The 72,089-nt window shown below is 34.3% G+C and overlaps 3 protein-coding genes across 5 annotated transcripts; 2 read left to right on the top strand and 1 right to left on the bottom strand.

Moving 5' to 3' along the window:
• The first annotated feature begins 2,250 nt into the window (after positions 1–2,250).
• On the top strand, positions 2,251–7,127 carry LOC111985680 (protein PHOX1). Of its 2 annotated transcripts, none has more exons than XM_024017342.2 (4): positions 2,251–2,443; positions 2,722–4,856; positions 4,965–5,214; positions 6,774–7,127. In XM_024017342.2, the coding sequence occupies exons 2-3, from the start codon at positions 2,870–2,872 to the stop codon at positions 5,111–5,113; spliced, it is 2,136 nt and encodes a 711-aa protein (XP_023873110.2). In that variant the 5' UTR covers positions 2,251–2,443; positions 2,722–2,869; the 3' UTR covers positions 5,114–5,214; positions 6,774–7,127. The 2 variants fall into 2 exon arrangements, with proteins under 2 accessions (XP_023873110.2, XP_023873118.2); XM_024017350.2 differs by having other exon boundaries at positions 2,852–4,856.
• Positions 7,128–31,871: 24,744 nt separating this feature from the next.
• On the top strand, positions 31,872–36,490 carry LOC111985619 (uncharacterized). The gene is made up of 9 exons (XM_065762538.1): positions 31,872–32,132; positions 32,882–32,883; positions 33,870–33,955; positions 34,051–34,119; positions 34,336–34,448; positions 34,651–34,762; positions 34,854–34,997; positions 35,747–35,921; positions 36,209–36,490. Exons 1-9 carry the CDS (start codon positions 32,081–32,083, stop codon positions 36,332–36,334), a joined length of 879 nt encoding a protein of 292 aa, XP_065618610.1. The 5' UTR covers positions 31,872–32,080; the 3' UTR covers positions 36,335–36,490.
• Positions 36,491–37,096: 606 nt separating this feature from the next.
• On the bottom strand, positions 37,097–52,575 carry LOC111985608 (protein TPR3). Of its 2 annotated transcripts, none has more exons than XM_065762536.1 (16): positions 52,150–52,575; positions 42,658–42,771; positions 42,382–42,558; positions 42,175–42,288; positions 41,931–42,089; positions 41,607–41,730; positions 41,187–41,334; positions 40,965–41,074; positions 40,812–40,881; positions 40,632–40,705; positions 40,443–40,538; positions 40,258–40,353; positions 40,017–40,156; positions 39,685–39,919; positions 39,232–39,371; positions 37,097–37,540 (listed from the first exon to the last, which is right to left on the bottom strand). In XM_065762536.1, exons 1-16 carry the CDS (start codon positions 52,221–52,223, stop codon positions 37,468–37,470), a joined length of 1,944 nt encoding a protein of 647 aa, XP_065618608.1. In that variant the 5' UTR covers positions 52,224–52,575; the 3' UTR covers positions 37,097–37,467. The 2 variants fall into 2 exon arrangements, with proteins under 2 accessions (XP_065618608.1, XP_023873033.2); XM_024017265.2 differs by lacking the exon at positions 52,150–52,575 and adding an exon at positions 44,340–44,605.
• Between the last annotated feature and the right edge of the window lie 19,514 nt (positions 52,576–72,089).

Below are 72,089 nucleotides of genomic sequence, written 5' to 3' on the forward strand. Positions count from 1 at the left end.
ACAAAATGGTTGGATTATATTTCTAACGGGTCATGGGTTATTAGTGAGTCAGCATTGACTCTTTTTTAATATTAAAATTGATGTCACATCACCCAAATTTTGTCATGTCATTGTTTCATTAGCCACATATGTCATGAGACTAACAACTATTAATAAGACTAATTATGCTCATTTTTTAAACTTAAGGAATCAGTTGTGCTTACTTGAATTTAGAGGAATTAATAATCACTATTTTAATAACTAGACCAAACCGGCTGGTTCAACCAGGAACCGGGCACCAATTTGGTCTAATAAAAAAATGGTCAAATTGGGTTGAACTTAGAACTGGGGGCAAAAACACTTTTTTGAATGTTTTGATTTTTTGAAACCAAGCTAATAATGCTCAATAAGCAAATTTTAGAGACCAATAATATAGTTTTATTTAAAATTTAATAATTCAAAATGATATTGAATTAATTATCGGTTTCATTTAATTGGTTGATTAATTACGAATTGAACATGTGAATTTTTCTATTTATAATTATAAGCTCAAGTGATAAATATTACTAAGTTGTAATAGAATTTTTTGTGGTACTCCAAATCCACTCACCATTTTCCCATTATTTATACCTAACCTATAAAACAAAATAAAAGGGGTGTTTGGTAGAATAATTTAAAAATTATTGTTTATAATTTTTTGAAATACGTGTGGGTGAAAAAATGTGTTGAAATATGTAAAATACTGTTTAAAAATAAAAAAATGTTGTTTGAAATGACAAACTAAACGAAGCCAAAATATCTTACTTTAAAACCGCCATTGTTATTTGGGCCGACGACTTTTTAGAGTTCAAAATTTAATCAAGGTACACGTTTTCTCTGAGGAATTTATTCATTGGTTAAGAAAAAAAGTGAAAAAGAAAAAGAAAGAGAAAGAGCGCGAGAAATGAACAGTAAAACAATGATGCTGTCTTTTGGAATATCCGTAGGTTCAAGGAGATCTCAGGCCCACTCTCACTCCAAACCTTATACGTTAAGAATAAAAACATTAATAAATAAATAAAATGCGACACATCACAGGTAGATATATAAATATAATAATATAATACAGTATAGATTATCAAAAAATATAAATATAAATATAATACTATAATAATTGTTTTTGCGGAATATAGGGTTGTCTTGTCCCCGCCTCTCTGGCGCTTTGGGCAGTACTCCCCCCAATCTCTCTTTTTGGCGCTTCCAACAGACGCACACACTTCAATCCAATCATTACAATATATGCCAATAACCAAAAACGTTACTTTTGACTAAATTGTAAATTGTTTGCCTAAATTTTTAGGACTTGTTTTAGGGCTTGTTTGGTACATAAATTTATATATATATTTTTAATTTTTAAATAATATTATATGTATTTTTATATTTTTTTTCACTTATATATATATTTTTAAAAAAATTAAAAATTTGTTGTTTAAACACATGTATTAAACAAGCCCTTAAAATTTTATAGGGTAAAATATCATTTTCGTCCTTAAACTATTACAAAAGTTCGTTTTTCGTCCCTAAATTTTCAAAAATTCGTTTTTCGTCCATGAACTATCACAAAAGTTCGTTTTTCGTCCCTAAACTTTCAAAAGTTCTATTTTCGTCCCTAAACTTTTCCAAACGTATTGATTTTCGTCCCTCCGTCTGACGGAGTGCTGACGTGGCTTTGACAGTGTGCTGATGTGAGAGGGACGAAAATCAATACATTTGGAAAAGTTTAGGGACGAAAATAGAATTTTTGAAAGTTTAGGGATGAAAAATAAACTTTTGTGATAGTTCAGGGACGAAAAACGAACTTTTGAAAGTTTAGGGACGAAAAACGAACTTTTTTGATAGTTTAGAGATGAAAATGATATTTTACCCAATTTTATATTTTAGATTCTTAAAATTTATATTTTACTCTTTAAATCAGTAGTTTTTCTGTTTACATTTTTAGTTAAGTGCTACCTAAATTTGTCATAAATGCTTAATTCATATAATAAAATGATGTTATATTGCATAATGAAAATAAAATAATAATATTATTTTATTAAACGAACTAATCACGCGTTACAAACTTCCACGACACTTATAAACTAAAAACAAGTACACAAGTTTAAAAACTGGGAGGTAGTTTGCATTTTATTCTTCCATTTTTGTTTGGCAAAGGAGCGTTAGAATTCACGCGCTTCAACGGGTGGAGGAAAGTTAAAATTCCCATTGGGAAACGTTGACCCTTTTGCCAGGAAAGAAAAAGGTCGGGGAAAATTGTCTGTCATTTCCCATACGGTACCCTTTGGACGAGACTACGCCCACAGCCCACTATCCAAAAAGTTGAGAACAGACATCATTTTTAAATCCCCCGATTGGTTGGGAAATAGTTTTTCCTCTTCTCTTCTTTTCTTTTCGGATAGACGCTCAAGCTCAAGCTACATACAACCAGGTATTACTCTTTCTTTCTTTCTTCTTCTTCTTCTTCTTTTGCTTGTTATTTATTTTTACTACCAGCTCTGAAATTCGGTTTGTCATCTTTTTTTTTTTTTTTTTTTTGGGTTTTAATATTTGCATGAATTTACGTTGTGGGTTTTTGTTCGAATTCAATCAGACTTTTTCAAGCGTTTTTTTTTTTTTTTGGGATTGTTTTTCTTTATATATGTCAATTTTTTTGTTTGTATGAACTGGTCAACAAGTGGGTTTTGATTGAAAGGGATTTTTATACAGGGTCTTTCTTCCTTGTGTAATATATGGTTGTATTAGTTGGTGAAGAAGGGATTTGAATTGGTATAAAAATCAGAGCTTGTAGACAGCTTTGGTTTGAGGGGCTGCTTTCTTTTTTCGTTTGTGTGTTCAGATTTTTTTGGATTAGTCAATGGGAAAGCCAACAGGGAAGAAGAAGCATCAGGTAGAGCACAAACCTGGCAATGCAAATGGTAAGCCAAGCAAGGTTGCTGACCGAAGTCCTAAAGCCCTGGATGAAGACACTGCAATCTTCATCAATATGTCCCAAGAGCTCAAAGAAGAAGGTAACAAGCTTTTCCAAAAGCGGGACCATGAGGGTGCCATGTTGAAATTTGAAAAGGCCATCAAACTATTACCTGGAAATCACATTGATGCTGCACATTTGCGTTGCAATATAGCTTCTTGTTATATGGAATTGGGTCTTGGTGAGTATCCCCGAGCAATCAATGAATGTAATTTAGCATTAGAAGTGTCACCGAGATTCAGTAAAGCGCTATTAAAGAGAGCGAAGTGTTATGAGGCTTTGAATCGATTGGATTTGGCATTTAGAGATGTTAATACTGTTTTGAGTATGGAACCTAATAATACTACAGCTTTGGAGAATATGGAGAGGTTGAAAAGGACTATAGATGAAAAGGGTATCAGCGTTGATGAGAAAGTAATTGGTCTGGCTCATGTGGAGCCAATGGGTGCTTCAAAGGTGCATAAAGTGGTGAAAGAGAAACTAAGGAAGAAGAAGGGTAGGAAAGGTGAATTGAAGGCGGAGGATAAGGTGGTTGTGGAAGAGAAGGTGAGTGCTGTAAAGGATAAGGAAATGATCACAAATACAGTTCTGAAAGAAAAAGTGGTTACGAAGCCTGTTAAGGAAGAAGAAGTGGTTACAAAGACAGTGAAGTTGGTGTTTGGGGAGGATATTAGGTGGGCGCAGTTACCAGGTAATTGTAGCATGAGGTTGGTGAGGGATATAGTTGGGGATAGGTTTCCTGGACTTAAGGGTGTTCTTGTGAAGTACAAGGATCAAGAGGGTGATTTGGTCACAATCACTACTACGGATGAGCTGAGGTTGGTCGAATCATCTGGTGATTCACAAGGGTCTCTTAGATTGTATATTGCTGAAGTTAGTCCTGATCAGGAGCCTGTCTATGAGGGGATGAGCAATGCGGAGGAGGTGCAGAATGATGATACAAAATCAAGTAATTTTGTTGAAAATGGGGATGTGGGGAAAGCTAAAGAAGTTGAAAGAGGGTTGACCACTGTTGAGGACTGGATTATGCAGTTTGCACGACTGTTCAAGAACCATGTTGGATTTGATTCTGACTCGTACTTGGATCTTCATGAGCTAGGGATGAAGCTATACTCGGAGGCTGTGGAGGATACTGTGACAAATGATGATGCTCAAGAACTGTTTGATATTGCAGCAGATAAGTTCCAAGAGATGGCAGCTTTGGCATTGTTTAATTGGGGGAATGTTCACATGTCCAGGGCAAGAAAGAGGGTGTTATTTTCAGAAGATAGTATGAGGGAATCTGTACTTGAGCAGATTAAGGCTGGATATGAATGGGCACATAAAGAGTATGTGAAGGCAGAAAGGAGGTATGAAGAAGCTCTGAAAATCAAACCAGACTTCTATGAAGGTTATCTTGCACTTGGACAACAGCAGTTTGAGCAGGCAAAGCTCTGTTGGTACTATGCAGTTGGGAAAAAGACTGAATTAGAGACAGGACCTTCCTCAGAGGTCCTACAGCTTTATAACAAGGCTGAGGACAGCATGGAGAAGGGCATGCTGATGTGGGAGGAAATGGAGGAGCAGCGTCTAAATGGGCTCTCCAAATCGGAGAAATATAAAGAAATAGCGCAGAAAACAGGGTTAAATGAGCTATTTAAAGATATTTCTGCTGAGGAAGCTGCAGAGCAGGCTGCAAACATGAGGTCGCAGATATACCTCTTATGTGGAACCTTGCTTTATGAGCGTTCAATTGTGGAATATAAGCTAGAACTACCAACTTGGGAAGAATGTTTAGAGGTTGCAGTTGAGAAGTTTGAACTTGCAGGAGCTTCTCCAACAGATATAGCTGTTATGATAAAGAACCATTGTTCTAATGCTACTGCCTTGGAAGGTAATACAAATAAATGTGCAAAAATGATGCTTCTTAGATTGTCTTGTATTTTCTTACAGATTTAAGCACTGTTACTAGAAAATATTTGAATACTCTGCAACCATGCAGGTCTTGGGTTCAAAATTGATGAGATAAGGCAAGCCTGGAATGAGATGTATGATGCTAAGAGGTGGCAGTTTGGCACTCCATCTTTTCGGCTTGAACCATTGTTCCGTAGGCGGGTTCCAAAGCTTCATTCTATCTTGGAACATGCTTGATTTTATCTGTTGATGATTGCTTATTTTGGGAGGTGTTGAACAAACGCTTCAGCTTCCTCTAGTTCATTCTCCAAAAGCTTTGTTTTTTTGAATTAAGAGAGGTAAGCCTACGTCTATCACTTGCTTATTGAATTTGAGAATTAGCCAATTCTCTAGTTATTGGGCGTTCAACTATGCATGCTATACACTACCTTGCTGTTATTCATACAGAAATGAAATCGGATTTAAACACTTGAGAATGTATAAAGAGACTCGGTAAAATTTTGAATGCTCATCTTTGACTACATACGTGGTTTTTAGCAACCATGGGTTGGATGGAATGGATTTTGACCTTTTAGGTACTTTGAGAGCATTTTCTCCATTTAATTTCAATCATGGCAATACAGATATCCTCAAATAAATTTCACTTTTGTAAAGCAATATTTATTACATTGTTGAATGGGGTTTTATGAAGCATTCTCTTTAAGAATATACATGTATACATATGGAAAAAAGTTTACCAATAAACTGATTTGGAGTAATATTCCTCATACCCGCTATGTGGCTATTCATAAGATCATCCACGTGTACTTTTAGGCACATTACCTATTTAATGAGGCAGGTGGCTTGTTTAAATAATACAACGGGATGGTTTTATGAACTGCCGCGTAATGAGTTGGAGAACTTTATATACTAGTCAGCAATCCATGCTAAGTGTATATTTTCTCTTTTATTTTTTGTCTAAATATGAAATTTGATAATTATGGTGATTGTTAATAGGCATTAATTATGACTTTGTTTGTATATAGATCTATATCTGTTTTTATTTTATTTTATTTTATTTTCTTTTATGGGATCTATCTATTCTATCATCTAAAGGAAATGTGACATGGTAAGAATCTAATAGAAGATTAAAATAAAATCAGTTAGAATATATATATATATATGTGTGTGTGTGTGTGTGTGTGTGTGTATGTGTGTGTGAATGTAATTGGCAGAATTACTTTTGGGTAAATGAACATAATAAGAACAGCTGTTGATAGGCAGTAAAAATTGGAGACAATGCTTTCCTGTAGAAATTTAGTTTGAGTATCCAATGATTAGTATGTTAATCATTGGATTTTAATTTTTTTTTGTATTTAGAATATGAGCTTCTTGCTAGTACTGACATGATTTACGTGGCAGACTCTAAAAGGGAAGGCTAAAGAGGACTATTTGAATCCTCTCTGATTAAAATTGAGTACATATGGAAGTTCCTATAGCATGTGCAGAATCCCTAGATATAAGTTAGAAACTTGTGTAGATATCCTTTATGATTTATGATTCATTTGAGCGAAGGCAACATAGTAGAGATTCTTGGATGGATCTCACTCTGTTGTTGGAAGATTAATAGTAAAATGAGTACTTTTATTGACTAACCACTGCCTGTTATCGATTCTTAATTCATTAGTTTTAGTTTACTCAATATTTAAGTAAAATGTTGAATCATTTGAGTTTTGCTTTCCTCAGTACCCTTATATCTTAGTCAATGATCATTTTTGTTCTTTTTTTAATAATTTTTAATGTGTTGTAAAATTCATTTTATTTTATAATTGCTGTCAATCTATATGTTGATGCCAATAGCAAAAGTAGCATTATTGTACTAAGCGAAGCATATTTTCTGTCCTTTCTGTCATTGCAGGTTTTTGTTTGGATTATTGTGTTTAGCCTGTTTTTTGCTATGGGAGCAAAGGACGACTGTGTCTAAGTGTTGGTTTTGAATGAGAGCAAGTCAGTTATTAGGCCATGAAGCCGATTTTGTCATTCACTTTTGGGGAATTCTTTTTTTCAGAGTAATTTCCGTTGTTCAGAGTTTGAGATAGCCGGTATATGATTGAATTTGTTTGATTTAAAGAATAAAAGGGTAACACGGTTACTCAAAGGTTTGCCATTTTTTATAAAATTTATATTGTATTTGTCAGTTTTGTCACTTCTCAGTTGTAAACAAATTCTGGGTTTTATATTGTAGAAAAGTGTATTCTTTCGATTAGTTGTATTACCATCTCTCTTCGTTTCTTCTTTTGCTGAACTTGTCATATCTTATTCAGATGAATGAGACAATTGGACACCCAAGGATATAACTTGGGACTCTTGTGTGTCTTGACGAGTCTTTTATGTTTCTTCAATGCATTTTGCGGGCAATTTAGAATCTTATTGGATTTGTTGAAAGAAAGAGAATCAGGTCTAGTTTGGGATGAAACTGGCGGTATTTGGGCTGTGTCCACAGCCTCGTAAAGTTGCAATTTCTTTTTTTGCAAGCATTTCTCTTTCGATGTGTTTTAATTTAGTATTATTACCCCTCTTCATTTCCTTATCTTTTTTATTAGTAATTGTATCCCTTGCTTAGCCACTTTTTCTTCACTACACTCCTGCCTTATCTTTCCTTTATTCTTGCCCTACCAGGATGCTATGGGAAGGAGGATTCTAGATGTTTGAAATATTTTATGGTAAAGCTTAGCTCTAGTCCTCCACTGCACCGGATGCAAGCCATGCCCATATTTTATGGGTTCTGTTGATTTCATTAGTATTTTGAGTATTTTGATTTTTTTTTTACATGAAAAATAGCAATATTTATACTTCATCAACATTTACAATGGGAAGCAACAAGTCAGGACATTTCTCAAGCCACACCAGAACACACCTCTGGATTTAAGCTTGCTGGACAAGAACAAAAGTAGCTCTATTACAATTCCTATTCCTATAGGAAAAGGTAACCCCTCTAAACCCCCCAACTTCATTTCTGATATCAGCAAGGATAAGGATAAGGGTATAAGACCCAGAGGAGCATATTGTCAAGGAAGGTAAGGGTGTGGGAGTATCCCTGGATTGGATGATTTCAAACCAAGAGCTAGTGATGGGGTACAAGGCTACATATGGAATATAGCTCAATATATCACCGAGGAGCCTGACAACTTGCCATGGGCACACGAGAGCAAGATTACTGTTTAAGTCTGCCTATTAGATAGATAATCATATTTGTTTTGATTGTCAAGCTAAAACTACTTGGAATTCCATCTGTGATACAAGACTACATTAGAGGCATAAGACATTCTTGTGGGGGTAGCTGTGGGAGGCTTGTCAACAAGAAAGAAGCTGTTTGAGGTATTGCATTTGAGTGACAAGATGTGTCCTTTGTGTCATGTCGAGGAGGAAGATGAAGTTCACTTATTCCAAAAATGTGTTTTATCCCAAATGGATTGGCTTGGAAACAATTGGGGTTTTAGGATCAACTCAATTCAAGCAAGCTAAAAAAAGGAGTTAATGAGCATCCTCATAAAACGACCTCCACAGCTATTGGAGCATAGAGTCACAAAGGAGCAAATTCACCTTATTGGCAGAAAAACAATCATTGCTTCTTGACTATCATAGCAAGAGACCAACATGCCAATGAATTAAGGCGTTAGACCTCATCATAGATCACCTTCAGCGAGAACCATGATAAATAATTGGCATAATAGACAAAAGAATAGCTTAGTAAGTACCGACAGACTTATAAACATGACATGTAAAGAAAATAATGAAAGAAATGACTTAAAAACAACTTTGATAAAAAGTAAAGAAGATAGTTACATAGTGCAAAAGAAGTTAGGAATGATAGAAGTAGAGAAAGATAGTAATTCTATAAAAATAATGCAAGAGAAAGATGACATTGAAAGATAAAAGAGTAATAATAAGAAATATGGCCTAATAATGGAAAGAACAACACGTATAGAAAATAACAGAAAGAATCTTAGTGCTATAGAAAAAATACAAACGAAGAAGCTAGACATAATTGATGAAGACAGAGAAAAATGAATGATAAGGAAAGGCATAGTAAAAGAGATGTTAGAGAAAATTGAAAGACAAAATGATAACACCCTAAAGCTAGCCAACATAGAAACTCTATGTAAGAAGTTACATATAGGAAAAGACATGGAAAGAGATAGAAAAGGAAAGACATAATAATGATAGTTTAGAAAAAGTAGTCAACAAAGAAGAGAAAGATAATATTCCAAAAAAAGAAATAGTTTAAAGGAAGAAATTGATGAAAGACTAAAATTAATTGACCTTGAAAGATAATCCCTTGGTTTTTCTTGAAAAAGAACATTGTAGAAAGAAGGATTTTAGGAACCAGGGACCAAAACAATTTTTTTTTTTTTTTTGAAGTGATGGAGGGAGATTCAAATTATTATCGTCTCCATTTAAAAACACCGGTTAACTCTATTTAGCTGCAAGCCTCCGTTTAAAAACACTAATTAACACTATATGGCTATAAGGCTCTTGACAAATTAGAAGCCAAAGCCCATTGCCAAGCTTGTGAGTTAACGTATCTGCAGTTCTCCTTACCAATAATAGTTAATATATGCCATCCTGAGTCAGCTTCCTTGCTGGTTATGGCCTCTACCACCATTGTTGTTTCCCTGATGTTCTTGTCTTGCTAGTTTCAAAGACCACTTCATCGCATGGGCTTCTTCCATTTCCACTGAGCTAAAATTATTTCTTTTTGCCCACGCCTTGATTCATTTAGCATGTTGGTCTCTTGCTATGATAGTCAAGAAGCAATGATTGTTTTTCACAGCTGCATACACATTGATTTTGATGGTATCAACTTTTGGAGAGAGCCATCTCTCGACTACCTAGGCTCTTTTAGGCTTTTCCGTGCTCAATTGGAAATTTAAGTAGGCTTTAATTATGTACCAAGTTTAGGACCAAGTCATGAAGATATCACCTTCCATGCAAACTCCATTTCTCATATTCCACACAGTTTCTATTGTCAAAGCTGCCAATAAGGTGAATTTGCTCCTTAATTTGTGACTCTACGCTCTAATAGCTGTGGAGGTGGATCTTTGAAGATGCTCATTAACTCCTTTTTTTAGCTTGCTTGAATTGAGTTGATCCCAAAACCCCAATTGTTTCCAAGCCAATCCATTTGGGAGAAAACACATTTTTGGAATAAGTGAACTTCATCTTCCTCCTCGACATGACACAAAGGACACATCTTGCCACTCAAATGCAATACCTCAAACAGCTTCTTTCTTGTTGACAAGCCTCCCACAGCTGCCCCCACAAGAATGTCTTTTGCCTTTAATGTAGTCTTGTATCACGGCTGGAATTCCAGTAGTTTTAGCTTGACAATCAAAACAAATATGATTATCTATCTAATAGGCAGACTTAACAGTAAACTTGCTCTCGTGTGCCCATGGCAAGTTGTCAGGCTCCTCGGTGATATATTGAGCCATATTCCATATGTAGCCTTGTACCCCATCACTAGCTCTTGGTTTGAAATCATCCAATCCAAAGGATCCTCCCACACCCTTACCTTCCTTGATGATATGCTCCTCTGGGTCTTATACTCTTATCCTTATCCTTGCTGATGTCAGAGATGAAGTTAGGGGATTTAGAGGGTTACCTTTTCCTATAGGAATAGGAATTGTAATATGTTGGAGCATTTTAATATTAAATAATTAAAATGAATAAATATTATAACATAAATGTAAATATGTGGGAGTAAATATGGAAAATGAGGAGTTAGTGAAAATGTTTAATCCCACATTGAAAAGGAGAGAGGATATTTTATTCTTTTTAATTGGATGATTAATGGGCTAAAATGTATTATCTCAGATATTAGGCTAGATATGTGTGCAAGGGGGAGGTGAAGAGTATTTGCACCAACAATCATTATAAGGAGAATTGCTGCTAGCAGATTTTTCCGTTACCAAATGGTGGATGGAAAATCGGTGGTGGATCAAGCACAAGACTTCCAAATGATTGTGGCAGAATTGAGATCCGAAGGCATAAAGATTGGAGACAATTTGGTGATAGTTGGCATAATTGATAAACTACCACAATCTTGGAGGGAGTTCTAAAAGACTTTACGGCACAAACAAAAGGAGACATCCTTAGAGACTTTGATCACACGCATCCATGTGGAGGAGGAGACTAGAGGACAAGATGCACCCATGACACAAGAGAGCAATGGTAATTCCACCACAAAGGTAAACCTTATTTCAAGTAATAATAATATGCCCAAAAATCATTTTCCTAGAAATGGTCAATCGAAGCCTAAAAAGAGAGCCTTTAAAAATAATAATAGACCTCAAGGAAGGGGAAATCCGAATAAAAATTACAACAAGAACCAAGGATCCCTTACACAAGATCAATTTAATAGATCTTGTTTTGTTTGTGGCAAGAGTGGGCATATTGCTCGATTTTGCAAATTTCGGAAACGTGAATTTGTCCCGCAGGCTAACGTAACCGAAGAGCCTTTAGTGGCTATGATTACAGACATCAATATGGTGCAATATGTTGAAGAGTGGTGGGTAGATTCTGGTGCTAATAGGCACGTCTGCTATGACAAAAATTGGTTCAAATTGTACACTCTTTTTGAAGAAGAAAAAACTGTTATGCTTGGTGACTCTAGCAAAACCAAGGTTCTTGAGAGTGGTGAGGTTGAATTGAAATTCACTTCTGGATGCGTGCTAATATTGAAAGATGTTCTTTACACTTTGTCCATGAGGAAGAATTTGATGTCAAGTTTTTTGCTTAACAAGGCTGGCTTCAAGCAAACTATGGAATCTGATAATTATGTAATCACTAAAAAGGGATTATTTGTGGGCAAGGGTTATGCTTGTGATGGAATGTTTAAATTGAATGTTGAGAATAATAAAGCATCTTCCAGTTCAGTTTATATGCTTTCTTCTATTAATTTTTGGCATGCTCGTTTGTGTCATATAAATAGTAGATATGTGGGAATCATGAGTAGTTTAGGATTAATTCCAAGACTGTCAAAAGATTTTGAAAAAAGTGAAACTTGTAGTCAAGCTAAGATTACAAAAAAGCGTCGTAAAAGTGTTGTAAGAAATACTGAATTGCTTGAGTTAATTCACTTTGATTTATGTGAATTTGAGAGAATTTTAACTCGTGAAGGAAATAGATATATTATCACTTTTATTGATGATTTCTCAAAATATACAACTTTTTATTTGTTGAAAAATAAAAGTGATACATTTGAAAAATTTCAAGATTTTTTAAAAGAAGTTGAAAATCAATTCGGTAGAAAAATAAAAAGAATAAGAAGTGATAGAGGCTGTGAGTATGAATCAAGTGCATTCAACTCATTTGTTTAATCTTTGGGAATTATCCATAAAACTACTGCACCATATTCACCTGCTTCTAATGGTGTGGCTGAAAGAAAAAATAGAACTTTAATTGAGTTAACAAATGCCATATTAATTGAATCTGGTGCACCTTTACATTTTTGGGGTGAAGCCATTTTAACTGCATGTCATGTTTTGAATAGAGTGCCACATAAAAAGTCACACATCACACCTTTTGAGATGTGGAAAGGACATAAGTCAAATTTGGGATATTTGAGAGTATGAGGTTGTCTTGCTTATGTAAGGCTTACTAAACCTAAAATGCCTAAATTAGGTATAAGAGCTACTACATGTACTTTTCTTGGTTATTCGATTAATAGTACAACCTATAGATTTTTTGATTTTGAAAAAAAAAATAAATTTTGAATCTGGTGATGCAATTTTTCATGAAGAAAAATTTCCTTTTAAATTGAAAAATAGTGGGGGTGAAGAAAATATTTTGTCACAACCTAGTTCTTCTACTTCACATTTACAAAATCAAGAAAATTTTAAAATGAAACCTAGAAGGAGTAAAAGAGTTAGAGTTAAAAAGGATTTTGGTCTTGATTATTATGTTTTTAACATTGAGGAAAATCCCCAAAATTTAAAAGAGGCTTTAACATCACTCGATGTTATATTTTGGAAAGAAACTGTAAATGATGAGATGGAATTTCTAATTTCTAATAGAACTTGGAAATTAGTAAATCTTCCACCGGGTTGTAAGACCATAGGTTGTAAATGGGTCCTTAGAAAAAAGTTGAAACCGGATGGATCAATAGATAAGTTTAAAGCTAGACTTGTTGCAAAAGGTTTTAAACAAAAAGTTGATCTTGATTTCTTTGATACTTTTTATTCGGTAACAAGAATTACATCTATTAAATTGTTAATTGCTATTGCTGCAATTTTTGATTTGAAAATTCATCAAATGGATGTAAAAACTGCTTTTCTAAATGGGGACCTAGAGGAAGAGATTTATATGGATCAACCCGAAGGTTTTGTAGAACCTGGACAAGAAAGCAAGGTATGTAAACTAACTAAATCCCTATATGGCTTAAAACAAGCACCTAAGCAGTAGCATGAAAAGTTTGATTCTTGCATGATTGAGAATAGTTATAAATCAAATGAATATAATAAATGTATTTATTCTAAATCATGGAATAATTTACATGTTATTATTAGCCTCTATGCGGATGATATTTTGATTTTTGGCTCAAATATGCATGTTATAAATGAGACAAAAAATATGCTTAAAAGCCATTTTGATATGAAAGATCTTGGTGAGGCTAATTTTATTTTGGGCATGAAAATTACAAAAGCATGTGATGGAATTATCTTGATCAATCACATTATGTTTAGAAAATATTGAGAAATATAATTTTCATGATCACAAAAGTGTAGCTACTCCTTTTGATTCTATTGTTCATTTATTTCTTGTGAATAATGATGATGAGATTTTTAGTCAAAAGGATTATGCTAGTATTATTGGTAGTTTGCGTTATGCTACTGATTGTACTAGACCTGACATTGCATATGCAATAGGAGTGCTTAGCACATTTACTAGCAAGCCTAGTAAAGATCATTGGCTAGCTATTGAGCGAGTTATGAGATATTTAATTGGTACAAAAAACTATGACCTATTTTATAAAAAGTACATTGCTGTGATTGAAAGTTTTAGTGATGCCGATTGGAATACTTTGTTAGATGATTCTCTCTCTACCACTAGTTATATTTTTACCTTAGGTAGTGGTGCTATTTGTTGGAAATCTAAAAAGCAAACAATAATTGCTAATTCAACAATGGAAACTGAATTAGTAACATTAGCTTCAGCTAGTGAAGAGGCAAATTGGCTTAGAGATTTGTTATATGAAATTCCACTGTGAGAAAAGCCAATTCCACCTATATTAATTCATTGTGATAGCACTGCCGCAATTGGTAGAATTAAAAACCGTTACTGCAACGGTAAATCCAGACCTATAAGAAGAAAGCACAGTACCGTGCGATCTTATTTGAGAAGTGGCATCATAACTGTGGATTATTTTAAATCTAATGATAATCTTGCAGATCCATTTACCAAGACCTTGGCAAAAGATAAAGTTTGGAATACATCAAGGGGGATGGGACTAAAGTCCATAGAATCATGAGCCATGTATGAGGATACCCAACCCAAGGACCAGAGATCCTGAGAATTGGGTTCAATGGGAAAAATGAATCATATGATGGTCGTATGAAATGCACAATTTATTTATTTTTAATTATTAATTTTGTAAATAATTTTTTAATTGTTCCTCCCTATGATGTAAGTGCATTTATCCTGTAATGTGGGGAGGATGAGTTAAAAAACTCTTAATGAAATTTGTAGCTCGTATGAGTGGGGTGTCTGAATTACAGGAGCACCCTTAACAAAATTTCACCTATGTGAGTGTGGGGGTGGAGCCGTTCTCTATGAGATTTGGACTTAATCTTAAATACACTAATGAAACCGAGATCAGCACACGGCCGTAAAGTGCTAGCTATAAAAGCTCATGTCAACACCTGGGTTATTATGTGTAAGCAGTGACGCTTAGTTTCCCTAAAGCAGTCCTAGTTCAAGTCGGAGACCACTATGACTCTGGAGTTGAGATCGCTGTTTTACTAAGTGAAGGTTCAATGCAGAGCACATCTTCATGATGCATAGTGACTCGTCTTTGCCTGGTAATCTCTCTTTAACTAAAAAATTTAATATTAAAATGAATGGGGGATTGTTGGAGCATTTTAATAAATAAATGTTATAATATAAATGTAAAGATGTGGGAGTGAATATGGAAGATGAGGAGTTAGTGAAAATGTTTAATCCCACATTGAAAAGGAGAGATGTTATTTTATTCTTTTTAATTGTGGTGATTAATGGGCTAAAATGTATTGTCTTAGATATTGGGCTAGATACGTGCGCAAGGGGGAGGTGAAGAGTGGAGATATCAAAATTGAAAATGAATTAGCCTCTTGGATCCTCCTACTTGACAGCCCACTCAGAGTAATACAAAAAAAAAAAAAAATAGAGAGATTCTTGGCAAGGAAGAGTGTTCTTTCTGGTGGAGCTTTGAGCTTGAATACTTTGTGCAGAAGTTGTTCTAGCCATACGACACTTGTTGGGCTATTGTATCCTGGGGGAGACAAGTCAGAGAAGGTCTGCAATGGTTACAAAGTTTAGCCAACCAAGGGCTTGAATCTCCTTAAAGAGAGCGAGTGCCGCGCCTCAGTCCAAATAGTGTTGTGTAATTCCTTTCTTTACATTAATAATATTCAGAAGTATTATTCAGTTTCTCGTTGTGTTATTTCCATTGTCATTGTATTTGCACCAACATAATAGAGCTGCTTTTGTTCTTGTCCAGCAAGCTTAAATCCAGAGGTGTGTTCTGGTGTGGCTTGAGAAATGTCTTGACTTCTTGCTTCCCATTGTAAATATTGATGAAGTATAAATAATGCTATTTTTCATGTAAAAAAAAAAAAAATCAAAATACTCAAAATAATAATGAAATCAACAGAACCCATAAAATATGGGCATGGCTTGCATCCGGTGCAGTGGAGGACTAGATCTATGTGCACATTACACTAAAAAAGCCAGCTATGTGCACATTAGTCCACCAGCCCATCTACCCCCACCCCACTCAACAGACAAGCACAAGCTTCATGCCTCATGCCCCAATCACAAAAGCCGCCAATCAAAAAATTTCACAATCACAGATTCAAAAATCACAATACACATTATGCTAAAAGACAATTAATATTTCACCAACAAACACCAACACCAACACAGTGAACACACATTGACCAACACCAACGGATAAGATAAACTGATAAAGCCAAATTCAAAAAGACAAAAAAATAGGAAAAAGCAAAATATAAATAAAGCTCATTCATTCGGCTAGCCAATCAGAGAGAGAGAGTTACGAGTTAATTTAGTCTTAAAGAATAAAGACTAAAGAGAGAGAGACATTCATTATTTTAGTTTTCATTTTAGACTTTCAGTGAGATAAAGAGAGAGAGACTGAGAGAGAGTCAGAGAGAAATACCTTGAGGGAGGGAGCACTGAGCACTGAGCACCGGAGCAGAGCAATCTGCGATGAGGGGCGAGCGACGAGCGACGAGTGACGACGATGAGGGGTGAGCGAGCTACGGTGATGACGAGGGAGTATTGGGGTTTTTTTGGTTTGGTTTTGGAACAAAGGCTCTGTATTGGGGTTTTTTTTTTCACTAATAAACATAGTATTGGAGTTTGTTTTGGGGTTTGGTTTTGCTTTGTATAGACTGTATTGGGGTTTGGTTTTCTTTGCTTTCTCTGCCAGTGACGTGACCGTGGGTACGGTGGGTTTGATATCTGATTCTCTGTGTTGGTTTTTTTTTTTTTTGAGAATCCGTGGGTGGGTTTGCTCTGTTGGGCTCACCGTGGGTTTGGCTCTGTTACAATTTTTTTTTCTTCAGATTTTAGTTCTTTTTTTTTGCTTGAAAGTTAAACAGATAAATTTTGGTTTGGCTCTGATACAATTTTTTTTTTTTCAAATTTTACTTCAAATTTTTTTTAGGCTTTTTTTTTTGCTTGAATGTTGAACAAATAATAATTTTTTTTTTAAAAAAAATTTGAGGGTGTTCCTAATTTTGTGATTGAGGATGTTCCTAATACAGCTTAAATATAATTTTTATTTTAAAATTTTTTTTAGGTCAGGGTGTTCCCAGGAACACCCTTACGTGGTAGCTCATAAAACTATCCTGTTGTATCATGGTAAGTCTTCAAAAGTAACCTGAGTAAGTAAAGTTAACTCAAGTTAATCTATCAGTAGAATCTTGTACAATATTGTGGAAATTACTACTGATGAGCAGTTGTTTGTCTGTTTATCAATCTGTATCCGTGTAGTTATCATAATCTAACAGATCAAAGTTATCTTTATACTGCTCATGCTCATGCTTATGGAGTCTCCATAATTACCACATAGAACGCAGTATGAAATAGGAAGATAAGTAGGGACACTGTTAGGACATATGTGGATTATGTTAGGAACATATGTCAATATTTTATGAAGTTGGCTAATCTTTTGACAAAACGCACTTTACTTGTATTTGGGTAGATTTATGATGTATTTAATACTTCAAGGAACAAGAGTTCAAGTGTAGTATTGAAACCATACAAATCTGTCCAAGAAACAAATGAAGAAGTGCTAATTTTTTAAAAACTTGATAGCTGCTCGACGCCTCTTGACAGGTAGGCTGTCTATTGAGTTTTTTAGTTAATTGTTATTGCAATTTCGACACCTTTCAATAGCTAGGTTGATCGATTGAGAAATTTTTCGTCCCCTCAATAGCTCCTTGATAGCTCTCGATAGCTCACAACAAATAGGCTCAACACCTCCTCAACACCTTTTTGATCGATCGAGAATTACTGAGGTTTACGAAATTTAGATTTCCAGATTTGATTTTCGGCCCATGTTGACATGTATGTGTTGGGTTTCTTTTTTTACAACCTTAGACATATATAAGGCTTATATTAGAGGCCATCACATAAGAGAATACAAGGAGAACATATGCAAAAGGTGACTAAAGCCTTATTCTCTCTCTGAAAGAAGCTACTGCGTCTTTGCGCCTTAGGGTTTTGTAACCAAATGCTTTTTGATCTTCATTATTGATGAAGTGAAGAACCTTAAAGCCAACAATCTTCCTCAAGTTGGTGAGTGAGTCACGTACTGAGATTTGTGTAAAGGAGTTAGTCACATACTGGGATCCGTACATCGAAAAGGGTGGCGTTCATATATTGAAGAGTTCAGAGGTTTTGAAGCGGTAGAAGGTTTCTACTGTGAGTTTATCTACGAGAATTGTAGAGTCTAGAGACAAAGGTTTTGTTCTAGATCTAGAACTTCTCTTTACTATAGTGGATTGCTTTTAGGGAAGGTTTCCCCCTAGGTTTTTTACTGTGAAATTAGTTTGTTTCATTGGTTTTTCTGGGTCATTATATCTTGTCTTATTTATTTTTCCGCTGCATGATTTTGACATGATATTGATGTTTGTTTGTTTTAACAAGTTTTATTCATAATAAATCTAATTAATGACTTGGGTTTAAAACTTGTTAATTCTATCAACCGGGGTCTAAATTTTCCAACAGACACAATCCTTTGTCATTATTCTAGGATCCTTAGCAATCTTCCTTTTTCCAATAAGCCTCCTTGCTAAAGGTCTTGGACCATATACGGCTATCCTGTTGGTGTAGCCATATAAGTGGAAGCCTTTGTCTAATTCTTTCTGTACTTCATAAATCTTGTTACTCATGAAATTAGACTATTCTTGAGCCAAAGCATTTGGATCATCAAGTGATAAATAAGTGTCTCCTGTATATCAGTTGTAGTCAGGGGTACAACCATAATCATTGATAAGGACCAAAATGTGTGTTGGCCGAGCTTCCATATAATAGCTAATGTCTCAAGCTGGAAGAATGCTCCAGATAGTAATCTTCATACAATTAAGACCTCTAATCTGTGCAGTTGCTTCTTGGATGACTTTGGGAAATAAACTAATCTGAATTTCAGAAGTTAGGATTAATTTGCTCATAAAACCTGCTTCTAGCATTTTAGATAACCATAAAGGATCACAAATCACTGGATCCTCTGTCTCGGTGTTGATAAGTAATCCCGGATAGGGATTGTATCTGTCAAAAGGTTCGTCATAAATTCTTTCTGTTTCTCCAAAGCTTTCATACTATGCAGCTTTATGAGATAGCCATATGTCGTCTGTCATGTCTTTTGTTTTGATAAATGTTGTAGAAACTAAAACTTTAAAAAGATACATTCATCTCTCATAAGAACTGGTTATGGCTTTATGAGTTAGTATATTCTGTTGGATTTCAGGAGGTAAAGTTCTAATGGCAAGTCTCGTTTTTTGCTGAATCTTAGGGTGAAGCTTTGAAAATCTTGTTCCCATAAGATAGCTTTTTAGAGACCGTGATTCTGTCTTTGTGGAGCTTGAATCTCCATCCTCCTTGCCAGGGAGTTGACTACCAAATGCTTCAATAAATGCACTGGTGCTAACAATATGTAATTCCAAAACCTTAAGGTTCTTTAGGAATAAGGGGTTCTGTCTGAGGGTGAAGGTTGCTTAGAGATTATCAAGAAGTAATTTAATATGAAAAGGAAGGTCTATAAATTCTCCTTTCTGAAAAAATGAGATCAGTGCAGAGAACTTCTTGCAGAATTTCACATTTTCCACCACATGAATACATTGCCTCTGCTAGCAACGTATCCTAAAGGGATATTGTCTCTATTGAAATGCCTTTATGCTTATCCAAAATCTTCACTGAAGCCTTTTGGATTTCTTTGGGTTGCACCACTGGTGCCTTGCCCTTTCCTTTCATATCTGCCTTGGGGGGTCTTTTATTTATAGTAGTCTGCAATTGGGTTGGGGAAAAGAATTATGTCTTGAAATTTTATTTTGAAAATAAATATTTTCTTGCAAAGCTTCTTTCAAATTCATTTTTAAAACCCTTTTGTCAATGTCTTTCTGTAAAATTCCTTTAAAATGTTTTAGAAGAAAATTATTTTTAAAATTTAAAGCATATACAATAGAACAAACTTTTTTCTCTACACCTTTGTGCTCTTGTTGAGTAGTGGTATAAGAATAGTCATGATGAAGTCTGTCAATGTCAAAGTGACTCGAATTCAAAAACTTTACAAAGTCTGCCATAATTCTATCCGTTTTGTATGTCTTACTATATATCTCATTTTGCGAGAATATGTGAAATAGAGTTTCTCCATAAAGTCTTTCATCAACCACTATAATCGTCCAGAAAAAATCTGTCAGGGACTTATGATAAACTCTTTTTGTTAAGAAATTAAATCTGTCTTTGTTCAAGAAATTACCACAATTAATGTTTTCTTTAATGATTAGTAAAGGAGAAGCTGTCAAGACTTATTTTATTAAAACATCTGTGATATGAGTATTTGAGATAACTACAAAGGATGTAAGTATGTCATCTATTATACTTTTGCTTAGTACATCTGTCAAATTGTTAGTCCATTTATATTGACTAAAAGAAATTGTAAGCATAGTTCTATCTTTTGCATGTTTTCCACTAAATTCTTTTTCACCAGGTGTTTGGACTATATGTTGGTGCCTATGCAAAAAAGCAGTGGGAGGATGAGAACAAATCTCTGTCTTTATATCCTGTTTAAACTTCTTTATGTCATTATCTGTCAATTGGTCATCAAGTGATTTTTCTGTCAAATGTCCTTTTGTTCTACAGATTCTTTCTTTATTAATATCTTTAAGGATAGTGACTTTATTAAGGGAACGAATTTCTTTCTAGATTAGGGGTAAGGTGAATCGAAAAACTAGCACATTAATTTTAATTTCTTCATCTGTCATCAAAAGGGGTTAAAGCAAAGCCATAAAAGGATTTCTTAAAATGATTTTAGAAGAAATGTCTTTACTTAAAACAAAAACAGTTTCAAAACATATTCCATCATTACATATGTGAACATTAGGTATTTTGTAATTAATTATGAGCTTTTCTACACTTAATACAAGCAATAGGTATGTCTATAGAATCTTTCAATTTTAGTAAATACTTTTTTATTTTTATTTTTTATCTTTTAGGTGACTAGGTAGGTTGTCTATCAATTTCACTATTATGTCTTTTTGTTTCCTTTTTCTTTTATTGACTTTGAGTGGGTTGGTTGATCTTAATTCTGTCTTTGTCTTAACTTGATCTATCTCTTTTTGATGAACATTAAATATTCCCATTAATTCATCTATTATATCTTTCTCAAATTCTAATTTACTGATTTGTGTAATAATTTTATTATGTTTATCACATTATTTTTTAATAAGTTCATATTCTTTACATTTATGACAAATAGTATTTCTAATATGTCTGTAATTTTTCTCATTATCTGATGTCTTAGTAATATCTAAAACTATTGCATCTATTTCTATCTCTTTTTTCTCTTAGGGTGAATTTAAAATTTCTATATTTTTAATTAGTTTTGCTAAACCATTATTTTGGGTATATATCATGGATCTTTCAATTGATTTTAGTCTTTCATCAATTTCTTCCTTTACACTATTTCTTTTTTTTGGAACTATTATCTTTCTCTTCTTTGTTGACTACTATTTCTAAACTATCACTATTATGTCTTTCCTTTTCTATCTCTTTCCTTGACATGTGTCTTTCTATGTCTCTTTCTATATGTAACTTCTTACGAAGAGTTTCTATGTTGGCTAGCTTTAGGGTGTTATCATTTTGTCTTTCAATTTTCTCTAAAATTTCTTTTACTATGCTTTTCCTTATCATTCATTTTTCTTTGTCTTCATCAGTTATGTCTAGCTTCTTCTTTTGTATTATTTCTATAGCGCTAAGATTCTTTCCTTTATTTTCTATACGCGTTGTTCTTTCCATTATTAGGCCATCTTTCTTATTATTACTCTTTTGTCTTTCTATGTCATCTTTCTCTTGCATTATTTTTATAGAACTACTATCTTTTTCTACTTCTATCATTCCTGACTTCTTTTGCACTATGTAACTATCTTCTTTACTTTCTGTCAAAGTTGTTTTTAAGTTATTTCTTTCATTATTTTCTCTACATGTCATGTTTATAAGTCTATTGGTACTTACTAAGCTATTCTTTTGTCTATTATGCCAATCCATAGCTATTTGAGCATAGAGTCACAAAGGAGCAAATTCACCTTATTGGCAGCTTTGACATATAGTTCTCAGAACCAGACCGGACCGAGAGGTTGATCGTGAAAACTGGGAACTGGGATGAAAATCCGTTTTTTAAGCATAAAGGACCGGGCATATGTGGCAATTCCATGAACCCCTAAAATCGGCATTGGACTGCACGAACTGGTGGCAAGAACCGTGCGGTCCAACCCCTTAGCAATTTTTATTTATTTATTTTATATTTTTTTATAAAAACAACACACAATTTTATTCTACTTAATTAAATTATCCATCCCTGACAAGGAATAAAAAAAAAATTATAATTAAAATCCTTCAAAGATATTTAACTTTACTTCAAAAATAATCATAAATTTTAATGTTTTCATGGTTATTATTTTATTTTATTAACTTTCTTATTTAATTATTAAATATATGCTTGAAAATCATTAAATTTCCCTCACATATATAGATATATTAGTCAATTTTGCTAGTTTTATAAATTTAATATCTATATTTAGACTTTAATTAATTATTAAATTAATTATGATGTCATCACGGTTCGACTCTGGTTCGACCTCAAAAACCTTGAACCTCTCCCTTTTATGGTTCAATGAATGGTCCGGGTCTGAAAACCTTGCTTTGACAATAACAACTATGTGGAATATAAGAAATGGAGTTTGCATGGAAGGTGATGTCTTCATGACTTGGTCCTAAACTCGGTAAGTAATTAAAGCCTACGTAAATTTCCAATTGAGCATGGAAAAGCCTCAAAGAGCCTAGGTAGTCGAGAGATGGCTCCCTCCAAATGTCGATACCATCAAAATCAATGCGTATGCAGCTGTGAAAAACAATCATTGCTTCTTGACTATCATAGCAAGAGACCAACATGCCAAATTATCAGAGAATTATGATGAAACCGTAATTCTCATTAACTAGCAATCAGTGTACAAAGCTTTGTATATATATGTACAGAGGAAAAGTAAAACTATCAAAACAAACTAATTAACTTCTACACGTGCTACACAATAACAAAAACTAACCTATACACGTGCTAACTAGATAACAGAAAAACAAATACACTAGCTACAAGTCGTTTTGCTGCTCTTTAAAACATTGCCTCTGTCGTTTTTCTCCAACTTTGTTCTACAATTGACCTTGCAAGTTGGATCCTCTTCTATCAAGCCTATTTGCTCCTGCTTAAGTTCATTGCCTTTATTTTGATACTCCCCCTCAAGGGAAATTGCTGAATATATATTGATCATCCCCAATTTGCAAATAAGACTTGAAAATTGATTAAAATTCAATGCCTTGGTCAATAAATTTGCAAGCTGACAATGAGTTCTAACATGATTCAATTTGATAACCTTTTCCAAAACTTTGTCTCTAACTACATGACAATCTATCTCAATATGTTTGGTTCTTTCATGAAACACTGGATTTGATCCAATGTGCAAGGTTGCCTCACTGTCACAGGACAGTAGAGCTTCCCTTTTGTGTTCAACACCAATGTCTCTAAGAAAGTATAATATCCACACTATCTCACAAGTAGCCACTGCCATTGCCCTATTCTCAGCTTCTATTGAGGATCTAGACATTGTGGACTGTTTCTTGGACTTCCATGAGACTAAGGAATCCCCAATGAAGATGCTATAGCCTGTGACAGATCTCCTAGTATCTGGACAAGTTGCCCAGTCAGAATCTGTAAAGCCCTTAACATGCAATTCAGTCCTAGCTGAAAACAAAATGCCTTTCCCTGGTTCATTCTTCAAGTATTGTAAAACTCTATGCATTGCATCTAAATGTGGCTTCCTTGGCTTGGCCATGTACTGACTCAACCTATGGACATCAAAAGTGATGTCTGGCCTAGTGATGGTCAAGTACAACAACCTCCCAATAAGCCTTCTGTATACACTTGGATCTTTAAGCTCTTCCCCTTCATACTTACTTAATCTGATATTCTGTTCCATTGGTGTTTTGGCTGGTTTACAGCCTAACATACCAGCATCATTCAAGACTTCAAGAGTGTATTTCCTTTGACAGAGTGAGATGCGTTTATCTGATCTTGCAATCTCCAAACCAAGAAAATACCTCAAGTCACCTAAGTCCTTCAACTTGAATTTCTAATCCAGCAACACCTTGAACTGATCCACCTCCCTTTTGTCATTACATACTATCAAGACATCATCTACATAGATCAATAACATCATGAAACAATGATCCTTTTGTCTAGTAAACAAAGAATAGTCTGCCTTGGACTATATAAAACCCAATTGAATCAAGGTGTGAGAGAATTTGGCAAACCATTGCCTAGAAGCCTGCTTAAGACCATAAAGGGACTTATTCAACTTACAAACCATCTCCCCCTGGCTCTAAAACCCGGGTGGAAAAGACATGTACACCTTTTCAGACAAATCCCCATGGAGGAAGGCATTATTGACATCAAGCTGACCAAGGTACCAACCCTTCACAGCAGCCACAGCCAAAAGGCATTTAACAGACACCATTTTGGCAACAGGGGAGAAAGTTTCATTGTAATCCACCCCTTCTTTTTGTGTGAAACCTTTGGAAACCAACTGAGCCTTATACCTCTCAATAGAACCATCAGATATGTACTTGATCCTATACACCCATTTACAGCCAATAGGCTTCTTATTGGCAGGTAAGGGTGTCAAAGTCCAAGTGTGATTGGCTTCATGGGCTGTAATCTTAGCAGCCATTGCCTCCTGCCACTTAGGATCAGAAACAGCTTGATAGTAATAAGTTGGCTCAACAACAGAAGAGATGGAGCAACAAAAATGCTTATAAGAGGGAGAAAAAGTGTGATAAGAAAGGTGAGAAGATAAAGGATGGGAAGTACCTAAATGGAGAGCAATAGCAGTGGGAATTGAGGATACCTAATTACAGTGATAAGCTTGGAGGTATGAAGGCTGTTTATGGACCCTAGCAGACCTTCTAAGGGGAATAGGATCAGTTAAAGGCTCAGGGGGTTCATTAGGAACATCTTGGAGAAAATCATCATCAAGATCAGTATGTATTTGGACAAAAGAATCAACAATAGGAGTAGAAGACAAGGTGGAAGAAGGAAGAATTGGATCAACAATATCAGAAGAAACAGAAGGAAAACAAGGCAAAGGAATGGAATGATCAGAAGAACAAGAATCAATCTGGTAAGGAAACACTGACTCATGAAAGACTACATCTCTAGAAATGAGCACAGAATGAGATTGAAGGTCAAACAACTTGTAACCCTTCACATTAAAGGGATAACCAAGAAAGACACATCTCCTTGCTCTGGGAGAAAACTTAGTCCTAGTCTGAGCAATAGTAGAAGCATAGCATTCACAACCAAAAACCCTCAAATGATCATAAGAAGGAGGTTGTTTAAAAAGCAACTTATAAGGTGTTTTGTTATGCAACAAAGGGGAAGGTAATCTATTAATCAAATAGGTTGCAGTGAGGATGCAATCTCCCCAAAACTGAATGGGAATGTTAGACTGAAAATGTAAAGCTCTAGTTATGGACAAAAGATGTTGATGTTTTCTCTCCACAACAGAATTTTGTTGTGGAGTATAAACACAACTATGTTGATGTACAATACCATTTGAACTATAAAAATCTGGCATGTGGAATTCGATAGCATTATCAGTTCTAACAGATTTGATTTTACATCCAAACTGAGTGAAAACCATAGAATAGAAAGAAGAAAGTAGAGGTCTAACATCAGATTTGGACTTCATTAAGTACACCCAAGTAGCTCTAGTTGAATCATCAACCACAGTTAGAAAATACTTAAAACCATCCACAGTAGGTGTAGCATAAGGACCCCAAACATCCAAGTGTATCAAATCAAAAGCACAAGCACTGAGTTTATTATTGAAAGAAAAAGGCAAACGTTTTTGTTTGGCCAATGGACAGACTTTACAAAGATCATTACATGAATTTTGTAAAAAAGGAAAAGAATGACCTAAAACTTGAAGTTTGGCACCTGAAGGGTGGCCTAATCTTGCATGCCAGAGTGAAGAAAGTGAGCTTGTTGACAATGCAGCTGAGAAAGAATGGAAAACATTATTCAATCTGTGAGAAGCTAAGAAATTTGAAAAAGCAGTAGCAGAAGGTTGTTGGGAAATGCTACACTGTAGCAGGTACAATCCTTCAACTGCATGTCCCACTCCAATCATTCTCCAAGAGGTAAGGTCCTGTATGAAACAAATTTCAGACAAAAGAACAAGACAAAATGGCTTAGACTTGGTAAAAGAACTGACAGAGTAGAGATTAAAGGCAAATGAGGGTACACAAAGGACATTATGAAGTATAAGAGATGATGATAAAGTCACAGTCCCAACATGAGTTATTGAAGCTGTTTCTCCATTAGGCAGTTGAACAATGGACATAGTATTGGCAGTAACAGTTGTCAAAAAATGCACTGAACACACTATGTGATCAGTTGCACCAATGTCAATGACCCAAGTAGTGGAGTCATATGCCTTCCTATTAACCACTTGTGCAGAAAACACTGAATGAGTAAGATTCATACCTGCCATTGCAGAACCATTAGAAGATACCACATTAGCCATGGTAGTTGCAAGAGTATCTTTCCCTTGAACAGGTGAAGCTAAAGGAGAACTAGGGGTGCCAATGAGAGCTAGTAGCTGCTGATACTGCTCTGGAGTAAAACTTGGTGTCACAGGACTTGGAGAGACCAGAAAAGCAGAATCCTGGGGCTGTGAAAGAGACACCTGATGTGCCATTACATTCTTTCCTTTAAACCTGTAACTAGGAGGGAACCCGTGAAATTTGTAGCACTTATCTATGGTATGACTAGATTTACCACAATGGGTACATAGTGGTTTATCCTTGCCTTTATTCCCATTGTTCCCAACATAATTGACCCCAGAATTGGTCTGTGATTTAGCAATCAAAGCAGTTGATTCAACCTTAGGATTGTTGAAACAATGAGTAGCAGACCTTTGTGTTTCTTCTTGAATCAACAAGGAATAGACTTTACTTACAGATGGAAAAGGATCTATAAGTAAAATCTGTGTCCTAACTTGTGAAAACGAGTCATTAACCCCCATCAAAAACTTCATAACAGATTCTCTAGATTGCAATTCAGTGAGTCTTTTGTTCACATTACATGTACATTTCCCACAAGTACAAGAAGGAAACGAGCTATTGTTCTGTAATTGATCCCAAAGAACCTTCAATTGAGTGAAAAAGTCAATAATGGAAGTCTCACCTTGATGAAGGTCTGCAATCTCTTTCTGAAGATTGTAAATCTTAGGACCATTCTTTTGAGCAAGACGATCCCTCAAATCATTCCAAATTCCCAAGGCAGTGTCTTCATAAATGATACTAGCTTGAAGCTTAGGAGAAACTGAGTTTGTCAACCAAGTTCCCACCATATTATCACACCTGATCCAAGCTTGAATAGCTGAAGGTGTGGATACCAATGGAGATGACAAAGTGAGTGTGCCATCAATGAACCCTAGTTTGTTCTTGGTGAGCAAAGCTTTCCTTACTGCTCATGCCCAAGCTAAGTAATACTCACTCCCTGTTAAAGGTTGAGTCACGAGGACAGTGCATGGACTCTCTCCATGGTGCAAAAATAGTGGATTATCCATAGGAGATTCCTGAGCAGACAGAGGAGCATTCTCTGCTGTGGAAACAGAAGTAGAGGTAGCGGAAGCCATTGATGATAAGGAAAGAAATTCAACAAGTTGAAGACAAAGAAAATCTAAAAGAAAATCGAAGAGAAAATTGAAGAAGAAAACCAAAACCTAGACTGGAATTTGGGAAAAATCTAGAACTTTAGAGAAAATTCTAGAGAGAAAGCTCTGATACCATATCAGAGAATTGTGATGAAACTGTAATTCTCATTAACTAGCAATCAGAGTACAAAGCTTTGTATATATATGTACAGAGGAAAAGTAAAACTATCAAAACAAACTAATTAACTTCTACACGTGCTACACAATAACAAAAACTAACCTATACACGTGCTAACTAGATAACAGAAAAACAAATACACTAGCTACAAGTCGTTTTGCTGCTCTTTAAAACATTGCCTCTGTCGTTTTTCTCCAACTCTATTCTGCAGTTGACCTTGCAAGCTGGATCCTCTTCTATCAAGCCTATCTGCTCCTGCTTAAGTTCATTGCCTTTATTCTGATACAAATGAATCAAGGCGTGGGCAAAAAGAAATAATTTTAGCTCAGTGGAAATGGAAGAAGCCCAAGCGATGAAGCGGTCTTTGAAACTAGCAAGACAAGAACATCAGGGAAACAACAATGGTGGTAGAGGCCATAACTAGCAAGGAAGCTGACTCAGGATGGCATATATTAACTATTATTGGTAAGGAGAACTACAGATACGTTAACTCACGAGCTTGGCAATGGGCTTTGGCTTCTAATTTGTCAAGAGCCTTATAACTAAATAGTGTTAATTAGTGTTTTCAAACGGAGATTTGCAGCTAAATAGAGTTAACCGGTGTTTTTAAATGGAGACGATAATAATTTGAATCTCCCTCCATCACTTCAAAAAAAAAAAAAAGTTTTGGTCCCTAATTCTTAAAATTCTTCTTTCTACAATGTTCTTTTTCAAGAAAAACCAAGGGATTATGTTCATTTCAATTTTAATGTCAGAAAAAAATAAAAATAATAAAGGGTATGACATGAAGAAGTAGAAGCAAACACTCTATCACCAAAAGGACAAAGTTTAGCTACAAAATTGGTTGTGCCTAAGGCTACAACTTTACTCAATAAAATAAATATTACGATATATTTTAAAAATCTAACTGTTAAATTCCATGTTTTTTATGCTCCTAATATGCATGTCAAATTTTGTGTCAATCAAATATTATTTACTATATGATCTATAAGCTTATATTTTTATACATAATTTTGAACTACAAAAACTTGCAATTTGAACAATTTATTGATGACATAGCTATTGATTTTTAATTTTCTAGAAATTTTGCAAGCATGGAGGATATAAGAAGAAGATGTAATCCAAAGGTGAATCATCTCCAATAAAAAGATATTAAGTAAGGTTGAATGCTTGATAGCTAAACTTTGTCCTTACAAAAATTGAATTCAAACTCCGTTTTTGTTGAGGTCTTAGAATTGTAGCAATAGCTTGAATGCTTGATAGCTGAAGAAGTTTAAAATTGTGCAACCATCATGGGAGTTGAACTTATATGCCTTAATTTTTTTTTGGGGGGGGGGGGGGGGGGGGGGGGGGGGCATTTTNTCGAATTCCTTGAATTTTTTTTTTTTTTTTTTTTGGTGGGACTCGAGTTCCATGAACTCTAGTTCAAGGAACTCAAGTTTCAGAATTTTTTTTTTTCTAAGTCCAAGTTCGCTATAACTCGATTGTCCAAAAATCGAGTTTTACATTTAGAACTTGATTAATAGTTTTAGATATAGGAAATTTTGCTGGAAAGTTTTTGAGAAAGGGATAAAAGCCTATTTTGGCCCATAGTAGGATCATAAGGGCTGTATGGACCAATGTATAAAAAAATGAAAAATTTTCAAGGATAATTTTTTTTGGGTTCAATGATGGACAATTAAATTCAATTATGATATTCTTAAAAAGAAAAAGAAAAATGAATTATGTAGTTCATTGATAAATGTAATGTGGTTCATTGATCAATGTAATCACATTATTGAATTTAATTGGAGAGCCTATGATACTACACATAGTGAATGATACCAAGAGAAGATTAAGGAAAAAATAAGATCAACATAGTATCCCAAAGAGCTGGCATAGTGGTTATTAATGGTCTTGGGTTAGTCATCTTTAGATCACCTTGAAGGGATTACTTGTCCTAATTACATGTGTGTGTGATGCCCGGATGAGGAACTTCAAATACTTCGACAATAGTCAAGTACCTAAACAACTCTTTACACCTTCCCTAGAGCATGAAAAAAAAAAAAAAAAAACCAGGATTAGCAAAGTAGATGAAGAACGAAAGTGTCTATGTAAATATTACTAGAAGTCTAGAAGAGTTCTGATCCAGCGTGAACCTCTATTTGCCAAGTTAGTAAGATCTTTTTTTGTCCCTTTTGTGGGTCTTCCACCGTTTTTCGCCATTCCTTTAATGGGTTGGTAGTCAAGTTGACCCCAAATGCCCTTAGCATGGATTGGTTTGGATCTAAGCTCCTCTGCTCTGCTGTCTGCACCTAATGGTTGGATCTTGAGGCTGAAGAAACTCAACATATGATGGTTTCCTCCTCATGCCTGTCACAGGGTGGGTTTTCTCTCCTAGATCTGTTGTTTCCCTGATTAGTTGGTGGCTTTGAGGTGGATTGTGTAGAACATGGGCTATTTAAGGGCGGCTTGTTAGAGGTGTTTGAGTATTGTTTTTTAAAATGATATGAAAACTGTAATTTAAAAAATGTTGTGAAAACACGTATTTAAAGTACTCATAATGCAAAAAAAATATGTTTAGTACTGTATTTTTAATAATGTCTTTTCAAAAGTGAAAAAAACATAATTATGTGTTTGGTATGTGTGTGTGGTTTTTTTAAAAAGTGATGACATGTAGTCTAATTGGTGGGACGTACAATTTTTTTACTTATTTATAAAAGTGTCATTGAACAACGTTATTTGAAAATTGAAAACTAGTAAATAGAGTTTTCTAAATTTAGTGTTTAAACATCCTAAAATAAGAAACATAACTCAAACACTTTTACAAAAGTCTCTTACCAAATGCATTTTTTTTTTTGGGGCCTATAATTTTTAGTGTTTAAACATCGAAAGGGTTGTCCAACACACCTGGCCACCTGCCCAACCCACCAGTACCCGACTTGCATTCACCCGATTTGACTACTCCGGCGGTCGGATGCGGGTCCCGAGCTCCAAAACCCAATGCCAGCGGGTTGGGTTCGAGTCCCCTCCATCAAAACCCGTGAAACCCAACCAGCCTGAAGACATCAAATTCTAGCGAATTCTCCAGCTTGCCAACGAGTTTTCAGCTTGATTTGGCAGATTTCGGCAATCAAAACAATTAGATCTAGCATAGATACACTAGATCTGGCGATTCTCAGCACGATTTGAGGGAAAAATCATCAAATTTGAGGAAATCCTCACCAGATCTTGGCCTAATTGGGCGAGATCTCGCTAATTTTGGTCGTTTTTCGGTGTTTTCTGTTGGGTTTCGACTTCACTAGAAACCAATGCCACTCGACGGCAAACTGATCCGCGAAACTCAACCCTCTTAACGGGTCGGTTGCGGGTTGGGCACCTACCTACCTGATTTCTTAAGGGTTGGTTGCGGGTTAAGCACAAACTCGACTTGCCCAACCCATGGACACTGCTAATGGGCATAACAAAATTTCACAATAAGTTAAGTTGTTTGCTCATCAAAAGTTAAATAAAATGAGGTAAACTATAAAAATAGGATAAAATATTATTTTGGTTTCTAAATTTTATCAAAAATTTGTTTTTTGTCCTTAAATTTATTATAAAAAAAAAAAACTTTTTTCGTCTCAAGCTACAAAAATAGGGACAAAAAACAAAATTTTAAAATAATTTAAGGATAAAAATAATATTTTTTTTAACGTTTAGGGATGAACTTTTTATTTATTTATAAAGATTAAAAATCAAAATAATATATTAACCATAAACATAATATAGAGATTCCCCACAACTCTTTTTCTTTTAGAGGAATTGTCCCACCACAACTCAAACAAGGGTGTTGTGAATATTTTGGGATTTTATTGTGTGCCTAAACTTTATCATATTATAACTTTTTTATTTTATTTAATTTTAAAAAAGAGCTATTCATTTGTGAGATATAGGCGAGCTAACATAATCAAACGGACAAGAGAAAAACACGGAAAACGTCCAGTCTCTGCAAAATAATCGCAGGAGATAATAACCCAAAAGAGAGAGAAAAAAAAACAAAGTGGGTTTGCTCAAGTTGAATAGAAATCGAATCAAAGTGAGCTTTCCTTTCATTGTTGCTGTCTTGTACACTCCTTCCCTTTCTAGTTCTCTCTCTTTTCCAGTCTTCTCAATCAATTATACTTCTACTACTATTCCATTATATTCTCTCTCAATATATATATAAGAAATTCAGGGTTTTGAGTTTTTTCCCATCAGGTCCCAAATTGTTTTTGTTTTTTTTTATCATCATCTTCATCGACATCATCAAACATGGAGAAAGTGAGGAGAGCATCTCATGCTGGTTCATGGTACACTGACAATCGTAAGCCCCAATTTTCATTATCCTCCCCAAACAAAACCAAACACAAAAAGTTGCGTTTTATTTTTATTTTTATTTTTATTTTTTTCCTGTTTGTTTGTTTGTTCTTTTGTTTTTCTTTTGCATGCATAGAGGTCTATTAGTTTGATTGTGCTCTGATTTGTGTATTGTTGTTATTTGCATTGGAAGATTACTACTGGGTTTTGGGGTTATACTGTAATGTCGTTGAATTTGGGATTGATTTATTGAAAAAATATATATATATATATTTTGGTGGGTTTGACTGGGAACTAATAGAGTGGAGAGCCTTGTTAGGAAAATTTTGATTTGGTTGAAGAGGGTTTTTGAGTGTTGAATTTAAGGGTTTTTGAAAGGGGTCTGGTGGTTTGGTTCGAAATTGCAAAGCTATGTTTGATTCGAGAAAATTTGAGTGAAAAAGAAGATTATCTCTATTCATGCTTTTCAGACAAAAATTTCAAGTTGACTGCTGACTTTACAGTTTAATGTTAATAAACTTTCAAAGAGGTCATTGCAATATATTTTTCATGAGTATTTTAAAATTCTAGCAACAATGAGCTCCAGCTATTGAAGAAACCCATCCTAGCAATCTATTAGCTTAAGTGGAAGAGACCCAGAAAGCATAAAGTGGTAACGATTCATTGCAACACTAGTGTTAGAAGTACTGTCTTATTGATAAGAATGTGAAATTTCCCTACTTTTTATTTTATATTTTTTGGGTGCATGTAATTCAGCTGTAAACATCGTTGATGTAAACTATAGGACTGAATTCAGGAAAATTAATGTTAATTTGCATTATATATGTAAATGCATGGTAGCCTCCATTGTTTATTTATTTCTATTTCTTATTTTAGCTAACTTGCACACCTGCTTGGTGCGCTTTGAACCCACAACCTCACCCTACACCTTACTCTTACAAGGGAATGAGGTGTCGTTTGAGATGGAGCTCAATGGCTCTTTTTCTTTTTCTTTTTTTGTTGGTAAACAGCTCAATGGCTTTATTTGCCATTAAAATGATCTTACAGTTGAACACTTCATCTCACAGTAGATAATTTCACTTTATTGTATTGAACCTCTTGATATTATCATTAAAAGAATCTTGTGTGCCAAGAGCCTTGAAGCTCAACTAGCATTTTCTAGTGTTTCCAATTGGGATGTCTAGGGTTCAAATCCTTCCTCCAGCAACTATTGATTTTTTTTTTTTTTTTTTTGAAAAGGAAATTTAAAAGAATCCTGTGTAAATAATTTTGATAATTTGTATGCAGCAGCTAACCATGACAAAATGAATGCTTTTCTACTGTTGCGTATGCAGAAACATAGATTAGTAGATGTTGAAATATTACACTACGAAGAATATTATTTTTTTTTTTTTTTTTTTTGAAAAGGAAATTTAAAAGAATCCTGTGTAAATAATTTTGATAATTTGTATGCAGCAGCTAACCATGACAAAATGAATGCTTTTCTACTGTTGCGTATGCAGAAACATAGATTAGTAGATGTTGAAATATTACACTACGAAGAATATTTTTTGCATGCATTTACCTTTACATAAGTTTAAATATGCTCTAAAAGTTTATTCATTACATTACACACATGTTCTGAAAGTTATTCATGTTCATCATAAAGGAGCACAAATGCATTCTTGTATGTGCTGGACGATATCAAACATTTTTATAAATGATCTGGAAAGTGCGTCTGATATTATTTCTTTCCCTTTCTCAGCTAAAAAAATTAGCAGAAGAGCTTGAAGGATGGCTGGGGGCATCTGGCCTGAGCAAATCTTCTGATGTACGAGGTGTGATTGCTCCGTAAGTTATTATGGACCTCTGATGCTGTGTTTATAAAAAATTAATAACATTTCCTATTGTATTTCATAACTATTTTTGTAATACTGGACCCACAGGCATGCAGGTTACTCATATTCAGGTCAAGCTGCCGCCTATGCATTTGGAAACATTGATCCGACAAACATGTGTGCTTTCTTCTTGCTCATCCCCTTCCTCTCTTTTCTCCTATTGTTTTGCTTTAGCTGTACATAACATTAATGTTCACAACCTGTCTAAAAACCTGTATCTTAACAAGTTGAGAGATCGTGTAATCATTAATTATACACTATGATTATTATTCAAAAAGGCTAATTAGTTTTCTGCCCATTTAGTTGCTAATATGAGGTTATTTAGAGTTTCAGTTCTCGGGTATTTCTTCTCGGTCCATCTCACCACTATTACACACCAAAATGTGCTCTTTCAACAGCCACAGTTTACAAGACACCCATTGGGGACCTACCTATTGATTTGGAAGGTATTCTTATGCTCATTTTTAAATTTGGGGGAGTTACCCCTTGTAGCCAACACACACACACACACACACACACACTCACACTTCGTTTAATGAGTTTTTGAATAGTTCAATTTTGTTTGAATTTTATCCTTTCATTATCATATTCTTGTCATTCATTTATGATTTTTGTTTTATGAAATGAATATTTGTTTTCATCTATCAGTCATTGAGGAGCTAAAAGCTACTGGAAAATTTGAACTGATGGATATTCGTGTTGATGAAGCCGAACATAGCATGGAAATGCACTTGCCATATCTTGCTAAAGTATTTGAGGGGTAAATTCATCATTATAATATATATATATATATATATAACTTCTATTTTCCAATCTTCTTTCTTGAAGCTCACTTTAGGTGATACCCACAGGCACCCGGTAAAAGTTGTACCTATTTTGGTCGGTGCTCTTAATGCTGAAAATGAAGCCCTGTATGGACAGTTGCTTGCCAAATATGTGGACGATCCAAATAATTTCTTCTCTGTGTCCTCTGATTTTTGTCATTGGGGTTCTCGGTATGTTTTGTTCACAAGTTTACTAACATATTTGCTCCTTTAGCCTACATGATAGTTTGTGAGTCAATGTTTTTGATTTAGTTACTTCTTGAATTGCTACCCTTAGGCCTTAGACATGCATATAAATCTGCATGCACACACACACTTTTATGATGAATGTCATGTGTATATCATGGTTTTTATTTATTTTTTTGAGAAACATATCTTGGGCCTTGTTCACTCTCTCTCTCTCTCTCTCTCTCAATCACTCTCTCTCTCTCTCACTGCCTTGCGAGGAAATGTTATTTAAGAATCTCAACTCAACAGGCTGTGTGAACCTTTTTTCACAATTCTGCCTCACCTTATTCTTTTATGCAATCAAGTGTTCAAATGCTTGTTGCCAGTGTAGCTCATATCTGGGATTTACCATTGCATCATTATATTGGCATTGTTGTACCAGTGAGATAATTAGTTTGACTCTTGTAAAATGCCTCATTGAAGTGAGGTTGTTCATTTATTATATGTGTTCTTAATTTATAATATGAATGTTAGAGTTAATGTTAAATTTGTTTTTTGAAATAATGAAAACAGAAGAGGGGTACATTTTATTTAGATATTATTTTCTGGGCACGTATTGTACTGGCTCTCATCTAACAGACATGCTTAATGAATACGAGCATGAAGTTAGAGCTGATTTTCCTTTAGCCTGCTTCATCAGTTAAATTGCATGTAATTATCTTTACATATCTTGACTTGTCTATCCGTGTCAGGTTCAATTACATGCATTATGACAAGAAACATGGGGCCATATACAAATCTATTGAGGCCTTGGATAGGATGGGCATGGATATAATTGAAACAGGAGATCCAGATGCATTCAAACAATATCTGTCGGAATATGACAACACCATTTGTGGACGCCATCCCATTAGTGTTTTCCTCCATGTAAGTGCATCAATTTTTTTGAGAAGTTTCCAAATGGATTGATGAATGATCCTTGAAAACATTTTTAGTGGGAATTTTTTTTTTTTTTTTGGTATTCTGAAATGTTTGATCATCTTGTTAGAGAGTTCAACTGATTTTCCTATATAGCCAAGAGTAAATTTTCTTGATCTTTGTTTTATATTCATGGTTTCTTTGTCTGTATGTATTTGTTGCAATTAATGTTTTACTTCTTTCACTTCACTGCAACAAACAAGTTCTAATATTTTACTATCTATCGAATTCATCAGATGCTGAGGAACTGCTCAACAAAGATAAAGATCAAATTTCTACGGTATGAACAGTCAAGTCAATGCAAAAGTACGAGAGACAGTAGTGTAAGTTATGCATCTGCAGCAGGGAAGGTGGATGCTTGAAGCTTAATTGTTGCCAACTTACTATATATTCAGAAATTTAATTTCTTTAAATTGGCTGTAATATTTAACTTAATCACTTGCAAGAACTGCTGATTGATGGTACTCTTTTCCCTGTTTATATGTTTAATACTAATAACGGATCACTCTGCCTACTGAGTTCTGTCTTTTGTAGCACTTGATGCATTGAGTTAGCCTGTTATTTTTATTTATTTTCTTTATATATTCTCATTGAGGTGGCAGTCCACTTGGGCTCAAATTAATAATGGGGCATGCATGATGTTTGATTTGCTCTGGCTATTGCCATGAAAGTAGACTGATTTTTTAGATTGTGATGGTATGATGACAGTGTGGGCGGAAATGATAATAGGAACTTAGTGTAGCTAAATGATGATGGGAGCTAGTGTAGCTCAATTATGATAATCTGCTTGTACCATCAATGTTATCATAACTTCGATTAGTATTTAGTAGGGTGTTGCAAGATAAGAATCTGAGACAACCAAGGTGGTGGTGCTGGTCCTTGGATCAAGGAATGGTTGTGGATGGTCCAAATCCATCAAAAGTCTTCTATCAGTTCATTTGGTCCCTAGTATTCCATCAAGAGTTTCATACGTAGATGTCTTTGTTACTATCAAACAGTTGTATAAGTAAAATTTATGTAGTAAGTTTGTAAGTTTTGTGTAGTAAAATTTATAGTACCTTTAGTATTTTTTTTTTTAATAAAAAATTTAAACTAAGGTGTCGGTTTTAAATATTAGTACTTTCAAGTGGATATTATAAAGATAAAATGAGTCCATTATTTAGGAAAATATAACAGATACAATTAAGCTACAAGTGTCTCAAGGCAATACCATGCAATTGATCTGTGAAAGAAAGCAAAGAACTATAAGATGATGGACATACTCATCAATGCTTAATATCTATACATTCTATAGTTATAAATGCCCAGGTTTCACAGCTGGTATATTATCTGGGGATCATAGCTAACTAGTAAGTGTATGCAAGTCCATCTACACAAGTACATTCTTTAGGTATGTTTTAATATTTGGTCAAGAAAGAGAGTAGAAAGAAAGGTGGCTAAGAATATACTCAATTTAGTACTAGTCACGTTTCCTTCTCTTCCTTTCCCTATCTCCTTAACTCGGCCATCTGTATAACTGGGTTGGATTTTGTGGATATGCAGGTATAGCAAGCGGGTAAACAATGTAACTGCACATCAAAATAAATGATTAGTGTCTGGTTCAAGGTCATAGGTCAGTCGTAAACATATTAAGAGTTAAGATCTACCATTTACAATTATTTGAGTTGATAATAAATTTAAGGAAATAAAATATTGCAACTAGAAATCACAAAAAAATTGACATTATTTTTGTTGTTGATAATTTCGATAGTTGGGAGGGGAACGAAACATTTAGGAGTTAAAAAGCTAGTAGTATGATGAAATGAAAATTTTCACCTGGAATGTGTTTTAAGAAAAACATTTACTAAAGAATTATGTGGAATAAGTTGGATTAAATGTTTATAATGAGAACCAATAATTTTACAATATATTCTGAATTGATAAACAAAATAAACTGTAAAATTTAAATACGATATGTAAAGAAAAAAGAAAAATAATATAGTGTTCCCAAGTGCATACATTTAATAGACATTATCAAACTCGGTACATTTATTTATAAGAAAACAAATGGCTTGAATGCACTCCGCATATGGGCACATTTCTATTCTCTAGATCACTCTTGAGAGTGGTAAACCGTCCTAATCTCTAAAGGACATGAGATTTAAGTTTTTGTCTAAGGTTCACCTAGCACACAACTAAACATGATTACAAAACTACAGTAAAGCCCTGAGTTCTATCAATAAAGCTATAATCCAATATGTTTTGTTTTGTGTAAACCAAAATTCAATATATCAATGAATTGAATTTGGTTAATGACAGCTCTTGCTATTTAAATCGATGATGTAGTATTAACAGGCGATGATACTAAATAAATGATTGAAAGGATATTGAGCTAGTGAATTGAAATAAAGGACATTAGAGAATTGAAATATTTTCTAGTTATTGAAGTAGCAAGGTTCAAGCAGGGTCTGTTTATATTCCAATTGAATTATGACCTTAATCTTATAGGAAAAATAGGAATACTAGGCTGTAAGGCCTGTGATATCCCACTAGAGCAAAATCGTACACTATATGAAGATCTAGAGGGTGTATTGGTTGATAAAGGGAGATATCAACACTTACTTGGGAGATTGATTTATCTGTCTCACACAGGCTCAAATATTGCTTATTTTGTTAGTGTGGTTAGCCAGTTCATACATGCCTTAAGTATCTCATATGGAATTATGGATGTTGTTTATCGTATTCTTCGACATTTAAAATAAGCTATTCGTCAAAGATCTTACATGGATGTAGTCTACAATATCTCATATGGATGTTGCTCTAATCACGACTACTTATCAGTAGAATTCTATACAAATGCAAATTGGGCAGGTTCTATTAGTCATAAAAGATCTACCTCAGGTTACTATAACAGGCAGTTGTGACCAAGTCCAATGCAGAGGCTGAATTTTATGTAATGGGTCATGGTATGTTAACTTCTTTGGGTGTAGATGAAATTGAAAGAATTGGAGTTTAACATGCTAGAAACTTTGAGATTATATAGTGACAAGAAGACAAGTATTAATATTGCTCACAATCCTCTACGACATGATACAACTAAACATGTTGAGTTTGACATACATTTCATCAAGGAGAAGCTAAATGATGGCATTGTCAAATCTTCATTTATGAAGACTGAAGAGCAACAAGCAAACATCTTAACCGAAAGTCTCATGATAGTAAAGTTTTTTCATACTATTGTAGGCACGTGTAGTATTTTTTCAGGAGTTTAAGAGAGAACCTGAGAGGCACTCCAGCACCATTTTCAGGAGTTTGCAACAACTGAAGACCACAATCCGTTGCCAAGATCTTGATTCTGTTTTCATTTGCTGAAATAGCCAATAATGTTCCCTCCTTGTTGAAGCGAATACGTGGTTTTTCCTAAATCTCAGATGAGATGTAGAACAGTTTAGATCACCAGTATTCTTGTTTAGCACATTTAATTAGACTTAATAACCCCAAGGGGTAGAACAATTGGTTGGGACCATGCCTCAAGAAGTGGAGTTCACTTGTTCAAATCTCTTATACCCTCTCCCTTGGGGCCAGAACTCACTTATTTTTTTAAAAAATTTAAAACTATCACTAAAACTTTTAACTATAAAAACACAGCAGATAACCAAGACTTCCATCATCAACGTCCCTTTAAATGAGTTAACATCTAAAAATCAATTTAGTACACTAGTGAGAAACTTACAGGCAGGCCTCCCTTCACATCAATAGTTCCCAAAAGCTCAACTTTGTCCATATCCCAAAATTTAATAATGTGATTGTCACCGGCTGCCAAAAACTGGTTCTTGATTATATCAAAATGCACAACAGACAAGGAATTTTGAGTAAGGCCGTGGTAAGTTCTCTTTATCGTTCCTTCACTTTCATCCCATTCAACAAGGAAGGACTGTCCATTTATATTGGTCCCGCATGAAAACAACCTAGCAAAGTATTCCACGACAGCAACATTAATTTCCCCTAAAAATATGAATTGCACACAAAATAGTTCAGTGAAAGGGAAACTCTAACAGATCAAACCTTTGACCATCAGTACTGTAAGCCAGTTTTGTGCATCCAAGACCAGGCGTATCATAATCAAATACAGCTATCACAAATTTATTATTATTATCATATAGCCATCCCTTCATTTTGCCATCCACGAATGTCGAGTAGACATACTAAGGCATTAAAGCACAATCAGAGTTACATAATTGGCAAGAAACCAAAAATACATTTAAAAAAAAAAAAAATCATATTACCACAATCAGTAAAACCTTACATGAAAAACTTTCTTGGTATGAGGACAGACAGAATAAACAGCAGCACCACGATCACCAATAGTAAAAACATTGGTACCATCATGCACATCCCACACCTTACACAGATAGTAATGAACATGTCAGTCTCTCTATAAGATATAAGTATATATATATATATATATAAAATCTGGCATAATGAACCAACCTTAGTTTTATTGTCACTTCCACAGGTTATGACCAACAGTTGACTGTGATGGACAGTGAATGCGAGATCATTTACCCTACCAACATGAGCATCAGTCTAAAAGAGGAAAATTATGTATTAGATTTAAAATAAATATTTAAACCAAGTAGCTCATGAGTAGACCACTTTTCTTTTTTGTTATAAAATAACCTCCAATTTCAGCCACACTTTTTGTCCACCAGAATGAGAAAATACTTGCAGAATATGCTTTGAAAATGCAACCCCTGATCAAACAAACAGTAACGATGCTTGAAATTATCAAAAAGGAAAAAAAAAAAAAAATCAGTGGCTGTCAGTACCACTGGAGCATTCCAACATCCATGCACTTACCAAAGAACAAACCATCAGGACTCCACATGATACGACTGACAGAAACGAGTGGATTTTCCAGTAGAGCTTCCTAAATATAGTTGACATCAATTCAGATTTTAGATCATGATAACAATTTGCTATTACAATATCATAGTCTGGAAAGGAACACACCTTGAATGTTGTTGAGCACGCTCCAATATCCAAAACCTTAAAATTTACTGAAAGCAATTTTTTCCCAGAACGTACATTCCACAGCCCTATGCTTCCAGCACATGTTCCAACTGGAAAAGCAAGTACTCCATGTAAATAGATTCCTTCTTAGAAGACAGTTTGCTCAAATACACCATACGTGCAGAGTATCACAATTGGAAATAAAATTTCGTATAAGTAAACCTAGCAGAAGAGTTTGCAAAATAGGATGAAAATCCATGCTCATTGGAGATGATTCCTCGTTCAGTGTCCTTGCAAGAGTCTTGGGAATGTCATCTGGTATGGGCACTGAGATGTGACTTTGGCCAGGATAAGTGACAAGTGATGTTGCCTACACAAACATACATAAATACGAACTTAAAAGTCACATCTCAGTGTTCAAACCTTATCCAGAAGCAAAATGCAAGAGTTCAATCCTGTATATATATGTGTGTGTGTGTGTGTGGCTTTAAAAGACTAAAACATAAAAATTTTGAGTATTCTTAGAAGAACAAAAAGACTATAAAGAAAATCCAGCTGTTCTGGTCAGAACTATACAAGAATCTAGCAGTAATAAACGAGGAATACTTAGGGAAAAATTTCAGCTTTCTGTACAGATCTTACAATTGATTTCTTCACAGCTGGTTGGGCGATTGACAAGTTGTATTGTGGTTGACAAACATGATCCACAAAAAGGGTATTTATAATTGGATTTGGATGTATACAATGTCGATGCTGCCATTTCCAGCTGTTAATTCACATACTAAAATCAGTTCTCTCTCAATGAACCATAAACTATAAAAATAAGTTATGAAGAGCATTCAGGTATTCAAGAAGCTGAACAGGTCTATCCAAATTATCTATAAAAATAAGTCACTTTTAAATTTTAATCCAATTTCCATTTTTCCCCCATATCAAATGTTTAAAAAGTGTATTAGTAAATATTACCTTTGTATAATGAGATTGAATAACCTGTAACTTTGGTTGATAGGAAACTTCAGTTTGCCACTGAGAAGAGAATCTGACTCAATATCTTCCTTGACATGATCCATCGTCAGTATCCTTCCAACCTCTGTACCCTTATATTGAGAATACAATATATGTTCCCTGTCATAGCAGCACAACGAGATAAAACTAATCTGAGCATCTATAGTCACCAAATCTAAAATCAAAGCTAGTGATTAAGTCATACTTTTTATTTTCAGATTTAAAAAGCTGTTCCATTGACTCAAATAGGCCCTTACGACGCGAGGCAAGAACTTTCAAATTGTTCATGAGGATACCTGAAGCCTTGTCACTATCATCGCTGTAAAAGCATCAACAAACTTCATGTAGACACAAGCTTCCGAACATAGCATATAAGAACCAAAAAAAAAGGGGACGAATATGTCAAGCTTACTTTTCAATTGCCTCAAAATATTCCTGCGCCCTGATCCATAAACAAACATTGGAGATAGTATTGCAGCTGAAATGTGTGAAACCAGAAAGATACCTCTCAGTCTCGTCCCATTTCCCCCTAAGCACCATATCCTCCAAATATTTCATGTCGAAGTAAAATCCACTTTCACGCTCAAGTCTATACATTAAACAACAAACAATTTGCTGAGTTTTTGATGAGGGTGTGAACACAGTTGTGTGCATGTGTTTGTGAGAGAGAGAGAGAGAGAGAGCATACGTATGTGCAGTTTCATTATAACCTCGCTCTTTCAAAAACTGCAAGACTAAGAAGACAAGCTCTTCATTTATTGTGGACATTCCCAAAAAGCCCATTTTTTGCCTCAAAAACCTCCTAGTACCACCAAATGAATAGGTGATTTCCACAAATAAAGTACAAATCTGTTTGAACACCATGTCTTTAAAAAGTAAAATCTGGCTCCATTATGGTGCTTAAAAAAATTTAAGGTAAAAAACAGAAAGATGAAAAAGCAAAAGAGAAAGGAATTCTTTTTCCACTACTTCCTTAGCAAACAGATGAAGGATATAGTTCTTATCAAGCACAAATAATGAACCAATTAAAGTAAAAAATATTCAATCTGATTCAAACAGAGCCCTCTGTTAAGGTTTTATCTTATTTGGGATCAATTATCTATAAAAAAACGAAATGTTAGTCACGGTTTGGCTGTAGAAACATGGGAAATAAAATAATTAACAATTCAAGTCTTTGATCAGAAAACAAACAACAAAAGGCAAAAGATCCATACTGTATACAATCCTTCATTTTTTTGGTCACCAAACAAAGGATTCAATTCTTTCTAGAGCAAGTAGAAAATTTAGGGACTGTCTTAATTTCTAAACACATCTCTACATTAGTATCATCACCAGAATAATTGCAGATTTGAAAGATACTTTTTCGAAACAGCTTAGTTGATCATATTGTGGTTTTGAACCATACAGGATTTTTTTCAAAGGAATATGAATATCTTTCTCGATTTGGTTTTTTGTGGAAGGGTTGTTAATTGGCGCATGTAAAGATTTCCACTTCAAAAAGATTTGTTTTCATTATCACTTTAAAAAGGGTGGTCAATATCTTTCTTTTCCTTCGTTTTTTCAGAAACTAAACTGAGTATATAGTTCTTGGTTATGTACTCGTGCATAAACCAAAACGGGCCAAATTAACCCTTTGAGATTACTATCAAATAAAGACATTCAAGACCTATTATTGCCTAAAAGAACAACTAAATAAGCTAAACGTTAGTGCAATGCTTTAACACCAATTTTGTTCACCAGCACTTACTGATAAAAGTTATGACTTTCTGAGAACAAAACCACAACGAAAATAAAAACCCCAAAGCCTGAGACTATTTTACTAGGCTTAATGCAATCAAACAAAGGGTTGGTGTCTTCATCAATTGAAAATGAACCTTCTTGGCCATAACTAACACCGAATTCATTCAAGAAAAAAGTAAAAAAAAGGAAAATTTGGCTTCAGAATCTGAAAGAACAGCTAAATAATTGAGCTAAAAATGTTAGAGCAATGCTCTAGCACTAATTGTGTTCACCAGTACTTGCCAATAAAAGTTATGACTTTCTGAGAACAAAGCCTCAGATTATTTTACTAGGCTAAATGCAATCAAAACAAAGCCACAAAGGGTTGGTATCTGATCAACAATTGTAAATGAACCTTCTTGGCCATAACTAGCACCGAATTCATTCAAGAAAAAGTTCAAACAAGTGACAAAAACATCAAGAAAACAACCTGCAGAACTCAAAAACTTTAAAACAAAAAATTTAAGCGAATTAATCAAGAAATCATGATTCTGATAAACTACGAGTGAACTTGTAGCAAACAAATGATTGGTATTGAGCAAAACCAAAGAAAGAAGCAAACAAAAGCAAATTTGGCTTCTGAAAGCATACCTGGAAGAAATCAAGAAAAATTTTCTTAGTGATCAAAATCAAGCGATTTTAAGAGCACAGAAAAAAAGATTGAAAGCTTGAAGATTTAACTGCCAGCTTTGAGAGCGCGAAACTTTTTTCTTTTCTTTGTTTGTTAGTTTGTTTTTGGTTTGGGTTGGGACTTGGGACTTGGCGGTTGTACTTATAGTTATAATATTATTGACAAGAAGATAATTACATAAGTTGTTGTGCTTATATTTTGATAAGAACAGTACTTATATTAAATCAGATGCGGTCCAAAGCAGCGCGTCCCCTATCAAGTGGAAATTTAAGCAAGTTATCAACATTTTTTTTTATGGGAGAAATGATAGTGCTTACCCCAAAAAAAAAAAATCACAATTTTTGCCACAAATCACTAAATTTAAGCGAATTATCAACATTTATTTATGAGATAAATGCGGGTAAAAGTTGTGATTTTTTTGTGACACTAAAATTTCTCTATTTATGGAAGAGAATGGACATTGATAGGCCCAACGAACCTCCTTGCCCAGACGAGCTCATCAAGCCCATTGTCCACTCTTCAACCTCGTGGACGAAGGAAGGTAAGCCATTAAGAAGAGAATTCAATATCTCGAACAGTTACAGACTAGCTGTCAGACCGTTGGAACTTCATCAAAACCCACATTAATGAGCCCAAAGGCATTACAAAAGAAGCACTAAAGCCACAATAAAAGCCACAACAGCTAGAAGCAAGGGAGATATATATATATATATACACACCTTTCAGACCTAGACAAGGTACATTTTTTTATATATACACACGGTAGCACTGATATTTCCTAGTTCTTAGAATCTCTCTTGGCTTCCATTCACTGACTTTACCATCGGAGACTCCGTGGCTAGCACCACATCGGTGACCACTCAAAGATGATTCCTTTCACAACCTTGCAGGTACAGAGACGAAGTACATGTTGAACTATTTGGACGAACTTACTCGACTGACGATCATAGCCTCATCAGTTTGCCGTCGTCTGTGGGGACGACATTTTCGTACTTAGGTTCGAGAGTGTAGTTCCATTCAAATTTAGAGTCCAAATGGAGTCTAGTACACCTCAAGATTCTGCAGCATTAGCCCTGCAAATCCAAACACTCACAGCCAGCGTGGAGGAGCTTATGAGATAGAACCAAGAGATGAGGTTGCAACTTTAGAAAGATAATCGTTCTAGGACTAACTTGAACGACGATGGAAACAGCCAAAGAAGGAATGACCACTGACAACCATCTACTTGTCAGGGAGCAAACTCAAACCTCCTCGGGGAAATGAGAAGGGAAATGGATGAGCTGAGAAGTGCAATAAGAGAAAAAACAGATCGGAGCTTAGATAGGATGGTCAGGAGGATAGACTCGCCATTCACAACAGCGGTCCTAGAATGCCCAGTGCCTTCAAAGTTTCGTCTCCCACAGCTCGAGTTGTTTAATGGTCTGAAAGACCCTCTGGACCACCTTAACAGCTTCTAGACAACTCTAGGTCTTTAACAGCCCCCTGACGAAATACTATGCCGTTCCTTCCCCACCACTCTTAAAGGAGTAGCATGGGAGTGGTTCACCAAGCTACCAACGTCGTCCATTGACAACTTTGAGCAGTTGTGCAACTCCTTTTTATGCCATTTCGTCGATGGAAAACACTCGAAAAGGCTAGCGGACCACCTGCTCACTCATCATCAAACAAGGGGAGAAAGAGACCTTGAGGTCATATGTGAAGCGTTTCACCAGGGAAACATTAGAGGTAGACGAAGCAGATGACAAGGTGCAGCTGACAACCTTCAAAGCCAGATTAAAGTTTAAAGAGTTTGCAAAGAGCCCTCCTCAGACGATGGCAGAAATGCTCATAAAAGCATAGAAGTATATTAACACCGAAAATGCCCTAGTAGCAATCAGGGACGAAAAGAAGCCCAAGGAGAGGGAAGGAAAGGGAGAAGATCGGAAGGGAGGAAAAGAGAAAGGGGAGATCATCAGGGCACTTATGGGAATAATTGAAGAGACGATAAAACCCTTCTGACGGTAAAATTTACCCCTTTAGTTATGCCTGTTAACAAAATTTTGACGCAGATCAAGAATGAGCATTACCTCAAATAGCCAAGGCTATTACCCTCGTCACCCAATGTGCGTGACAAGAAGAAGTACTGCCATTTCCACAAGGATCATGGCCATTACATAGAAGATTATAGAGACTTGAAGGAGCAGATAGAGGAGCTCATTCGGAAAGGGAAGCTGCATAATTTGTGAAGAAAGGGGACTCCAACAGATCTAGAGGTGATAACAAGGACAAACATGAAGTTGTTTCGAGGGACGAGGACCGCGTGCCCCATTGTTCACAGAGAGTGATAGGGGAGATAAAGATGATCACAAGAGGACCATCCACAGATGGGTTGTTCAGATCTCTCAAGAAGTTACAACAAAGGCAGGTAAACAACATTCACAGGATACCACCCCTAAAGCAAAGGAGGACGGACATGGACATCCTGTTTTCAAAAGAAGATGCCAGAAAAGTGAAGCAGCCACAAGACGACCCCCTGACTATAATGCTCATAATAGAAGGGTTCAACACCAGGAGAATCCTCATAGACAACGATAGCTCTGCGGACATAATCTATCTTTCTGCTTTTCAACAGCTAAAGGTGGATCCCAAAAGATTGCGGCCCTTTGAGGCCCCTCTCATCAGCTTCAATGGAGATAGATTGTATCCCAAAGGCATAGTGACACTGACGGTCACGGCCTTGCCCTCGACAATTGACTCACCAACTCGACTTCCTAGTGGTAAACTGTCCCTCCTCATACAACGTGATAATTGGAAGGCCTACACTCAACTGCTGGAAAGCGGTCACGTTCACCTATTGCCTAAAAGTAAAGTTCTCGACAGAGGAGGGAATGGATGAAGTCAAGGGAGATCAAGTACTGGCTAAGGAATGTTACCAAACAGTATTAGTTGCAAAGGAGAACTATATGTGGATGATTGAGAAGAAAGAGGAAGAGAGGGTGGAAGCTTTGGAAATTGTGGAATTGGTAGACGAGGAACCAGTGAAGACTACAAGAATAGGGATAACTTTGAGCGAAGAGATGAAGAAGAAACTAGTTCAATTTCTTAAAGGCAACTTGGATGTTTTCGCATGGAGTCACAAGGATATGCTCGGCATATCCACAGAGGTCATCCAACACCAGCTGAATGTAGATCCCGAGAAGAAGCCTGTCCAATAGAGGCAACAAGTTTTTGCTCTTGAACGAAACCAGGCAATCATGGATGAAGTAAACAAACTGCTAGTAGCAGACTTCATTCGCGAGGTCTATTATTCGAACTGGTTGGCCAACGTCATCCTGGTGAAGAAAGCGAATGGAAAATGGAAGATGTGCATAGACTTCACTAGAGGTGTCCACGGGTCGGGCCGGGTTGGGTTTGTGCCCAACCCAGACCCGACCCAAATATGTTGGGTAGGTGAAAACGAAACCTACAACCGACCCGGAATGCTAGTCGGATTTGTCGGTTCAGGTCGCGTCGAGCTTCGGGTTGTACCGATCGATTTCGGGTTTCATCACCAGTGCCGTTATTTTGGTTGGATTTGTCGCGATCTAGCCAGATCATGACGAGATCTCGCCGGATCTCGTCGAATCTGGACTAGATCTTGACCAGATCTCGCCGTATCTCGTCCGATCTGATGGGTTTCAAGTATATTTTCACTAGAGAACTCCAAATATCGACTGTTTTTGTATGTTTTCGCCGGAGAACTCCAAATATTGTTGGAAGTTTTTGGTTCTATGCTCGGGTCAGGTTGCTCAAGTTTTGGGAGAGGAAACCCGCCAGTCGACTTGAAGACGTCGGGTTCTATGGGCGGCGACCCATCGTCGACCGTCGGAGTAGTCGGTCGGGCGGTTTTCGGTTTGGGTTCGGGCGGGTTGCTCAAGTTGGGTTGGACAGTCCTAGACTTCACTGACCTAAGCAAGGCTTGCCTGGAAGGCAGTTTTCCCCTGCCAAGAATAGATCAGCTAGTGGATTCTACGATAGGACACAAGCTCCTTACATTCATGAGTGCGTTCTTGGGATACAACTAGATCAAGATGTCAGAGGAGGTCCAGGAAAAGACCGCTTTCATCACAAGCCAAGGGCTCTACTACTATAAGGTAATGCCCTTCGGACTAAAAAATGCAGGAGCAACCTACCAGAAATTAGTGAATAGGATGTTCAGTAAGCAAATCGGGAGAAACATGGAGGTGTATGTAGATGACATGCTCGTCAAGAGTAAGGAAGAATCTGCACACCTAGACGACCTCAAAGAGACATTTGCTACTCTCAGGCAATACCAGATGGAGTTGAACCCTAGCAAGTGCACCTTTAGGGTAGCATTTGGAAAGTTCTTAGGGTTCATGATGTCCTAGAAGGAGATAGAAGCAAACCCATAAAAGGTTTAAGCTATATTGGAGATGGCATCACCCAAGACAGTGAAAGAAGTCCAGAAACTAATAGGAAGGATAGTAGCACTTAATAGGTTCATCTCTAAGGCAACTGACAAGTGCCTGCCCTTCTTCAAAACTCTGAAGCAATCCTTCACCTGGACGAAGGTGTGTGAAAAGGCCATCCAGGAGCTTAAACACTACTTGAGCAATCCAACCCTCCTAAGCTCGGCAAAAGAAAGGGAAGACCTGTATTTATACTTAATAGTATTAGCCACAGTTATGAGTGCAGCCTTGATTCGAGAAGAGAACATAACACAACTCCCGGTCTATTATATTAGTCAAGCATTCCAAGGAGCTGAATCCAGTACCCACGGACCGAGAAGATTGCATTCGCCTTGATTGTAGCTTCACAAAAGTTGCACCTATATTTCTAGGCAAATCCTATCCTGGTGATGACAGATCAACCCATAAAGAAGTCAATGAACAAGCCTGAGGCTGCAGGTAGAATGGTCCAATGGGCAATCGAATTTAGCCAGTAAGACATTGAGTATCACCCCAGAATAGCTATCAAAGCGTAGGTGCTAGCAGATTTTATCGCTGAGTTCACGGTTGCGGATGAAGATGGGGCATTGGACGAAGTGGAGAGATGGACGATCCAAATTGACGGATCGTCAGCCCGAAAGAAGGGCGGAGTAAGGGTTATTATCATCACCCTAGAAGGAGATACGCTTACGTATGAAGTTTAGCTAATGTTCATTGGCACCAACAACAAAGTTGAGTACAAAGCAATACTAACAGGACTAAGGGTTGGAAAGGCTTTGGGCGCTAAATACTTGCTTCTCCAAAATGATTCAAAGCTGGTCATAGGACAAATAAAGGAAGAGTACGAGGTAAAAGAGGAGAGGATGTAGAAATACTTGAGGCTAACGAGGCATCTAGCCCGAGAATTTGATCAGGTAGAGTTCATACAGGTCTTAGGATCCAGAATATGGGGGCAGATGAGATAGTGAAGTAGGCATCGTTAGAAGTAAAATCGACGTGCCTAGATCTGAAGATGGAAGTCCAAAAGCATCCCAATATTGAAGAGATCCACACCTTCGTAATTTAGAGTGAAAGCAGCTGGATGACCCTAATTCTATCTTTTCTTCAAGATGGACGACTTCCGCAGGATGTCGAGGAGGCTAGGAAAGTTAGAAAGAGAGCAGCCAAGTTCACTATCTTGAACGATGCTCTATACAAAAGAGGCTTCTTCATGCCTTACCTGAAGTGCATCGATGAAAGTAAGGCCTAGTACATCCTGGAGGATATCCATGAAGGAATATGCGAAGACCATACAAGCCTAAGATCCCTGGTAAGTAAGATCATCAGAATAGGTTACCTCTGGCCTACTATGCAGAGGGACACAAAAGAGTTCGTCAAGCATTGCGATAAGTGTCAAACGGTAGGCCCAACGAACCTCCTTGCCCAGACGAACCTGTCAAGCACCATCATCCACTCTTCAACCTCGTCGATGAAGGAAGGTAAGCCATTAAGAGGAGAATTCAATATCTCGGACAGTTACAAACTAGCTGTCAGACCATTGGAACCTCATCAAAATCCACATTAATGAGCCCAGAGGCGTTACAAAAGAAGCACTAAAGCCACAATAAAAGTCACAATGGCTAGAAGCAAGGGAGATATATATATATATATATATACACCTTTCAAACCTAGACAAGGTACATTTTTTTTTTATATGCACACGATAGCACTGATATTTCCTAGTTCTCAGAATCTCTCTTGGCTTCCATTCACTGACTTTACCATTGGAGACTTCGTGGCCGGCACCACACTGGTGACCACTCAAAAAGGATTCCTTTCACAACCTTGCAGGTACAGAGACAAAGTACGTGCTGACCTATCTGGACGAATCTACTCAACTGACGATCATAGCATCATCAAACATGGACATGATATTTTTCACAAATTTTTTTTAATCATTTTACTCTTGAGAAAACACTTTTTTAGAAATGAACTTTGAAACAAAGCCCATTTTGGGAAAAGAAACTTATTGGAAAATCATCTATTTTTTTGGGGGGGGGAAAAAAAAAAAAGTGTGAAACCATACCCAATGAAGAGAGCTATTTTAATCGTACTTTTATTTTTAGAGAGTTTCAATTTAGAGCGTTTGCTCCTAATGATAGCTTTTTATCGTCAGATTAAGACATTAATCGGTTTTTGGTGTAGACGTAGATTAAACTTTAAATCTCTTATTCAATTATTAGAGACTTTACTAGTTAAGCTAATTGGAACCCACTTTAACCATACCCTTTCAAACATGCATATAATCATAATCATCATGTAGCATGCCTAAGTTATTTCATAATTAAAATTGAGTCTGATTAGTGGATGCCCTTAGGATATTTGTCAATAAACATTTTAAAAAAAATTTAATACTACTTTTATGGTAAATATACAAAAAAAAAAAAAAAGAAAAGCCAATTATCTTTCTTTTACCATAAAACAGTTTCCTAAATCTATGCCCTTAGTGCATCTATTATGTAAGATTCCTATAAGGGAGCGAAAGAGAGATTGAGGTTAGTGAGGAAAAGTAAAACGATTTTGAGTTTTGGGCTGGTGTGAGTGTCTAAGCAAGATAACGAATGTCTTTTATGTTGTGGGTTTTAGGTATTGGTAACGATTTTGAGGCATCTGAGTTTGGCTCGATTTACAAAATTTGGTTCCGATGAATTTTTTGGGTTGAGTTTGATTTTTGTGTTACGGGTTGTGTTTGGCTAACAAGAAAGTGCAAGAAAAGCTTGATTTTTTTCCTAATGAGAAATGTTTTATTCTTAAAGTTGCTAATGTGGCTTTTTAAGTAGCAATTAAATATTCTTTTGCTATTTTATTAGCTACTTGTTCGCCAACGATGTACACCGTTTTTCACATAAGTATTTTTCATTAGTAAGTTAATGGTAGAGGCCAATTTGACTGCAAGTTGAAAATAACAAAGACACAATTAATTGCTACTAAAACATATGGACTAAATTGACTGTGACCCCAAAATATAAGAGACCAAAATGATATTTTCGCCTTAAAATTATAAAAGATCAGCATGGAATTGTTTATCAAATGTTCAAAGACAAATAGACCGAGGCATATTATAGTGAATCATGGCTTAGTACATCAATGCATTATTCAAAAGGAAACTAAAATCAAGCAACACGAAATCATCTAAGCAAACAATAATGAAAATTGCACATAATCCTAAGTTATCAAGCTTGTAAACCAATCCCTCTAGGAACTTTTCTAGACGGATTATAACATTATTTGGGCCTTTTGTGTGTGTGTAATTTAAGCTGGGGGCTGTTGTTAAAATAAAAAAGAGAAAATGAGAGCCTCATACCAGCCCTTAGTGCATACATGGTCGAAGCCTGGTCGTTGAGATTTGGCTTGGCAGTCACGGATCCAAGTTTTCATACGATTTTTCTGCTTTGAGTTCCAAAATTTTCACGCTTGGTTGAATAGCTTGCCAAAGTCTGTTTTGAGTGTTCTTGGTATCGTTGGAAAGCTTACACCACATGATTTCTAAAGGTACCAAACTTGTCATTGTGTAATTTGGTTCCATAATCAAAGAGTTATTTCAGCCAAGAAGTTGAAATGGTTCAAGCTGGAAATTTCAAAAGTTGGCTTTCTTCCAATTTCTCTGAGCAATTTCAGGCAATGCGGAGAAGATCCGGCGACTCCATTTGAACTAGAGCATAGAAAGTACGCCTAATTTCTTAAAACTACCAACTTTTTTGATCATTTGTGCGTGGTTCACTGCACATTTTCTCGCAAAATGAGCACCTCAAACTGATTTTATACATATATTATGGGTTTTTCATTATTCTTTCCATTTTCACGGACTTGGTTCTTAGCCTTCTTAACCACAATTTGGCCAATTTTTCAATGATATTGCGATATCTAGCTAGGTCATTGTAAGTCCATTAATCTTGGTCCATGTGCAATGTTTTGAAGGAAATTTCATTACTTTTCATATATCCTTGATTTACCTCGATCCAATAGTTAAATTTATGGCCTAAATCTTAATCAAACTTTGGTCAACTGTGCTTAATTAAATCTGGTCAACCTTACTCAAAATATCGCGAAATGCATATTTGGCTATATTAAGATGGAATTTGATGTTTTTGCTTTTGGTTCATGGAATTTGGTTCATCCATTGTTCAATTGGGACAAACCCACTTAATTCATATGATTCCCATTACTTTTGGATTAAAAATACGATCTTGGGATTTTTTTTAGGCCTCACTAAAATAGTATATTTTCACAAAAATCAATGGTGAGCAAATTACAATATCAACAGATTCAACACCGTCTATAAGCATGAGCTAGGTAGGTTGTAGAACCAACATAGATACTAATCCTCCAACTTATCATTTAGAATTGGAATCGAAAAGGAAGAAAACATGTTAATAAGAGTTTTTAACATATGGAAAGAAAATTATCAATATTGGGACGGAGTTATGTATTGACCAAGGGGGGCACTAGCCCCCCCAGCCTCATGAGATTTCCCTTAGTACTAGTGGTATCAACGAGTGTCTTTGCCACAACTGACTTGAGTTTTTGGCAGTGTTTGAGTGGCTTTGCAACAACTGACTTGATTAGTAATAGAAAATTAATAAATAAAAGTGATGGTTAGATCAAAAGAGTGATTGTCTTTCACCCAAAAATAAAAATAGTGAAGTGGTGGACCGCAGACCTCTCTTCTTTTTCTTTTTTTTGGTCTTACTGTCTTGGTTTTAATTAATAAGTGGTTTTAGAACCATAAATTATTTCACACTTTTTTATCACAATTTCTACAAAAAAAAAAAGTGTTACAACTTTGATATAGCAAATTGTGAGTGGTTGTTTATCCCTTACACATGGACTAATAATTTTCTTCACTACTCATACATTGCTACATCATAATTGTGGCAAAAAAATTGTGTAATACTTACTTTTTCCTAATTTATTAGCTTGAGGTCTATTTTTTCTTTGTCAGTTTCTGATTTGGGTCTGCATTGAACACTACGAGACTATTTAATATCTTGTTTAGATTTGTCAGTTTGTGTTGATTTTTTTTTCCTATTTTCTTTTATTTAGCAAATATAAGTAGTTTTTATAGTTAAAAATAGGATTTATAATAAAATTGAAGACGATTTTTACACAAATTACTATAACATTTTGTAATGATTTTTGACATTTAAAAGAATGCCAAGTTTTCTTTTAATAAATAATTATATTGCAATGTATTTAAAAATAGTTATTTTGTGTCTTTTTTGTTGTTGGCATTTTGTTAGCACCAAATGAATGTTAATTTAGATTTTTATGAGAATTTTTATTTTTTATTTATTTATTTTTACTTTGCCCCCCTTTGATTGAACTTTTGGCTCCGTCCCTAATTGGAGAAGTAGACGTAAGTCACGTAAGTAGTAATTAGGGTTTTGGAAGAACGATAACCATTTATATATTATTGCTAGCCCAAAGCTAGGTCAGAACCAAATTATAAATTATAATGGCTAAATGGGAAAAAATTGGGCTTTTAGCCTTCCACACCATTCAGTCTTTTGTATTTATATCAAAGAACTAATTATGAAGGGCTTTGTAGTTGAATTGGCATCCCCCATACACAAAGTACTTGGGGGTCTTGGGAGGAAAGGGTTCGAGTCTCAAGGTTAGACGCATATTTTTATTATTTACAAACAAATTATCAAAATACTAATTCATTATTATCATGTGTTGATGGGTAAATGTATTTATTTCTATAATTAGTAATAGAAATAAATGCATTTACCTATTAATACATGATAATAATGAATTAGTATTTTGACATAAATGCAAAAGACTTAATGGCATAATAATAATTAATTAATTAGTATTTTGACATAAATGTAAAAGACTTAATGACTTAATAATGACATAAATGCAAAAGAAATTATAATAATGAATTAGTATTTTGACATAAATGCAAAAAACTTGATGAGAATTCTCAAGGAATATATATATGGTAATAGAAATAAATGCATTTACCCATTAATGCATAATAATAATGAATTAGTGTTTTGACATAAATGCAAAAGACTTGATGATGTGGAAGATTAGATGAAGAGAATTCCCAAAGAGTATGCCCCTTTTTAGAACCTTAGATCATAATGGCTTAGGGTCCCACTTAATACATGATCAAGTATAGATGTAACTATTTTTTTTTTAATGTTACATCACTTAATATTATTATGCATTTACCCATTAATACATTATAATAATGAATTAATATTTTGACATAAATGCAAAAGACTTGATGATGTGAAAATGGTAAAGGAAAATGCTAATGAGTGCCCTTAGGGCACTGATTAATAATCCATTTAAAGAAAGTTTTTATGGAAAATGAAAAAAAAAAAAGCAATTAATATTTTGACAGCTTTTTTCATTTCCTATAAAAGTGATATGAAAACTTTCTTTAAATGAATTATTAATCAGCGCCCTAAGGACACTCATTAGCATTTTCCAAATAGTAAATAAAGAGAATTCTCAAGGAATATAAATATGGTAATAGAAATAAATGCATTTACCCATTAATGCATAATAATAATGAATTAATTATTTGACATAAATGCAAAATAATTGATGATTTGGAAGGCTAAATGAAGAGAATTCTCAAAGAATACGCCCCTTGGTAGAACCTTAGATCAAAATGTGTTTGTCCAAAAGAGAGACCCTAGGAATATGGTCAAAAGCGTGCTTATGGCTTAGGTTCCTATTTAACATGTATGTTGAATTCATGATAATTGGATGTTCTTTAATATTTGATAAAATATTTTATAAATTGAATAATTATTAATTTTTGATCATCTTATATTTTGCAAGTATAAAAAATATAAAGAGGCAAATTAGGCAATGTAATATTTGATCAACCATTTATATTTTTAAACTATTAGTGACATAATAATAATATATAATTAAATACAATTTTCCTAATATAATCAGTGATTTGTAATATGATCAAAATTCATTTCTCAAATATTATGATATATCATACATGAGCCATAAAATAATTTATTATTAAAATTTTCCAATTAAACTAATAGCATATATGCGCATTGCGTGGGATACTGGCTACTTTTTGTGATTGAAAATTCTTTTTACAAATAATAAGTATTGTCCAGTATTTAAACATTTTTGTCTTGTGGTCAAATGATGAAATGATCATTAAGTAACTTTTTTTTTCTCTCTTTTATGTGAAACCAATTAATAAAGAAAAATATAACTCTCTCTCTCTCTCCCTCCCTTCTGTTTTTTGTTTTCCTTTTTTTGGATAAGTATGTATTATTCCAAAAAAAGCAAGTTATACAATGAGTTTCGAAACCTGCATTGGAGGACCCTACTCCCCAACCCCAACACTCCCTAAACCTAGCTTTCCTAATTGGAAAGCACCAACAAACTCTCACTCCCGAGAGTACTAATAAGAAGTAAGAACACCACTCAAGGTCCAAGAGGGTTGGACAGTAAGACCGAGCTTACTAACTACATGTGGCAGCGGATTTTACTACATTAAAACATAAGAAATGAGCTACTATCTATGGGGGCTTAGATTTCGTATCCCCCATTATTTTAACAGGTTTAGAAGGTTGCTAGGAATACGTACCTTTTGTCACCTTTTCCCTTACTAGCTAAAGATCTTGAATTTTTGTTTCTCTTGTACATGATTTTAAAACTTGGACCGTTCAAGAAACTGTAAATGAGAGAGGTTTAAGGCTTTTAAGGTTTGACCGAAGTCCAACCGTGATCGAACCGTGATGACGTCATAATTAATTTAATAATTATTTAAAATATAAATAAATACATCAAAACTTAGAGACAGGCATTATCCTTATATGAGGGCAAGGCATACGATATCCTCTATGTTTACTGTGCATGCACTTAAAAAACATTTGTTCAAGAAGTAAGTGTAACATTTTTTCCCTTTTTGGGCTAAGTGTATTATAAAAAATGTATTATGAATTTATGATTGACAAAACATGATATATTTTATTTTACTCATTGTAACTAAAAGTCTAGTAATTTAGGGGGAATTGTCTCTTGGATTAACCCATATATAATGGCTTCAGAATTTAGGGTTAGCATTTATTTTATAATTTGACCAAAAATACAACAGAAAAGAAAAGAAAAACACATGTAATCTTAAATGGAACGGCTAACATTTTAGATTGGTAGATTGATATACTCTAATCAGTTTCTCCTTTGGCTACGTAATTGAAAAGAGGAGATCGAACATGAATATATACCACATTATCCTGGGAATTTTAGGATGGACTTGGGAATTACACTTATACATAAATGCAATTGAAAACATCGAAATTCTGCTAGTCGATGAGTATGATAAGTAAATACGTTATTAGAGTACTTATATAAGAATCTTCTATTAAAAAAAAGTACTTTATTAGAAAGAAATTGTTGCATAATGGTACTTATCCTGTGTTAAAACTTGAAACTTGAAAGATTGAGGTTTATGTTCCATCTCAAAACTACTAAATATTCTAAGGTGAAAACTAGATGATATTCGATTCAGGTTAATTGTCTAATGGGAAAAGAAGCTAATAGCATTCGTCGCTAATGCAAGTTAGTTCTAGTTTTTTAGCAGTATATCCAAGACTTAAAAAGATCTTGATATCAAATTTTATGATATAAACGAATTTGATGGGGTTGATTGGTCAGGCTATATGCGCAGTTGCAGATGTAGTTGAACCCTTGCCATTTTTAGGACTCAATAATATCTGAACTAGGTTTTCCATGGCCGGCCATGTTCTCTATTTAGGACATTCATGTTGATAATATCATAATAATAATAATATATAGAGTATTGCTTTAGCTAATAAAACAGACTTCTGGAAACTAGATGATATTCGATTCAACTTCATATACTTAAAGCAGCAATTAAAAGATAAACCCCATTCCTGTATTGAAATTTGAAGAGAGCAATAATGAAAAACAAGCACTAAGTCTTGTAAAAATTAAAGACACAATGTTCTTGGATACGATAATTATGAAGAAAACACTTAAAAAAGACAGAAAGCTAGTTTCTCTCAGGAAGGGGATAGCACCACCCATAGGATAGGGCATTCTAGTTTCTCCCAGAAGAGTAGAAGCCATTAATTATTAGGTGGAGCAGGATGATCATCTCCACCAACTTCATTCTGCTGCTGGTACCTTGAGTTGGCAAGCATAAAGGCACGTTGCAAGGAGGATATAATATCTGGCGGTTCTAGCTTCCCATTGAAAGCTGGATTCACATGGATGCACCTTCGGATCTCATCCATAGTCAATCTTCTTGCTTCGTTGATGTCTCCATGACCAGTACGTATTTGATAAATCCTGAAAGGGTCACATCAGCTAATTTTTAACTAAAGGAATAAGATTCCCTCCATTTCAAATCCTGTCTATTTTCGTTCCTTTCTTAGTTTCAATTTTAATGTGTACTTAACCTTTTAATTTTCTATTACATATAGAGTTTGTTTGAATATACAAAAAAAAAAAAAAAGAAAAGCCAATTATCTTTCTTTTACCATAAAACAGTTTCCTAAATCTATGCCCTTAGTGCATCTATTATGTAAGATTCCTATAAGGGAGCGAAAGAGAGATTGAGGTTAGTGAGGAAAAGTAAAACGATTTTGAGTTTTGGGCTGGTGTGAGTGTCTAAGCAAGATAACGAATGTCTTTTATGTTGTGGGTTTTAGGTATTGGTAACGATTTTGAGGCATCTGAGTTTGGCTCGATTTACAAAATTTGGTTCCGATGAATTTTTTGGGTTGAGTTTGATTTTTGTGTTACGGGTTGTGTTTGGCTAACAAGAAAGTGCAAGAAAAGCTTGATTTTTTTCCTAATGAGAAATGTTTTATTCTTAAAGTTGCTAATGTGGCTTTTTAAGTAGCAATTAAATATTCTTTTGCTATTTTATTAGCTACTTGTTCGCCAACGATGTACACCGTTTTTCACATAAGTATTTTTCATTAGTAAGTTAATGGTAGAGGCCAATTTGACTGCAAGTTGAAAATAACAAAGACACAATTAATTGCTACTAAAACATATGGACTAAATTGACTGTGACCCCAAAATATAAGAGACCAAAATGATATTTTCGCCTTAAAATTATAAAAGATCAGCATGGAATTGTTTATCAAATGTTCAAAGACAAATAGACCGAGGCATATTATAGTGAATCATGGCTTAGTACATCAATGCATTATTCAAAAGGAAACTAAAATCAAGCAACACGAAATCATCTAAGCAAACAATAATGAAAATTGCACATAATCCTAAGTTATCAAGCTTGTAAACCAATCCCTCTAGGAACTTTTCTAGACGGATTATAACATTATTTGGGCCTTTTGTGTGTGTGTAATTTAAGCTGGGGGCTGTTGTTAAAATAAAAAAGAGAAAATGAGAGCCTCATACCAGCCCTTAGTGCATACATGGTCGAAGCCTGGTCGTTGAGATTTGGCTTGGCAGTCACGGATCCAAGTTTTCATACGATTTTTCTGCTTTGAGTTCCAAAATTTTCACGCTTGGTTGAATAGCTTGCCAAAGTCTGTTTTGAGTGTTCTTGGTATCGTTGGAAAGCTTACACCACATGATTTCTAAAGGTACCAAACTTGTCATTGTGTAATTTGGTTCCATAATCAAAGAGTTATTTCAGCCAAGAAGTTGAAATGGTTCAAGCTGGAAATTTCAAAAGTTGGCTTTCTTCCAATTTCTCTGAGCAATTTCAGGCAATGCGGAGAAGATCCGGCGACTCCATTTGAACTAGAGCATAGAAAGTACGCCTAATTTCTTAAAACTACCAACTTTTTTGATCATTTGTGCGTGGTTCACTGCACATTTTCTCGCAAAATGAGCACCTCAAACTGATTTTATACATATATTATGGGTTTTTCATTATTCTTTCCATTTTCACGGACTTGGTTCTTAGCCTTCTTAACCACAATTTGGCCAATTTTTCAATGATATTGCGATATCTAGCTAGGTCATTGTAAGTCCATTAATCTTGGTCCATGTGCAATGTTTTGAAGGAAATTTCATTACTTTTCATATATCCTTGATTTACCTCGATCCAATAGTTAAATTTATGGCCTAAATCTTAATCAAACTTTGGTCAACTGTGCTTAATTAAATCTGGTCAACCTTACTCAAAATATCGCGAAATGCATATTTGGCTATATTAAGATGGAATTTGATGTTTTTGCTTTTGGTTCATGGAATTTGGTTCATCCATTGTTCAATTGGGACAAACCCACTTAATTCATATGATTCCCATTACTTTTGGATTAAAAATACGATCTTGGGATTTTTTTTAGGCCTCACTAAAATAGTATATTTTCACAAAAATCAATGGTGAGCAAATTACAATATCAACAGATTCAACACCGTCTATAAGCATGAGCTAGGTAGGTTGTAGAACCAACATAGATACTAATCCTCCAACTTATCATTTAGAATTGGAATCGAAAAGGAAGAAAACATGTTAATAAGAGTTTTTAACATATGGAAAGAAAATTATCAATATTGGGACGGAGTTATGTATTGACCAAGGGGGGCACTAGCCCCCCCAGCCTCATGAGATTTCCCTTAGTACTAGTGGTATCAACGAGTGTCTTTGCCACAACTGACTTGAGTTTTTGGCAGTGTTTGAGTGGCTTTGCAACAACTGACTTGATTAGTAATAGAAAATTAATAAATAAAAGTGATGGTTAGATCAAAAGAGTGATTGTCTTTCACCCAAAAATAAAAATAGTGAAGTGGTGGACCGCAGACCTCTCTTCTTTTTCTTTTTTTTGGTCTTACTGTCTTGGTTTTAATTAATAAGTGGTTTTAGAACCATAAATTATTTCACACTTTTTTATCACAATTTCTACAAAAAAAAAAAGTGTTACAACTTTGATATAGCAAATTGTGAGTGGTTGTTTATCCCTTACACATGGACTAATAATTTTCTTCACTACTCATACATTGCTACATCATAATTGTGGCAAAAAAATTGTGTAATACTTACTTTTTCCTAATTTATTAGCTTGAGGTCTATTTTTTCTTTGTCAGTTTCTGATTTGGGTCTGCATTGAACACTACGAGACTATTTAATATCTTGTTTAGATTTGTCAGTTTGTGTTGATTTTTTTTTCCTATTTTCTTTTATTTAGCAAATATAAGTAGTTTTTATAGTTAAAAATAGGATTTATAATAAAATTGAAGACGATTTTTACACAAATTACTATAACATTTTGTAATGATTTTTGACATTTAAAAGAATGCCAAGTTTTCTTTTAATAAATAATTATATTGCAATGTATTTAAAAATAGTTATTTTGTGTCTTTTTTGTTGTTGGCATTTTGTTAGCACCAAATGAATGTTAATTTAGATTTTTATGAGAATTTTTATTTTTTATTTATTTATTTTTACTTTGCCCCCCTTTGATTGAACTTTTGGCCCCGTCCCTAATTGGAGAAGTAGACGTAAGTCACGTAAGTAGTAATTAGGGTTTTGGAAGAACGATAACCATTTATATATTATTGCTAGCCCAAAGCTAGGTCAGAACCAAATTATAAATTATAATGGCTAAATGGGAAAAAATTGGGCTTTTAGCCTTCCACACCATTCAGTCTTTTGTATTTATATCAAAGAACTAATTATGAAGGGCTTTGTAGTTGAATTGGCATCCCCCATACACAAAGTACTTGGGGGTCTTGGGAGGAAAGGGTTCGAGTCTCAAGGTTAGACGCATATTTTTATTATTTACAAACAAATTATCAAAATACTAATTCATTATTATCATGTGTTGATGGGTAAATGTATTTATTTCTATAATTAGTAATAGAAATAAATGCATTTACCTATTAATACATGATAATAATGAATTAGTATTTTGACATAAATGCAAAAGACTTAATGGCATAATAATAATTAATTAATTAGTATTTTGACATAAATGTAAAAGACTTAATGACTTAATAATGACATAAATGCAAAAGAAATTATAATAATGAATTAGTATTTTGACATAAATGCAAAAAACTTGATGAGAATTCTCAAGGAATATATATATGGTAATAGAAATAAATGCATTTACCCATTAATGCATAATAATAATGAATTAGTGTTTTGACATAAATGCAAAAGACTTGATGATGTGGAAGATTAGATGAAGAGAATTCCCAAAGAGTATGCCCCTTTTTAGAACCTTAGATCATAATGGCTTAGGGTCCCACTTAATACATGATCAAGTATAGATGTAACTATTTTTTTTTTAATGTTACATCACTTAATATTATTATGCATTTACCCATTAATACATTATAATAATGAATTAATATTTTGACATAAATGCAAAAGACTTGATGATGTGAAAATGGTAAAGGAAAATGCTAATGAGTGCCCTTAGGGCACTGATTAATAATCCATTTAAAGAAAGTTTTTATGGAAAATGAAAAAAAAAAAAGCAATTAATATTTTGACAGCTTTTTTCATTTCCTATAAAAGTGATATGAAAACTTTCTTTAAATGAATTATTAATCAGCGCCCTAAGGACACTCATTAGCATTTTCCAAATAGTAAATAAAGAGAATTCTCAAGGAATATAAATATGGTAATAGAAATAAATGCATTTACCCATTAATGCATAATAATAATGAATTAATTATTTGACATAAATGCAAAATAATTGATGATTTGGAAGGCTAAATGAAGAGAATTCTCAAAGAATACGCCCCTTGGTAGAACCTTAGATCAAAATGTGTTTGTCCAAAAGAGAGACCCTAGGAATATGGTCAAAAGCGTGCTTATGGCTTAGGTTCCTATTTAACATGTATGTTGAATTCATGATAATTGGATGTTCTTTAATATTTGATAAAATATTTTATAAATTGAATAATTATTAATTTTTGATCATCTTATATTTTGCAAGTATAAAAAATATAAAGAGGCAAATTAGGCAATGTAATATTTGATCAACCATTTATATTTTTAAACTATTAGTGACATAATAATAATATATAATTAAATACAATTTTCCTAATATAATCAGTGATTTGTAATATGATCAAAATTCATTTCTCAAATATTATGATATATCATACATGAGCCATAAAATAATTTATTATTAAAATTTTCCAATTAAACTAATAGCATATATGCGCATTGCGTGGGATACTGGCTACTTTTTGTGATTGAAAATTCTTTTTACAAATAATAAGTATTGTCCAGTATTTAAACATTTTTGTCTTGTGGTCAAATGATGAAATGATCATTAAGTAACTTTTTTTTTCTCTCTTTTATGTGAAACCAATTAATAAAGAAAAATATAACTCTCTCTCTCTCTCCCTCCCTTCTGTTTTTTGTTTTCCTTTTTTTGGATAAGTATGTATTATTCCAAAAAAAGCAAGTTATACAATGAGTTTCGAAACCTGCATTGGAGGACCCTACTCCCCAACCCCAACACTCCCTAAACCTAGCTTTCCTAATTGGAAAGCACCAACAAACTCTCACTCCCGAGAGTACTAATAAGAAGTAAGAACACCACTCAAGGTCCAAGAGGGTTGGACAGTAAGACCGAGCTTACTAACTACATGTGGCAGCGGATTTTACTACATTAAAACATAAGAAATGAGCTACTATCTATGGGGGCTTAGATTTCGTATCCCCCATTATTTTAACAGGTTTAGAAGGTTGCTAGGAATACGTACCTTTTGTCACCTTTTCCCTTACTAGCTAAAGATCTTGAATTTTTGTTTCTCTTGTACATGATTTTAAAACTTGGACCGTTCAAGAAACTGTAAATGAGAGAGGTTTAAGGCTTTTAAGGTTTGACCGAAGTCCAACCGTGATCGAACCGTGATGACGTCATAATTAATTTAATAATTATTTAAAATATAAATAAATACATCAAAACTTAGAGACAGGCATTATCCTTATATGAGGGCAAGGCATACGATATCCTCTATGTTTACTGTGCATGCACTTAAAAAACATTTGTTCAAGAAGTAAGTGTAACATTTTTTCCCTTTTTGGGCTAAGTGTATTATAAAAAATGTATTATGAATTTATGATTGACAAAACATGATATATTTTATTTTACTCATTGTAACTAAAAGTCTAGTAATTTAGGGGGAATTGTCTCTTGGATTAACCCATATATAATGGCTTCAGAATTTAGGGTTAGCATTTATTTTATAATTTGACCAAAAATACAACAGAAAAGAAAAGAAAAACACATGTAATCTTAAATGGAACGGCTAACATTTTAGATTGGTAGATTGATATACTCTAATCAGTTTCTCCTTTGGCTACGTAATTGAAAAGAGGAGATCGAACATGAATATATACCACATTATCCTGGGAATTTTAGGATGGACTTGGGAATTACACTTATACATAAATGCAATTGAAAACATCGAAATTCTGCTAGTCGATGAGTATGATAAGTAAATACGTTATTAGAGTACTTATATAAGAATCTTCTATTAAAAAAAAGTACTTTATTAGAAAGAAATTGTTGCATAATGGTACTTATCCTGTGTTAAAACTTGAAACTTGAAAGATTGAGGTTTATGTTCCATCTCAAAACTACTAAATATTCTAAGGTGAAAACTAGATGATATTCGATTCAGGTTAATTGTCTAATGGGAAAAGAAGCTAATAGCATTCGTCGCTAATGCAAGTTAGTTCTAGTTTTTTAGCAGTATATCCAAGACTTAAAAAGATCTTGATATCAAATTTTATGATATAAACGAATTTGATGGGGTTGATTGGTCAGGCTATATGCGCAGTTGCAGATGTAGTTGAACCCTTGCCATTTTTAGGACTCAATAATATCTGAACTAGGTTTTCCATGGCCGGCCATGTTCTCTATTTAGGACACTCATGTTGATAATATCATAATAATAATAATATATAGAGTATTGCTTTAGCTAATAAAACAGACTTCTGGAAACTAGATGATATTCGATTCAACTTCATATACTTAAAGCAGCAATTAAAAGATAAACCCCATTCCTGTATTGAAATTTGAAGAGAGCAATAATGAAAAACAAGCACTAAGTCTTGTAAAAATTAAAGACACAATGTTCTTGGATACGATAATTATGAAGAAAACACTTAAAAAAGACAGAAAGCTAGTTTCTCTCAGGAAGGGGATAGCACCACCCATAGGATAGGGCATTCTAGTTTCTCCCAGAAGAGTAGAAGCCATTAATTATTAGGTGGAGCAGGATGATCATCTCCACCAACTTCATTCTGCTGCTGGTACCTTGAGTTGGCAAGCATAAAGGCACGTTGCAAGGAGGATATAATATCTGGCGGTTCTAGCTTCCCATTGAAAGCTGGATTCACATGGATGCACCTTCGGATCTCATCCATAGTCAATCTTCTTGCTTCGTTGATGTCTCCATGACCAGTACGTATTTGATAAATCCTGAAAGGGTCACATCAGCTAATTTTTAACTAAAGGAATAAGATTCCCTCCATTTCAAATCCTGTCTATTTTCGTTCCTTTCTTAGTTTCAATTTTAATGTGTACTTAACCTTTTAATTTTCTATTACATATAGAGTTTGTTTGGAAACAGTTTATTTAGTTGAATTGAAAACTTTTTACTGAAAGTACTATAAATAAATCTAAAAAGTAGTTGAAATAGTTCAATGAGACTCATAAATAGTGCTAAAAAATGTAAAAAAAAAACTTATGAATAAATGAATAGTAGCAAAAATAAGCTAAATAATAAAAAAAAAAAAACTAACTTTTTAAGCTATTGCCAAACACAATACCATAATATGTAATTCTCGAATTAACCTCTCAAAAAAAAAAAAATTTTGGGGACATAAACCAAAAGCGGGAATTTTCAATTTTGTACACTGGGACGACCTATGTAACTCGTACCTGAAATCATCCACAGTCAAAAGCGCGGTGGCTTGACCGCACAAGCTTCTGTTATAGGGTGCAAAATCGCGGAACTCATGCATGAGCATGGCCAAAGCCTTGCAACGCTCTCCCCTAGCCGATACAACAAAATTACATATATGATTATTAGCCTTAAACATTAAATTTTGCGTTGTAGTTACAAAGGACATGGGAGTAAAAAGTTAGAGTTATTAAGTTTTAATTACTCTTCCAGGATTTCAAGGAATTTATGTCTTCTAAGTTCATAATAGATCTTGGTCGAGAACGAGTTTTCATGGACATCAGTGAAGCCATCGACATATTCCTCGGCTTGATCGAACGCTCCATTGTGCACCAGGTCCTCAAAATGACTCATGTTGATGTAGAAGCCTGATTCGCGTTCAAGGCTATCCAAGAAAAAACCAAGTAACATGTTATATTATATATTTCAAAAGATGGATAGGAAAGTTGGAGACAAATTAAGAGAAAATTGAAAACCTACGTGCGAGCTGTTTCTGTCAGGTTTTTAATTTCAAGGAATTTAGTAATCATAAAAAGGAGCTCTCTGTTCGGATTAGAGTTAAGGTCAATGTTCTGGTTCTGGGCAGCCATAATCACAATAGACCTTTCATGTTCAAAACATGCAAATAAAAAAAAAAAAAAAAAAATCAGTACGTCAAAATGGCAATAAAACTATGAAAAATATAACAGATCTATAAGATTAATATTGATTTAATTTACAAGGAAGCAAACACCGGCGGAATCAATAATTTCACTTTTTGGGGACCAAATTAGCAATAATATATAAAGGCTAAATTTTTTATCCTATTGTAACTAATAAATTACTGATTGTACAAAGAGTTTAAATTTTAAGAAAAATAATGAATTTAATTAATCAATTTAACACACTTTCTTTGCATATGAGCCTAGACAACACTTATTTAGTGATGTCTAAGTTCTAACGGGTGAAATTTTCTCCTATAAGTAGTTAGGTGGAGATGGAGTTTATGATAAATTATCAAATGTCTCAAAATTTTGAATTTTTAGTAAAAAAAATGAATTTAATAATTCAATCTAACAATAACAAGAACCCAATCCATAAAAAACAAACACACACATGCGTAATTTTCACATGAAATTTGCAGTACTCTTAGACGTACTTTCATTGTCAATCATATATAAATATTATAAATTGACTTGAAATTTATGAAATCAATGAGACAGGACAAAGAAAGAAAATGTCAAACTTGGATGAGAAAAGTAAAGGGCAAAGGAAAGATTTCAAAGTGGCTAAGAAAAAGACTTAGGATTTTTATTCTTCCTAGCTCCTTTGTGAAGTTCAGAGAAGAGAAGTCCCACTTGAAGAATTCTTTCTCTAGATCTGTCTCTCTTTCTCTCTGAAGCTCAATTAGAGGCTGTGCATGGACATGGTTGAAAGAGCATCCAATTTAAAGAACAGGACCATGGTCATGTTTGGAAGGTTTGCCATATATGTATACGGTTTTGCATGGAGAAATACATTTGGACCTTACATGTTACACCCAATGGCCTCCATGCTACTATGACAGATAATCGCATTCACAGCCCCCAATAAGAAGTAAGAACTAATAACCATATATACTTGGGGCGTTTCAGAAACATGCTCCAAGAGCAGTGCTCCAGTTCTCTAACACGAAGCAGTGGTAAATTTCGTGGCGGAGACTCCAAAGTTGTTCAATTTTACTGCATCTTCAGCGTTAACCTTTTATGGTCCTGTTGCACATTGTCTGAGAAATTACTTTTTGTAGCGGTAGTTTTAGTTTGGGAGAGTTTATTTTGGTTGATTTGTCAAGTTTAAAAAATAAGTAGGATAAACATATAGTTCTATATAGGGGAAAAAGTTTAACAAGTTTTACATTCCATTTAAACAAAAAACAAGTTTTACATAAATTAAATAAACTAGAAATAAGTTGTGATACTGTTCATAAAAAGAAAAAGAAATAAGTTGTGATATTGTTCATAAAAAGAAAACGAAATAAGTTGTGATAAATTAAATGATACTTGAGAATTAAGGTGTTAATATATATATTTTTTAATTCAATGTTACAATGAGAGTAGGAAATTTGAACACTGCATATTTTCATTGGAGGGAAAAACTTAGGTACAGTACCTTATGTACAGTACCTTGAGTTCCTTACTTAAAATTTTGACATTTGTCTAATTTAATAACCAAAACAAACGGCGTTAAAACTTTTTTTTTTTTTTTTCCTTCTTCCTTCTTTTTCCTGTGCTGCAAGTCTGCAACTGCAAGAGAACCCACTGGCTTAACATCTCCAGAAAAGAAGAAAGAATCATAGATCAGAATCATAGATTAGAAACGAAGAAAAAATCATAGATCAGAAAAGAAGAAGGAAACAGATACACATGTATACACACACACCGAGAGAGAGAGAATCATAGATCAAAAAAGAAGAATCATAGATCAGAAATGAAGAAAGCCTCATAGATCAGAAAAGAAGGAAACAGATACACATACATACACACATCGAGAGAGAGAAAGAATCATAGATCAGAAAAGAAGAAAGAATCATAGAAGGGTTGTTATGCTCAGATAACCGGTGTTGGGGCTTCGGTTTACCTCACCGCTGTTCTTGAATATCTCGCCAGTGAGGTATCATTCTCAGATTCGAAAATCTCTCCCTCTCTCTCTCTCTGTTCGTTTTGAATGTGTTCTTTGTGATATTGTGTTTGGTATGTCAGAAACTGATACATACATACACACACACCAAGAGAGAGGGAGGAAGAATCATAGATCATAAAAGAAAAAAGGAAGTAGATACTCACCGTGAGAGATATGAGATATTCTTTTCTTTTCTTTTTTAACGCCGTTTGGTTGAAGCGTTAAATTAGACAGGTATCAAAATTTTAGGTAGGAAACCTAAGGTACTGTACCTAAGTTTTGCCCTTCATTGGAAATACCAGGAAGCTAGTACTAGTTTAGTAATAAAACTCTTGGCAATTTAGGCCGGTAAATTATGGTTTGAAAATTTTCACATTGATATATTATTAAAACCACTTTTGTTATCTACAAATAACGCCACACTATCTTAGATTCTCAATACTTGTGAAAATAATGGTACTAGGCTTATTAATAACTTACAGTTAGTAATCCGTTATCTTCTAGCAATTAGGATTACATACAGTTACTTAACAATGAGCACGTGTATTTCAGTGAGATTTTACATTTAAAAAGAGAGTGAAACCTATATGGAATGAAATGTGCTAATAACGACATGCTATATCAATACTTATGAAAAGTATGGCAATAGACTAATTTGATATCTTAAAGTTAGTAATCAGTTATCGTCCAGCAGTTAGAATTGCATGCAGTTACTTACCAGTAAGCACATGCACTTAGGTGGAATTCTACATAATCAAGGAAATACTAACCCTAGACCTAAAATTTCGAAGATTACATAAAAATATCAAAATTAATAAATTACAAAAATTAAATTATATATTATGTCCTACATCATATCACTCTATTTGAAAAAAAAAAAAAAAAACACATCCTTGCATTAATATTGGAGATTTGACATCTTTACTGTCAAATGAATAAATATTTTGAATAATTCAGCCCTTTTTTCTTCTTCCAAAACTTGCAATTAATCAATTCAGAAACTTGAAATTTTTGTTTCTTTGATCTTCATGCAATTGGAAAGATTCACCAAATAATAGTTGACGATCCAATCAAATCTTTCTACCCAATAAAATCTATAAAAATTGATGTATTGCCTACCACTAAAATAATAAGATGAGATTTGCAATCATCTTATTTGATTTCATCAAGAATTTTAACAATTTTACAATTTCTGCCTTATGCGATTTTAATTTAATCTTCATCAATTTTCTCAAGAACATCCATCTCTTCTCTTTGTTTGTTTTTTTTTTTTCAAAATATTTTTCATGCAAATCATTTGCTTTAACACACAAATTTTCAACTAGTGATGATAAAACTTGATTTCTTTTTTTCAAACTCTTCAATATTTGCTTTAACAATTGACTTTGTACTATTAACCCTCAAATCTACTCCTAACACTTGAATTTTCATTAATTTACAAATTTATAATCAATAGTTCTATAGAGCAATGTATCATAATAATCATGAGAAAATAGAAATCCTCTTCTCATTCTAATGTGTATACTAACACTAGAAATTCTAACAATTTTTTTCAGGGGTAGAGGGTGGGGGGTTTTGGGGGGCCATGGTCCCCCTTTGATTTTCCAAAAATACCCCTCCCTCTCTATTTTAATGTTTAAAATTTAAAATATTGAGTAAAATTTAGGTAATGGCTCTTGTTCATTGTTTTAAAAAAGTATAAATGCTCTTTAATTTATTGTTGTCTACTTTAATTTTCTTTTAATATTGACTTTTTTGGCATGTAAAGTCATTAATTATATGAGCATTTAAAGCATAGGTTTATAAAAATGAGTAATGCTACAGACACAAACTATTTTACAACATATTTACAAAATGTTAATATGGCCAATTTCTTATTGATTTTCATCTAAATCCACTATTAATATCACATTTTCATTTACCAATAATCACTCATCACATCAGCAGTTTGTAAAAAATTTTGTAAAATAATTTGTATCTCTAACATTATTCTATAAAAATATATAAGTAAATCTTTGTTGCAAAAGATTTTTTTTTCCCAAAAATAAAGTCATACACATTTATATTGAGAGAGTTAAGGCTATCAAAATACAATAATACATTTAGTTTGGTTTCCCTTGGGAAACTTTTCTGGCTCCGCCACTTATTGTCTTTCAAACTAATATGTTAACCATTTTTTTAAAAGAGAAACAAACACACACACACACAAGGAAGAAGAAACGAGATTTAATATAAATACATATCACAAAGTAGTGGTAAATTTCGTAGTGGAAAACCCAATGTTGTTTGATTTCATTGCATCTTCTGCGTTAACCTTTTATGGTCTTTTTGCACATTGTTTATGAAATTACTTTTAGTAGTGGCAGTTTTAGTCTAGGAGAGTTTATTTTGGTTGATTTGTCAAGTTTAAAAAATAAGTAGGATAAACTTACAGTTATATATGGGAAAGAAAAGTGTTTAACAAGTTTTACAAACCATTTAAACAAAAAACAAGTTTTACATAAATTAACTAAACTCGAAATAATTAGTTGTGATATTGTTCATAAAAGGAAAAAGAAATAAGTTGCGATAAATTAAATGATACTTGAGAATTAAGGTGGTAATATTTTTTAGAATTTAATGTTGCAATGGGGGTCGAAAATTTGAACACTGGATATCTTCGTTAGAAACATAAAAAAGTACCAGTTAAGTATTAAGACTCTTGGCAATTTAGGCCAGTATGTTATGGTTTGAAAATTTTAAAATCACTTTTATTATCTACAAATAACGACACACTATCTCAGATTCTCAATACTTGTGAAAAATAATGGTACTAGGCTTATTGATAATACAGTTAGTAATCTGTTATCTTCTGTTATTTAGGATTACATACAGTTACTTAACAATGAGCACGTGTACTTAAGTGAGATTTTAGGTTAAAAAATAGAGTGGAACCTGTATGGAATGAAATGTACTAATAACGACATACCATATCAATACTTATGAAAAGTATGGCAATAGACTCATATGATATCTTAAAGTTAGTAATCCGTCATCGTCTAGTAGTTAGAATCGCATGCAGTTACTTACTGGTGCACGTGCACTCAAGTGAAATTCTACATTCAAAAATAGGGTAGAGCCTACATGGAATGAAATGTAGTAATAGTAACATAACACCCCAATACTTGTGAAAAAAGTATGACATTAGACTTATTGGTAACTTATAATTAGTAATCTATTATCGTCCAATAGTTAGACCTCAATTACAACTAATTACTAGTTTTAGCAAATTAGTCAATTGAGCCCATGTAATTAATTGACCAATTACATAATTGCATGGATAAAGGCAAAATTCAAAAAATCCTCAAACACACACACCCAAATGCGAGATGTATTTACAGATAAAAAACCCAACAAGAAGTAAAAAACTCTTCAGAGCCTAGCCCAGTGAATCAATCCACTAGCATAGATAATTGCGATATAGCACACTTATAAATCCTCCAAGTTCTAAGTAAGTGTAGATGTCTAAGCTCTCCACTCTTGCTAGCAACTGGTTGCACCAACCCTTTCTCTTCCCTAGCTTTTGATTTCTCAAGTTGAGACGCCAACCACAAATCCAAACTCTTGTACACTTTAGGCCTCTTCAAAATAAAAATCCTCTTTTCATTCTAAAGTTTAGACTAACAGTACTAAAATCCTAACAATTGTCTTTTAAACTAATGTGTTAAGTCTTTCTTTTTCTTTTTCTTT

Source organism: Quercus suber, unplaced genomic scaffold (assembly GCF_002906115.3).
Source record: "Quercus suber isolate HL8 unplaced genomic scaffold, Cork oak 2.0 scaffold_462, whole genome shotgun sequence".
Classification (NCBI taxonomy): Eukaryota; Viridiplantae; Streptophyta; class Magnoliopsida; order Fagales; family Fagaceae; genus Quercus; species Quercus suber.

Coding starts and splice junctions, on each gene's coding strand:
- LOC111985680 (XM_024017342.2), top strand. CDS start 2,870: ATGGGAAAGCCAACAGGGAAGAAGAAGCATCAGGTAGAGCACAAACCT. Junction 4,857..4,964: donor TAATGCTACTGCCTTGGAAG/GTAATACAAATA, acceptor GCAACCATGCAG/GTCTTGGGTTCAAAATTGAT.
- LOC111985619 (XM_065762538.1), top strand. CDS start 32,081: ATGGAGAAAGTGAGGAGAGCATCTCATGCTGGTTCATGGTACACTGAC. Junction 34,763..34,853: donor CTTGCTAAAGTATTTGAGGG/GTAAATTCATCA, acceptor TGATACCCACAG/GCACCCGGTAAAAGTTGTAC. Junction 35,922..36,208: donor CCATTAGTGTTTTCCTCCAT/GTAAGTGCATCA, acceptor CGAATTCATCAG/ATGCTGAGGAACTGCTCAAC.
- LOC111985608 (XM_065762536.1), bottom strand. CDS start 52,223: ATGAAAACTTGGATCCGTGACTGCCAAGCCAAATCTCAACGACCAGGC. Junction 42,772..52,149: donor CATGTATGCACTAAGGGCTG/GTATGAGGCTCT, acceptor TGGTGGTACTAG/GAGGTTTTTGAGGCAAAAAA. Junction 41,731..41,930: donor TTCAATCTCATTATACAAAG/GTAATATTTACT, acceptor GTGAATTAACAG/CTGGAAATGGCAGCATCGAC.